General features: G+C 39.6%; 1 long non-coding RNA gene across 1 annotated transcript; it reads right to left on the bottom strand.

The window, feature by feature from the left end:
- Window positions 1–15995: 15995 nt before the first annotated feature.
- LOC140896222 (uncharacterized) lies at window positions 15996–62135 on the bottom strand. The gene is made up of 3 exons (XR_012154469.2): window positions 62057–62135; window positions 60541–60679; window positions 15996–16360 (listed from the first exon to the last, which is right to left on the bottom strand). It is a non-coding gene; the product is annotated as an uncharacterized LOC140896222 (long non-coding RNA).
- Between the last annotated feature and the right edge of the window lie 9954 nt (window positions 62136–72089).

Genomic DNA, 72089 nt, shown 5'->3' with positions numbered 1-72089 from the left:
ATGCAACTTTACTCTCACTAAGTCCCAATTATAGCTATTTATTTTGATTACAGTAGTGGCTAGAGGCTTCCCTCATTGTGCTGGGTTCTGCAGGTCTCTGCCCCAAAGAGCTGACAACCTAAATAAACAGAACAGAAAAGAGAGAGCACAAAAACAGACATGTAAGTGATTTGCCTATGGACATACCATAGGTCAGTGGCAGAGATGGGACTGTAGCCCTGGTCTTCTAACACCCAGGCTGAGGTCCTGTCTACTAGACCACTCTGACTCTCATTTGTCTTTCACTTTTAAAAAATAAAAACAGAAAAAGATTACAAAATGGCATATTGTAAGTTGTCACTGCTGGAAAAACTCGTCCCTGGCAACAACAAAAGGTCAAATTCTTTTCTCGGTCACACTGGTGTGAATCCTAAATTGCCACTTTGATTCAGTAGATTCATGGTGGACTTACACGACAGTAACTAAGATCAGAGGGTGAAAATCCATTTCCTGAACCCAGCATTAGCTGGACAATGGTGATTTTCAAAAGGGGAAAGAATCACCTATGGCGCAACAAGGCTACTCCAGCCTTCACATCCCTAGCATTCCTCCCTCTGCAGGGTAAGGACCAGAAAATCCACCTCCAGCTAATCCCTCCTGCATGCTACCATGCAAGAATCATCCACAGAATGAGTCTCTGCACCATCAGCAAGAATTCCCTATGCAGCCTCCTGAAAGCATGCCCCCACTCCTAGCACAAAGGAAACCATGAGGGTCCTCCACATCTGAAGAAGTGAGGGCAGGGTTGCCCCTTAATATGGGTCTGAAATTGGACTGTGCTGGTCCTGTATTCAGGGATGAATACACCTTTCGATCTCACAGTCAAGTAGTGCTTTGGAATTTTTTAAAATTAAATTTAAAATGATTGGCATTTATAAATTGCAGTAACATTTGTTTTGTACGTCTCTCTAATGTAGGTTGTGTAGATTATATCTTTATCATCATCATAATGGCTCTATACAATGGATTCTGTGGTCTGAGAAAATACAAGCCAAGATCATCTTATCATAGTCTCCGTAATACTCATACTTAATTACTAAAGCAATACAGTTTTAAGCTTATGGTGGTTATAGACCTGTTCACCATATTCTACCTGACTTTGTATATCAAGTCCATGAGTGTCTAGCATTATTAGTGTTCTAAGGTCCCTCTACTTCATTCAATAGCATGCGGTTTTCAGGGATCTGTAGCAGTATGGTACACTTAGGTGCATCTCAACATACCTCCAAGTACCCTTGAAATGGATACTCAAAGTAAAATTCAAGGTACAGTAATGCAGTTGATCCTTTGGAGCTATTTCTCATAGCACTTTTAGAAAAAATTCTTCCCCCAAAACACTGCATGAAAATTCATGAAGGCAAAGTGAGTCCTGCTAATGTTCGCTTAGTTTCTATTAGCTAATCTAATAGCATTTAGAAAATCTGTTCTGAATGTCTGAGGACACTGGTGCTGGGATAGTAAGTCTTCAACCTCTATGTCACTGGTTCTGATCCGTTTTGATAGTGACAGAAAGTTCTTAGCATTTGCAAGCTCTTTAGTGGTCTGTACGCACTATAGACTTGGTGGTCTTAGTCCAGGTGCCCCAGGCAATATATGAGATGCTAGGTGCTCAGTGAGACCTTTGCTGGTATTTGCAGAGAAACTAATGGGCATAAAACCCTGCGCCACTAGCAGTGGATCTTCTCCACTAGGTTTGAGATCCATTGGCTGGAAAGCTTAGATGACCAATATTCAGGCTGTGGGATGCTTTTCAGTGAACAGAAGGCTCCAGAGGTGAATATGAGCGATATGACAAATATCATCACTAACAAAACTGAAATTTCATAAAGTAAAAATTTAACAAGGAAAAAGCTGCTGATTTGTTCTATTTAAAATATAAATGCAGAATCATAGAAGTAAAAATTAGGTGCCTCTTGAAGGCATAACCTCTCCCAATGTTCTTTCTTGGAGTGGAGGGGCAAGGGGAAGTGTCAAGATCCCTTTGGGGAGCATGAGATACCCACAGTATTCCTTGAAAATCTCCCCCATGTTTTTTGCCTTTAGCCTTACTGCTCTCAAGGCTCCATGCAGCTCTCACCATCCTTTTTATCCTATTGAGACTTTGGAGGCTGTCAGTGGGTTTTTTTTTTCAATCATCCAGGTGGATAATTCAGTGATGCAAGACATGCTTTCACCCTTTGCTGCTGAGTGCTCTGTCTCTGGAACTCTCCAAGAGCGAATGACCGGGACCAAGAGTGAGATGTAGATCTTTGGCATGGCGTGCAGAGAGTTAACATGATTGACTGCAGCTCTGAACAAAAATCTGCAAACCTGCAATTCAGTGTACAACCACTAGACAATCCCGTCACTTGGAGGGAAGAAGAAAATGTGAGAAACACTGAATAATAAACACTTCCCTCTAGAACATTTAGTATGAAACACACACACTAGTTTGAGATATAGAAGGGTTTGCTCTCACCATTAGTAACATATAATAGACAACTTTTCCAAACTTCGGTGTTTAAAGATGGATACATATTTAAAAACAATATTTAGACACTTAGGTGTCCTGATTTTCAGAGATTCTGGAATATCCTCAACTCTCAGTGAAGTCAGAGTTGCCTAAATATTCATGTAGATACTCAGATTTTGACACCCAAGTTTGAAAATTTTAGTCTATGGCCTCACTCCTGAGGTCAGACACACATGCAAATGCGGGTGCTAATTTTACAAGAAGCGCGGTGATGTGTGCCTAGGTTTATGACATTGGAATGAAAACTAAATATTAAAGCTTCATCCAGAGATTGGTTTTCAATTGTCTCCAGTCTAGTGTACAGCCAAAGAAAAAGCTGGAAAGCATCCAGATGGCCTGGTTCAGTTTCTTTCTAAAAAACGTTTACTGTAAGTAGTAACCAAGACACCCCTTTCTTCTTGTGTTTCAAATGTGTGACAGAAATATCATATCCTTTACTTATCAATAGGCCAGGTGCTGCAGCATCTTTTGTTTATACTCACCTTTCATGTTTCACTAGTGACCTGAAGTTCTGCACAGATGAATCTTCAAATGTACATGTTATATGGGTTTAGGCTTGTCCACTGCATTGTGTACCAGTTCTGCTGGGGACTTCAAGCCACTAAATACTCAGCAGAGAACAATGAGCTCCAGAATCTTCATTAATATCACTATGAATTCAGCTGGGATTGGCTTGCTTTTGCCAAAATGTTTCCAAGTGGCCTTTGTTTTAGATGCCTCCATTTTTAAGAGTCCAACTTGCTATTTTTTTAAGAGTCCACTCCGTTTTTTAAGAGTCCGCTGCTATTTATACCCCTCCTAAGGGGGCATGCAGTGTCTGTACTCTACATACTGCCATAAGATTTGTGCAGGGTAGATCTACCTTTAAAGTAACATCACAGGATTCTGAGGAAAGAAGGAACAGCTCAGAGAGAGAGAGAGAGTCATCACTCAAATGTGATCATATTTGTATTCAGTTGTAATTACCTGTGTTCGCTGCTATTAAGAAAATCTGGAAGGAGAACTTATTTTATGCATCTTGGGGAAGAAAACAGTCACCAAAATGTGATTCAAATAGACAATAGTATGATTTCTTTCCTTTTTCTAACTGTGCTTATTAATAGGCGCATGTTTGTTTCTAATTTTGCGTACACTGTAGCATGATACAACAGCAGCAAAATAGCTGTTGTTTGATGTAGACATTGTAATTAAAATAAAAGCATTAATCCATTCAACATTTATTTTAACTAGTGTAATGGGGGACTGCTTTCTTGTTTATACAGATCTACAGTCAGCTTACCAGGGTTGGTAAGCCAATTCCGGGGTGATCTCTGCAGAGTGGAGGAATATAAAATCTAGATTGAGGTCACTGGAACCACAACGACATTTTGAAACTTCTTACAACAATTTTCCTTAGTGAATCACATTAAATATCCTGGGGCTTGCAGATGGGAAAAAGGGTGTGTGTGTTTATTTTCTTTTTTCTACTGTAGATCTTTCTTGCAAATTCTATACTAAGATAAAAAGTTCTGCATTTAAATGGCAGAAGAAAAACAGATTAAGGTAGGGGAGTAAATAGACAGACAGCTTCCAGTAAGCATGAGATAGAGAGAGAATTGGAGAAATGCAGGGAGATGGGATATTCAAAAGCCGCATAAAGGGCAACAGGACAGTATGTAGCAATAGCATTATGTAAGGCATAGAATCATAGAAATGGAGGACTGGATGGGGCCTCGAGAGGTCTTCTAGTCCAGTCCCCTGCACTCATGGCAGGAGGACTCAGTATTACCTAGACCACCCCTGACACATTTTTGTGTCACTTGTTCTTAAAAACCTCCAATGATGGAGATTCCACAACCTCCCTAGATAATTTGTACCCGTGCTTAACTATCTTCACAGGAAGTTTTTCCTAATGTCCAACCTAAACCTCCCTTGCTGCAATTTAAGCCCACTGCTTCTTGTCCTAGCCTCAGTGGTTAAGAACAATTTATCACCCTCCTCCTTATAAAAACCTTTTACATACTTGAGGACTGTTGTCATGTCCTCCGTCCATCTTCTCTTCTCCAGACTAAACATTTTCCCCACATAAACCTTAAACAACAGAGGTTCCATCATTCTTGTCCTTTCCCCACTGCACCAAATACTTGTGTCTCGAGATGGAACATATGGATGCATTTTGCATGGGTATGAGGATGAGACTGTGGCATTATCAAATCAGCCACCAGTATTTTTCCCCCAGGCAATGGGCATGTTGTGAGCATAATGCTATTAATTCTACTTCATTTGCTCCAGCTTAGTTTGTTTGCTTTGTATCACATAGTTATTGTGATTAAAAGATACAGGGTAAAACCTTCCAATACACCTAAGTTCCCTTGAAAGGCAATGGGATTTAGGCACCTAAGTCACACAGGCACTTTTGAAAATGTTACCCAAAATCAACAACATAGGTTTGTTTTGTTGTGGGGAGACATGGGGAGGGGATTGGGGCTGTGCATCTCACTGCTGCAACCTTACACCCCACATGCAGTGTCAGCTGCCTCATTGTTTTCTTAGTATTTGATTGCACATGGGTGGGTAGGAAGAACCCATGTTTTATGTTCTCTTCTCATAAAGATTATTGTTACGGCTTGGTTTGGTGACAAACCAAGTTTCATTCTAGCAATCACACGAGTGAAAAATAGATGTTTCGCCCACCTATCCTTGTCAGACAAAGATACTCAGAGCTCTCTCCACACTTCCATATTTAGTTATAGTTAGTTCCTAACCAGAAGGATTTCCCCCCCCCCCTAAAAAATCCATAATGTCTGCTGTGTACAGGCAGGTTGCAAGAATTTCTAACAAGACCCATGCTGCTTAAAGCCCCTCTTCTCTTCTTAGATATTTGATCTTTTTAATCATCATTTTAACTTACAATGTGCCATTATGCCGAAAAGAAGGAATTCATAAATTAGATTCAATTTAGAAAGTTTTCTTTTCATTGTATAAATGACAGATCTTTAAAAAGATGACTGAAAATGAAATGCAATAAAAATAATTCCATCTTTTGTGGCAGTTTTTCTTAAAGTCTCAGAATTAAATAATTATGCTATCAAAGATTAAGGAACTAGCATTGCAGAACTTCAAAGTGTGCTTGGACAGATGTATGAAACTCACCTAAATTTGCAGATTGATTAGAGAAATCACATTACTCTGGAATAGGAATTTAAAGAGAATGAATTATGCAGAATACAGACTGAAGGAGAAGACTTTGTTAGAGTTAGAGATGGACACAAGCCATCAAATTAGGATTCACATCTGGATCTGCTTTTCAAAGTCGCCAAAGAATTGAAGGTTTCCAAATACTGGGTGAAATCCCGGCCCTATTGAAATGAATGGGAGTTTTGCCTCTGACTTCCATGGGGTCAAAATGTAATCCATGTGGTTTCTGTTTTATCCATTATGAAGATAAAGGCTATTTGTAAGATTTGGATGCAGTTCTCAGTTTGGATTTCAAACATTTCCAAAGTTTGGGAGTGCTTGGTTTGCAGGCTTTGGTTCACGTCTGTCTTTGTGGTGAAGGAGATGATATGTAGATTTGCAGTCTTAGGAGATATAGAAGAAGAGTTCAGGGCCATGGATGATGCCAAGGTGACACCAAGTGGAGGCTAATGAAAGATCTTAGTAAAGAAGGGAGATGGAGGAGACATGGAGTGGTGCTTCAGGGTATTCCTCTTACCCTCAGAAGCACTTATGGTTTTGAGACATTTAAATGAATGCAGACCTGAGCCTACAGTATTTTTGATGGCTCGTATTTTCTGTAAGAGTGGAAGAGATGTGACAATGGATCCACTATGGTCCTCTGCTGGCTTGACCCTACCACCACCCTTTTTAGGTAGGAGCCCCACAGAGCTGGGCTGGGCTCTATACAATGCAGGATGTATTTCTCTGGACATAGTTCATGAATTCACTCAAAATACTTAGGGGCAATCTATTAAAAGTGATCGTTCTGATTGAAAAAAACTGACGGAATAGTCCTGGACTGACACAGAACTACCTATTACCCTATTGCTCTTGCAATTGGTTTTACAGGACGAAAGCTGGATGATATTTGAAGAAGGTCCTAGGCTCTGATGGAAGGAAATTCCAGAGTCAGAATCTGTCTACCTTTATGTCACAGTGGAAATTACATGTATTCACTTAGGCTTTGGCATAGGGAGATTGGAGATTCGGGTTCAGTTTATCCTAGGTATATAAATCTCCCCACTGTATTTTCCACTGAATGCATCCGATGAAGTGGGCTGTAGCTCACGAAAGCTTATGCTCAAATAAATTTGTTAGTCTCTAAGGTGCCACAAGTCCTCCTGTTCTCCTAGGATCAGAGTTCATTTCAATTTGTCATTGTCAAAGAATGCTGGGTATTAGTATTAATTATTATTTTACATGCCCTCAGACCATCAGATGAGTGGATTTTATACATAATAAAATATAAACGTCTGCATATTCACTTGTTTCTTTAATTGTCAGATCTCAGTCTAATACAAAACAAGGGGGGCAAGATTGTTATTGAGCCTACTCTATTTATATGGTGTGTGAATGTAGTGCTGAAAGCACTTAGGATGCAACTTTCCAAGAAGCCTAAGGGAATTCAATGAGTGCTTAATACCCTTAGGCTACTTTGAAAATCCAAGCCCTCAAAAGTGTGTTTCTGCTTTTCTGTGTGTCTTTGCATTAGTTAGTATGTGGATGCTTGACTCTGTGGTGCTGAGATCTTATTACCGAGTCTTTTTTATTTCTAGACTGACTTTTCTGGAATGTTAATAGCCAACAAACCTAGAAGAGAAGACAAGCTCAGCAGGGGGTTCTGCCTGAAAGAGTGTTTTTTCTACTGTTTATTTCTCTATGAGTTTTTACTGTTTATTTCTCTATGTGTTTTCTTATAACAAGAAACTTTGGCTTGCAGTTTTGGCTAAAGATTTGGCAGCCTTCAATCTTTCTTGACTTCAAAAGGACTGTAGAAGGAAATGGGCCTTTCTCATTGATGACTTCACAGTACTATCTTGTGAATGCCGCATCATCACATGCTGTGAAGGGGAAACAAGTCCAGTAATACTGACCCTTCATGAGTTACTTTAATCCTTTGCAGCTCAATCCTGAAAACATTCAGTTTGAAAGGCAAGTCTTCAGGCAGCTAAATACTAGTGATGTGGAAACCTCAAAGATGTCATAGGGCTGAATTGAATAGGCATGCACATTTTCAGATGCTTATCCACAATTCTCCAAAGCTCTTTGGTCTGCAGATTGGCACTGAATATTAAGAATATAGGTTTCTTAAAGGAATTCCAGTGCTGCTTTCAGTAAAGAGAAAACTATCTCAAGATCAGAATGGTGGTTTAAGAGTGTTCTATTGTGTCTAGTTGTAAGAGTAGGGATGGAAGGTAAGAAGTCTTGAATTCCCTTCCTGGTTTTGGCACAGTGTGGCACTCTCTCCCTGGGCCTCAACTCACCGGTCTGTAAAATGGGATAATAATCCAAACATTCAAGTTCCTATCCAAATGTAATCCTATCTCTGAAACCTTTGTGATCACTAATTAATTGCCATTCATCAAGACAAGAATTGGAACTTGGCAAGTAATTCATAAGCAAGTCACCTAAGTTTTCTGTTTTCAGGCTCACCCCAAAGGGATCATGATTTTTTTTAAACCCATTTGTTATGTTAACTTGGTCAAAAGCAGTTGTGGAACTGTTTTGATTGATCTCAGAGGTAACATGGTAGATTTCTATTCCAGGCTATGTAGCTCTCTTTGAATCAGGCTTCTTCGGTGAATACTTGAAATTACAAATCCAAACTTTGCTCCTTGAAGATATTCTATAATGTTTGTTTGATGTTTGCTGAGGTAGAAGATTCATTTGCTGAAATATTTGTAAGAAGTGAACAACAAAAGAACAAAAACAGATGAAGCAAATAATGTTACAAATTTGAATGAATATTGGTGGAAATTTTTTTTGTAGTATTCATCTAGATCCAATAAGAATACTCACGTGAAACAATATCAGGTGCTATGATCATGAAAAATGATACTGCTGATTCATGTCAGCAGTCAGAGGAGGAGGGCTCATTAGTTCCTGTCCACACTGAAAAGAGTTTGCACATTCCACCTGCAAAAGGAAGGAACAGAGTGACACGGTGGATCCTCTGTAGAAAATCTGCAAAAAGAGCACTCTGAAGGGGAAGCCTGGGCTCCAGTTTACATATTCTGAAAACTGAGCGTAAAGGAATTCCCCGTCCCACTCCACGTGGTGAGTTTTGGACAGTAACTCAATGTGCGTGTGCACATGTCTGGAGAGCAGGATGTGGAGTCTGCCTATACATGACATCTATTGGTCCCTGAAACAGTAAGTTAATATATGACACCAGCATATGCCTCAGGAACAAACGCCAGCTGTAGAATATCGATTTTTATAGCCCATTTACAGAACTGTTAGAAACTGGGTGCTTTTGTAACGCCAACAAACCCTGGATGGGATCAAACTTGGGGCCTCTGGAGCTTACTGCGTGAGCCTCTACTCTACCACATGAGATAAAAGCCAACTGCCTGTTAGCTAAAGCTGTAGAGCAGACTCATTTTCTCTCTCTCTATGTGGTCTCGGTGTCACTAGATGGGACAGAACACCACACCCAGATGGCGTGTGGGTTTCATTATCACCACAGTATTTGAAATGAGGCATCCCCCAAAGATCTACCTTAATAGCCATCTTTTTCATATGTGGTCTCCTTCCTAAGTAATTTCTAAGGGGCACAGTATCATAAATTAAGCTGATGAGACAACTGCATAATACCTGCGCTTGAAGAAATGCTTGCATGATACTGGCAAGTAGATAAACTGGAGCTAACATGTCCTGAGCCCTAGGAAGACAGAGGTCTTGCTGCTGGATAGAAGTAATCAACAGGAGATGGCTCTCTTCCTCCGTGTCCTCCCAATACTGAAGAGAAAGAGCAAATCACTCAATTACAGACCTAGAAGTCACAATTCTTCAATAAAAAAACTTCAAAAACAGACTCCAACGAGAAACTGCAGAACTGGAATTAATTTGCAAACTGGACACCATTAATTCACCATTTAATGGACACCATTAAATTGAATAAAGACTGGGAGTGGATGGGTCATTATACAAAGTAAAAAGTATTTTCCCATGCTAATTTCCTCCCTACTGTTACTCACACCTTCTTGTCAACTGTTTGAAATGAACCATCCTGATTATCACTACAAAAGTTTTTTTTCTCCTGATGATAATAGCCCACCTTAATTGATTAGTCTCATTAGAGTTGATATGGCAACACCCATTTTTTCATGTTCTCTTCCAACTGTATTTTCCACTGCATGCATCTGATGAAGTGGGCTTTAGCCCACAAAAGCTTATGCCCAAATAAATTTGTTAGTCTCAAAGGTGCCACAAGTCCTCCTGTTCTTTTTGAAAATCAGAACAGGAATCCTGGGATGAAATCCTGCCTTTATTGAAGTCAATGGCAAACCTCCCATTGACTTTGATGAAGCAAGTATTGACTTTAATGGTTAATTTAAAAGGGGGAAGTGGGTTGGTTTTTGGAAAAATGTTTTAGTGCATTTTTAGCAATGGAGTTTATTGTGCTGTAAAGCATCTGCATGCCTTGGTGGAAGAAAGCATATTTTAGAAATAAAGATATAAAGTGACATCACTAAAGATAGATCATCCTCAATTGGGACCGAGGAACCATTTTGAAAGGCAATAAAAATTCAATTAAACCATTTAAGATTTTACAGACGGGGAACAAAGGCACAGAGAAGTAAAATTATTTGCCCAATGTCAAACAGAAAGTCGGTAACAGAGCCAGGAACAGGACCCAGACCTTCTGAGTTCTCAGCAAATGCCTTAACAATCAAACTATACTTCCACCCCTGAATGAATAAGCCTGCACATAGGATAAGAGAGAAGCTGTCATTATGCCAGCAGATGAGAGAACATTGAACAGAGGTATCCCATAACAATGTTGTATAATATAATTTGCATAGCAGCTTTCATAGAAATTGTATCCCGGGATCCTTTACAGAGTTAAATAATACAGCTAGAGAGTTAATAGCAGAGTGAAAGAGAAATTAAGTAGTAGAGGCAAAGAGGAAAAGAAAAGGTGTTTCAACTGAGGCATGAAAATAAATGTAGGCAATAATGAGCACTTATGCAATGCTTTGCATCTTCAAACCGCTGTACAAATATTATTTTACTAATTTGCACGACATCCGTGTAAGGAGGTAGAATATTCGGTTATAATATATTATTTAAACTTTTTCCAGACAGGGAAACTGAGGCAGGAAAGTTAAATGACTTGGTTAAGGTGGGAGTCAGTGTCAGAGCTGGAATTAGAGCTCTGGAACTCCTGGATCCCGGACTTGTGCTTCAGTGTCCTTCTGCAGATGGAGAGTTGATAAGGCAGATCCCCACAGGAAGGCTATTCCACATAGGAGGGTTCTGCAGAGGAGAAGGCTCTCAGAATTGCAGTAGCCCAACTATGTGAAGGGCAGAGAAGCAGATGGGGAGAACCATAATCAAAGATGATGTGCTGAGCTGACTGAAGCACCTAACTGAATAAAAAATTCCACTGGGTTGATCAGGGCCCCCTTGAAAAACAGCCAGGCAGGGAAGATAATCCTGCAATTGCAATGCAGCTTAAAAATACTGGCAAAGCAGGAAACGGAGCTCATTAGAGATCAAATTAGAATCAAGATTTATTTTTATTTATTAATATTAGGCCTATTTAAAAGGCCTTCTTAATCCCAAAATGGGTGATGGAGTTATTAGTTATTTATATCATGCTGTAGAAGTAAAGGGCACTTTACAGACTAATAAAAAGAGAACCTGGATCCTCTCGCATAGAGTTTACAACACCTGATCCTGCAGAGTGTTAAGCATATGAGTAAATTTATTCACAGGACCAGTCTCTTGCTTGCCTTCCCTGGGTTGTGGCTTATGGGCTCCAATCTGGAAGCCTTACTCCCAGGAGTAAACATGACAGATAGGAGTAGCTGCATGACACACATGACAAGGGTTAGATGAGGACAACAGAAGCAAGGGGTTACCTGGTTTTGTAATGTTAGTTCTACTTTGTTTATGGCCATTTTAAAATGTGTATTTTATTTTATTTTAAAATTGTATTTGGAGTAGCCAAGTGAGTCAGCTGGCACTAGGAAGACACTAAAGGAAGCAGTTTTGGTGAATGATTTGAAGGAGAGCAGGAAAGTTGCTTAGCACATGGGTTTCTTCTCAGCTTCTATTAGCATGAATGTACCTATCTACAGCAGACCTGCTTCCTTTGTTGGCAGCCTAAATATGAAATCACAAAGAATTACAGCTGGGCATTAATCTAGATGTTTTTACATAACATGCACTCTGTATGACCTTGTTTTATACTGTGCTAGAACAGGGTTATTTTTGCATTTTTAAGCATTTTCATTGGCAGTAAAAGAAAATAATGTACAATATATTGCAGGGGTGGCCAATCTGAGCCTGAGAAGGAGCCAGAATTTACCAATGTACATTGCCAGAGAGCCACAGTAATACATCAGCTCCCCTTCCCGCACACCGGCAGCCCCACCAATCAGTGCCTCCCCCTCCCCCTCCCTCCCCGCACCAACTGATCAGCTGTTTCATGGCATGCAGGAGACTCTAGGGGAGGGGGGGGAGAGGAGTGAGGGCATGGCAGGCTCAAAGGAGGGGATGGAAACGGGGCAGGGCCTGGGGCAGAGCCAGGGGTTGAGCAGTGAGCACCCCCCGCACATTGGAAAGTTGGCGCCTGTAGCTCCAGCCCTGGAGTCGGTGCCTATACAAGGAGCCACATATTAACTTCTGAAGAGCCGCATATGGCTCTGAAGCCACAGGTTGGCCACCCCTGATATATTGCATACTGCTGCTCCTTACCATCCTGATGTGCCCTAATCTCACTACTATTTTGGAAGGTGGTAATGACCACTGGGAACATGTAACCCTATTTGGCTGCCTATAAACATTTAATATTCATTAAACTTTATTAGGATTGTGGGTGCAGCCAGATTAGGGCGGCAGATTAAGAGCACAAGCCTGCAAACATGTCCGTAACTTTACTCATCTGAGTAGTCCCAGTAACGAAATAATCTTTTGTCAATACATACACACACACATTCAATTCTAAATTCAATCCAAAGATACTGTGCTTGTTTTAGCCTAGAAGACAAAGTTCTGAAGTAGTTGTCCCTATATCGTACCAAACAGTGGAAAGGGAGAACTATAAATAAAACTGGTGTTTTAAAAAATATCCTTACTGGAATTATGCCTCTTGTTACAGTCTTCGGTCCTGTGCTCTCCTGGTTCATCACATTCATAATCAGATCTCCTAGCCAGGCCTGAAATGGCTTAGTCAGAAAATTACTGAAGCTAAGGGTTAGTTGGAATGCAACATTTGTAGCCTTATTCTTCCTCCAGAGTATAGAACACAATCAAATTCTCATTGAAAATCAGTGGGAGCAGAATCACAATAACAGAGTCCCACTGAAATCAATGAGGGCTTTCCATAAACTTCAATGAGTTTTGAATGAGCAACAGTAAGTGGGGAAGGGTTGCAAGTATTGAAGAAGACATAAAGGAAACAGACATGGGTATCATAAAGCCACGGTCTAGATCCCCAAGACATCTCTGTATGAAATATCTATCTTCCTCTTAGCGCTAAGTGCGTTATTTACTATTATTTATTTTTCATGCGCCAAAAGGTAAATTAATCCATTTATTTTGAAAAGCATGTTTTTATTACATTCGGAGTAATTTCCCTTGAAAAAGAAAAATGTTTCTTAAAACCCTGGGCAGTAAAACTAGATTTTTTTTTGTTTACATCTGAGATGAGACTGTGTATCATTATTCATGCATAATCTGATTCCAAATTCCTCCTTGTTTACAATTTGTTTTCTGTATTTTCTTATGTAAGCAAGAATTAATACACGCACCCATGAAAGAAATATGCTATATTATCTTTTACTGCATTTCTTTAGAAGATGCTATATGTCTTCTTTAACTTCCCAATGACATTCAAAGCAGTCTGAGGAAAACACAAATAAATACACATATAAACAAAGACACAAACTCTAATGGGAAAAAGAAATAAAACACAAAACCTCTACCAAATAGATATAATGGAAGTGTGGAAATGATAATCAGAAGTTTGGAGTCTGCCTACCACTGAGATTTACTTAAGGGAGGTATAGGTGGCATGGAGGGCACACAGTCAAAGCAGGGACACAGCTTGTTTTCACTCAGCAACGAGAAAATAATTAAAAGCTAAGTTCTTCTTTTTCACTTCCCTGTTTGGGAAGACAATGTCATGGTCTCTTAGCTGCCTCTAAATATTCGCACCCTCCAGCGTGTGCTCCCAGTAATCTAAACTGCCCTCCTTTCTCTTTAAATTTATCCTCTAACAAATGCTAGAGCCCCCTGGGTGTGGGCGATCAAAGGTTGGCGGCAAAATGGCTGGGGATCTGAGGTGGTTCCAAGTCCCACTGGACTAAAGGAACACTGGAAAAGGTAAAAAGGCATTGCTGGCTTATTCTGGTAGCCCTGACTCATGTCATTGACTATTTGCATGTTGACCTTTACATCCACCGCATATTTACCAGCCTCACTCAAACTTCTGTTGCCTCCTTTCTGATAAAATGGTCACTCTGTCTACCCACATTTGCTAATTCTATTGCCTGTCTCCAATTTCCTTTAGCTCAGCAAAGTTCTGAATGCACTAGCACCAGCTTCCCTCAAGTACAACCTCCTTGGCTACTTTCATTCTGACTTTCCATCATACTTCTTTACCAAGGGAAATTGCAGTGCCTGAGGATTTTGATTTGGTTTTTTACCCCTATCATGTTCATATTTGCAGCAGAGAGAGATAGCACCCTACTGTCCTGTGATTTTGGAGGCAGTCCTGAGCACCTGAATTTAGGAGAGAAAACAAAGCTGACTTTCACAGTGCTGAGAATGCCCTTTTTTGTGTGGTTAACGATCTACTTTGTCTCTTTGCTGTTTAGCTTGTTCTCGGTACGCTTGAGTATTTTAGATGATTTGGTTCACAAACCTAATAGCTGTCGTTTAAGTGTAAATAACAATAATATTATCAACATAATATGCATTTGGATTATTTTGGAGTGTTTTAAAATTTGGCATTGTTGTGCAGCTGGTGTGTCCGTGACAGACATTATATAAATTCAAAATAAAATAAATAAAAATAAAGCTTTTTAATTCAAACAGATTCCACCATGATTTGCAACTTTACATCCAGCACCGCTGAATACAACCACCTCATAGGCAGCAACCAACCACACACTGGCCAATGAATGTAAAAGTGTTGGAGAAGAGAATTTTTGACCAAGGACACTGGGGCAAGCCCCGAGTCTAGAGCATCATTCTCATGTATAGTGGTTTAAATCAGGAATAACTATATTGAGATCAATGGAATTATATCAGTGTACAACAAACGCAAGGTGAGGTAAGAGCTAAGTGTCTAGTTCTCAAAAACGTGCCTTGGAACCTCATTCAGAGCAGAAGCCAGTAATCTTCAAGATCTTATTTGAAGTGTATTTTCTTTTAACGCTCATTCTCCCCTCTCACAGCCTGATCCAAAGGCCATAGAAATCAATGGAAAGACTCCTTAACGTCAGTGTGGCTAGGATCAAACCCTTACATTGGTGTAAATCCAGAGTAACTCCATTTGAGTTAATGGTGCAAATGGGAGGAAAATCATGACATGTTTAATTCCACAATTAGATGTGCTTTTCAGAGGCAGAGTTTTATTTAGGGAAAACAATGGCTGTGCTCTGTTTAGTTGTTCGAATCCTAGCATAGTCTTTCAGCTGTGAACTGAAAAGTAACAGATATGAAATATTTGTAGTGATCTGTGATTTCTGACTACATTTAACAATATCTTTATTTTGTATGATTGTAATAGTCCATAAGTAATTGAATATGTCTTTTTTTAAAACAGCATTAAATCATCAAAGGAAGTTTTCAGATTCAAATACAGGAAAGATTAAATAGATAAAATGTGTCAGAAAGAATTATTATCTATAGTAATAACTGGGTTGTAAAGTTTGACCTTATGAATCAAGTAACATGATGGCCTTTGGAAACCTGAGGCCTGTGGTATTTCTGGGTCTGTCACAGTGTCCCTCTGAATGTTCTTCAAAGGTATAAAAGCTGTCTAACCTGTCTTGCAACTAAAATAAAAGTTTATTCCTGCTCATCTATTTGCAGGATCACAATCCAAGAGCAGTTATGACTTAACGAAATCCAGACCACACTCATCTTTGTGGAAGGGCAGTTCTGAATTTCCCTTTCAGAATTCCACCCTGGATCCAAGCCTTTTAAAAATTCCACTTATTCTAGTCTATATTTATTATGTGTTCAGAAAGGTGAGGACATACTCAGTTATATATTTTCCCATTAGGTTATCTGACACATGCCTTTTGGAGGCATTTGGGGTAAATGAATTAGGAACCTACATCATACTGACTTTCTGTGAGACTTGGGGGCTCCTATGTGCCTACATCATTTTTGACAATGGTAATTTTGACGCTTTTGAAAATTGTACCCTTGGCACACTAGCTACATAATAAATAGCAATCTAAAATCCAAAAGAAGAATATCCAGACTACTGTACAATGATACAATACAGTGACAGGTAATGCATATACTTAAAGCCATTTTCTGCCCTTGGAAGTGCACACACTCTGCTGAGGATAAAGGGTCTCCATACAATTCATGTGCCAGCAATGCTCCTCTGCCATTTATATTGGTCAAACTGGACAGTCTCTACGTAAAAGAATAAATGGACACAAATCAGATGTCAAGAATTATAACATTCATAAACCAGTCAGAGAACACTTCAATCTCTCTGGTCACGCAATCACAGACATGAAGGTTGCTATCTTAAAACAAAAAAACTTCAAATCCAGACTCCAGCGAGAAACTGCTGAATTGGAATTCATTTGCAAATTGGATACTATTAATTTAGGCTTAAATAGAGACTGGGAGTGGCTAAGTCATTATGCAAGGTAGCCTATTTCCCCTTGTTTTTTTCCTACCCCCCCCCCCCCGATGTTCTGGTTAAACTTGGATTTAAACTTGGAGAGTGGTCAGTTTGGATGAGCTATTACCAGCAGGAGAGTGAGTTTGTGTGTGTATGGGGGTGGGGGGGGGTGAGAAAACCTGGATTTGTGCTGGAAATGGCCCACCTTGATTATCATGCACATTGTAGGGAGAGTGGTCACTTTGGATAAGTTATTACCAGCAGGAGAGTGAGTTTGTGTGTGTGGTTTTTGGAGGGGGGTGAGGGAGTGAGAGAACCTGGATTTGTGCAGGAAATGGCCCACCTTGATTATCATACACATTGTGAAGAGAGTTGTCACTTTCGATGGGCTATTACCAGCAGGAGAGTGAGTTTGTGTGTGGGGGGGGGGCGGAGGGTGAGAAAACCTGGATTTGTGCTGGAAATGGCCCAACTTGATGATCACTTTAGATAAACTATTACCAGCAGGACAGTGGGGTGTGAGGAGGTATTGTTTCATGGTCTCTGTGTGTATATAATGTCTTCTGCAGTTTCCACGGTATGCACCTGATGAAGTGAGCTGTAGCTCACGAAAGCTCATGCTCAAATAAATTGGTTAGTCTCTAAGGTGCCACAAGTACTCCTTTTCTTTTTGCGAATACAGACTAACACGGCTGTTACTCTGAAACACTAACATGGAATCTTAACGATAAGTGCTGTAAATTCTATGTCTAGGCAATGCCCATAACCTCAGAAACTTCATTGTTTATTTTCCAACACATATGCTTCAAGGTTTTATTTTTGGTATATACAACTTGAATTAATATTGGCTTAGTCTAATTAAAGGACCAGCTGCTGAACCTCCCAACAAGGCATTTGAGAAGAGGGAGTCAGATTTCCTCGCTGTCTTACAATATAATCAAGGCTTTTAGAATGCTCACCTCTTAATATATTCTCAGGTAAGTGCAAAACATAGCTCATCCTTAACTATGGTGGTGTCTCCATCATGCTAAAGCCCATTTCCCGGCAAGCAAGTCTGATGGCATTTTAACCTTCTTTTTGCTTATTTTAAGAATCCTTTAAGTAGCTTAGAGGATTAAGACCTGGTCCTTCAGGGTATGTCTATTCCGTTGCTGAGAGTAAGGGTATGTCTACACTAGAAACACCACAGTGGTGCAGCTGCAGTGTCACTGAAGCACAGACACTTACTACAGCAACGGAAGGGCTTCTTCCAGCGCTATAGTAAATCCACCTCTTCAAGAGGCAGTCAGAGGAATTCTTCCGTCGACCTACTGATGTCTACACTTAAGTTGACTTAACGAGTCTCTCGGAGGGTGGAGGATGGGGTGAATTTTTTACACCATGAGCAATCTAGCTAGGCTGACCCCAGTTTTAGGGTCCCTGAGTCTTGCAGCCTAGTTTGGAAGACTTGTCAAATATAGCGTGCTAAAAATAGCAACGTGACTGTTCCAGCTTGGACTGGTATTCAGTCTCTGAAGACCAGGGAGGAGAAAGGGCTTCAGAGCCTGAGCCTGAACATCAAAGCAAGGGCTCTCCAGCTATTTTTAGCATGCTAGCTCAAGCCTTGCTAGCACGAGTCTGTTGACCTACGCTGCAAGACTCTCTCCCAGCAGGTGTGTGACATACCCCCAATGTTCTTTAAGTTAAAGTTAAACAAGTATCTAAGTGGTAACTCAGATGTGCACACTCTTCAAGGAACTGCACATTGGCTATCTGAAACCAGCACTGGGGTAGAGCCAGGAAGGCATTGTGGTCTAGTGGTTAGACAAGGAAACTCTTGGGGTGAAACTCTTGCCCCATTGACTTTAGTTTCTATTCTGATCTTTCTCACAGACTTGGGCACTAAACCTCTTTGTGCCTGAGTTTACCCATCTATAAAAATGAAGCTCAACTAATGCTGCAAGGCTGAATTAATTCTTTATAAAATACTTCAGGCGATGCTAATGGAAAAGCATTATATGTATTAAGTCACAATTACTGATTTGAACTGTATATTCAATATACTTGCAAGATAAAGCACGTTCCTACTCTGTCCCTCTTATCCACAGACTTACTCCCTTCTGTTTTCAGCCCAAGTTCATAGAAATAGTTCATAGGTAAATTTGCCCACTCTCAGTTACTGCCTCCTTCCAGGCTCCCTGCTGGTCCTTTGCACTGATTTGATTTAACTGCAACAGAGCATGACTGGACCAGATCCATAAGAGATGATGTCACATCTGCCCGAATGAATAAGGTGATAAACTCAGCATGGTACTGTAAGATGAGCTGAATGGGTCAACAGATGGGTACCACCACCGTGTTCTCCCATGGCTATCTGGGATGGAGCCCCACAATTCAGCTCTTTGGGAAAAAGCTCTTTGCAGTCAACTCAGATTAATTTCACGTTCTTGTTTGGCATATATGTTAATATCCTTTATGAGACCTTAACCTGGAAAGTCTGTTGACTCTTGAAGATCTAATACATGTCATATGTCTTTAATGAATGACTGCCAGGGCTGTTTCTTTCACCTTATTTATCTCCTACTCATGACATAAATGTATCAATAGACACTCTCCCATTTATTATGCGTGTTGTGCCTCCACACTGCGTCACTTTATCTCCACATTATTAATGGCGTACCTCTATTTTAAAATGGCTTATTGCTTAATACTTTAATACACTGGTCACTTCTTTGTCCTTTTCGCCAGCCCATTTTTTATCTTCAGTCAATGAAAAATGCTGGTCACTAAAAAAACAATGATCATAACGCTATTTATTTTGGAAGGTACACAACACACAATGTGCATATCTGGCCATTTTAAGAATATGGCTTTTGTAGGGAGGCAGCATGTTGAGTGGTTATAGCTTGGGACTAGGCATCAGGAAAGCTGAGCTCTATTCCTGACTTTGCTACTGCCTTGCTCTGTGACTTTGAACACATTTTTAAAAGTGGTCTCTAATTTCGGGTTTCTCAGTGTTTGCCTCTGGTGCTCTGTGTGTGAAGCAGGAAGTCAAGCTGGTCCCTACCCACCCAGAAGAGGTGGCACTGGCCCACTGGGGGCCCTAACCAGGATCATTTTTTGCTTCCCCTCTCTCCACACACAACAGATAATAAAAAGTGAATAAGAGCGCACCTTGAGCTGCTTGCGGCCCTAAACAATTGCTTAGGCTGCTTATGCCTACTGCTGGCTCTGCCACCCAGAGACCCTTATGGAATGTATGGTAATGGTCCTACATGGCTCCCGTGAAGACTCAAGGGAAGGAGTATCAAGCTCTGCAGAGTGGGGTGGATGGTTAAGACAATGTTTAACCAGAAGCCAGCAAAATTTCTAGTGCCCAGGTTAAGGGTATGGGTGAATGTTTGAAAATCTTAGCTGGGTTGGCTTGACTCAAGCCTACTTTGATATTTGTCAGATTCTGGGTTCTGGCTCTTCACATAGGTCTTCAGATTTTTAGGGGACAAAATGCTTAAAGAAACTGCTCCAAACAAGCCCACACAAACAGGGATGGTAAACAGCATTTGGTAGATGATCTCCATGAGGAGACAGGAGCACCTAGGGCTATGTAAATATTGAGGCCAAATATGACCTGGACTGACAAAAAAATGGTTTTTTTTTTGGTATCGTTTTTGCATTATTACATATTCTCAAAGAATGATGGTCTAAAAACATAATTGGGCCTCCTTTGTGTACTGGATTGAGGCTCTTGAGACTGGACTGAGGATACTGGCTTAATCTACACTGTCAATGCTGAAAAAGAATGAAGGAGCTGGACCTGCTTCCTGAAACTAGCCCCCGTTCTCTATTTCCTTTATCTTCCCCACACAGGTTGGGCTTTAGCATGCCTTACTAGAAGAATCATATTGAGAAAAGCGGGGGGGGGGGTGACATGTAATTATGGCATGAGAAACATACAAAGCTGTGGATATGTTCAAACTTCTCAGGGGAGTGCGACCAACCAACCAAGCTTTTGGCTAAGTACAAACAACTTCAGGTCAGTAGACATTCTAGTTCCTTTCAAGTGCTGCTGAGGTTTGGACTTCAGAGCCACTGGATTAATATTTAATTGTTAACAAGTGACTTTCTGCAGGTAATGAGGTGGACTCCAGCCATAAAGCAACTGTTTTTCTGAAAAAATGGCCTTTGCTAGGAGAGAACAATTCAGAAGGCCACTGAGTCCTGTTTTCCCATTAGGCCTTGCCTTACATTCTACTTGTTACTGTTACTAAAAAGAGGACTGAGCCAGCTGGTATAAATTGACATACTTCTTTTTCTTTAATGAATTATGCCAATTTACATTAGCTGAGGATACGTCCCAAATACTTATGATTAATCATAAGCAACATCACCTTATCAGTGGGGTAAGTTGAGCATAAAAGCTTTTTATATCTGACCATAAATATCTGGTCCCTTCTCTAGATCCCTTTCTTACTTCCTATGATTGGCCCTAGGTCCTGGTAATACCATTTAATACTGACACAGTCAGTTAGAGATGGATGAAAAATATGGATATTGTCTAGGTCATTCGTTCTCAAATGAGGGGTTTTGACCCAGTTACACAGGGGTCACAAGCCCTGACCCTGGCACAAGGCTGCGAGCCACAAGCCCCAACTCATGCCGGGCTGCGAGCCCCGATCCCAAAAGTGGTGCATGGCTGTGAGCTCTGACACCCACGTGGGGCTGCGGGGCTGTGAGCTCCGACCCCAACTATGGCCAGGAGCAGGGCTGCGAGCCACGAGTCTCAAGCCCTGTGCTGGACTGCAACCGCAAGCCCTGACCCCAACCCCCCTGTGGAGCTGCGAGCGTTGACCCCGCACCTGCGTGTGGGGCTGCAGGGCTGTGAGTCCCAACCCTGGCCAGGAGAGGGACTGTGAGCCCCAACTCTGACCCCCATGTGGGGCTGAGGCCCCAACTCCGAGCCCCCATGGGGCTGCGAGCCCAGACCCCAACCCTGGCCAGGAGCAGGGCTGCAAGCTCCGGCCAGGCACGGGGCTGTGAGCCCCAACTCCAACCCCCCATGGGGCTGCGAGCCCAGACCCCAACCCTGGCCAGGAGCGGGGCTGTGAGCCCTGAGCTAGGGCATCCAGGACTCTGTGAGCCCTGACCCCTGTACTGGGGTTGTCAGGTGGAGCCCAGTCAAGTAGAGGATTATCAGCCAGGAGATCCGTCAGGCACAAGGTTGTTAACCCCCAGCCCTGCCACACATAGGGTTGTCAGCCCTGAGCCCCGCCACCCACTGTGAGCCTGGCCAGGCGCTTGGTTGTGAGCACCCATCACCACCATGTGCAGCCCTCAGAGCCCCAAGCTCCTCCAGCCCAGCTCCACCCTAAACTCCACTCCACCTCCAGCCCTACTCCACCTCCAAAGAAAGGGCGCCAAATAGATGTTTGCCCAGGGCGCCATTTTTCCTATGGCTGGCCCTGGGACTGAGACAACATCAGAGGGCATGATTCTTTAGCAGCTGAACAAGTACTTTATTAATTAACAGTCAGACACACAAGCGCAAACTTTCTCCTGAAAATAATGGCCACCTGTACTGCTAAAACCACTAAAAAACGAAAGTATCTTGAGTCTTACAGTAAACTGCATTTCCCCAGTATCATCACCTCTGGGATTGAAAAACCACAATGCATCATTGTCTGTGAAGACTTGTCTGCTGAATCAATGACACCATGCAAACGGTGGCAACATCTTAAAACTAGACATCCTGAGCATAAAAATCATAGCATCATAGAATATGAGGGTTGGAAGGGACCTCAGGAGGTCATCTAGTCCAACCTCCTGCTCTAAGCAGGACCAATCCCCAATTTTTTCCCCAGATCCCTAAATGGCCCCCTCAAGGTTTAAACTCACAACCCTGGGTTTAGCAGGCCAACGCTCAAACCACTGAGCCAGGTGGGGCAGCCCTACTTCCCCTTAAAGGGGCCAAGGATGACAGTTCCCTCACCTCACAAGAACGATTCAATGTTTTAAAAAATGATTTTTTTTGGTTGTTTGTTTTGCAAAAGGGAAACCTAAGCTATCTGTCAAAAATAGGAAAAAAAAACATTCCCAATTCACAGCCCTCCAAAAACAGGACACCGCGTTGTGCCACCCTACATGCAACATACGGTATTGGTTATCCTCTCCCTTTCTCCACTCCGTTTTCATGATTTCTCTGTATTCGTTTATCACTCTGCTCAATTTTCACCCTATTTTTTCTTTTCTCTTTACTCCTTGGTAACAATCTTTCCTACTTGGAATGTATCAAATTACACTTTCAAACTCATGATGCTGGTGTGTGTTAGGTTCATCTTTAGCATCAGTGGTTCTTAGTGGGCCCTGCTCCTCTCGTGTGTCTGTAACCCATTGGTGAGTATTACAGATCCTCCTCTGTGCCACTTATTTGACAGCCACTATCTTGGTCCACAAAAACAGGGACAGAAATAGGGACTTGCAGAGCTAAAAGCCTGAACCCTTAATATTTCTACTGTATTTTCTAAAACTGTTTGCTGTAGAATTCTAAATAGCCAAGGTACAGCTAACATAGTAAACTCTCCTAATATCCTAGCACTGTTATTGTCTAAACGTCGTTAGAAGCCTAATTTGTCTTTTCCCAACAGCTCTGACCTTGTATCACTTGGCTATAGAGGAAAGTCAAAGTGAACTATGAGGTATCCATAACACGGTAAAAAAATAAGCACAGTAATGCCCATTTTTGTTAAAGAGAATTATCACTGCTCCCCAACGCTACCACTACGTAACTTTTTCAAGACAATATCAGACATGCTGGGTAAACAGTAGGATGTTCTCTGTGGATGACTGGTAATAAACTAAACGACAGAATTTAAGACAACTAAATGTGCTGAATCTTATGCTCAAGCTTGGTAGTTGAAGAGGACTCCCCATACCTTTGTCCAAATTCTCCTTTAACTAGCTAAACTTCAGAGTATATAGGGTATCTGCTCTGAGCATTCACAAACCAATGAGAAGACTTGTGTCGCAGAATACTGTACCCCATTTGACCTGAGTGGTTAAGCAATATTCAGGGTCTTGTGGGTTGTTTCCGTTAGGAGAGGAAATTGATGATGGAGTCAGGTATTTCTTTGATACAATCCTATTGATTTACAATGAATGTACATAAAGTCCTGTTCCTCTGAACACAGTAGGAATTAAACAGCAGGAGACAGTTTCTTTGCTTTCAGTTTCAAGCCTGTTTCAGCCAGCACTCTACCCAAAAGCGTGCTCTCTAGACTTTTTCTCAGGGTCATGCTCCCAATGCTTGTTTTGGCTATACGCAAGTATGATTCTCAGAACAAACTCTTTGCACACCAGATGAATCGAGCGTGGTTGATTTGCTCCAGCCTCATAACTCTGGCTGCAACCATCCTGAGGTCATAAAATAGTTACACTGATGGCTTCAGCAGGCAGTCCCATCTAGACTAGTCCCATCTAACCTGAGAAGGGAGACTGTTGTGATGCAGAAGGGAGGCCTTAAACTTCATGATGGGTGAAAGAAAGGAGAGTTTTCCAAACGGCATTTTGAAGAAATCTCAGAAAGTGGTATGTCACTCCAGTGATGTGGAATTTGATATGGAATGCTCAACCTAATGTTGCATGTACTATGCACATGATACTGCAGATACAGAGACTACACGTCTCTTCAATTTACAAAACGATGAGATTTTCATACTGAGCCTTGATTGTCCCAGGGTCATGAACTTCCATATAATAGACACAGGGATTGTTTGGAAACTGAAAACAACACAGATTATCACAACGACGACAACACTAGTGCTGAAAAGATTTCCCTACTTTGAATGTAGACCTGAGTGACTCCAGTAGGTGGGGGCCTCCTGGCTGGGAGCCTCTCTGGGCACGGACAGATGGCAGACAAAATGCAACTCCAAGGTCTGAATGCAAGAGTGACACAAAAATCACCACCTGTCTATCCACATATTGATTAAATCATATTAACCTTTGAATGATCAATACCAGTGTCTATTTTTTGGGCTGTCTGAGCCTGCATCTTTGCAGGCCACCTTTCAAACACAAACATAAAAATCACCATAATTAGAGGAAACGCTATAAGTTCATTTCCGTGAAGGGGAAAAAAAAAAGAGTTTAAAGACTAGATGTTTAGACAGCCCTGCAAGCCCCCTTGTGACCTTACTCTGATATTTAACAAAACATTAATCTTCTTGCCAGCAATTATAAAGAATACAGTGATGTAGCTGGGGCTCAGTGAGTGAGTAATAGTAATTCCATTGTTCTCTTTTATTTATGCCTTGGCTGTACCAGGCAGATGAGGTAAGTTGGGGCTTTTTATATGTTATTATTCTGAACTGGCAATCCATAAAGGCTGATTACACAAATATCTGTCTGTTTCTGAAGCACTGTTTCACACCTCCTTCCAGCTCACGCTCAAAGCGTTTCAACATTATATTATGAAATCATGAAATACCCCCTCTCTTCGTTTGCATATGAATTATAGTCTTTTTTTTAAATACTGGTGTACAACAGTGACAGTGCCTTCTGAACGGAGGAACAAAACAAGGTGTTATATATTACTTCTTGAAGGCAGGGACTTGCTGAATAATTTGGTTTGCTGGAGCACAGTAAAACCTCTCTTTTGAATTCAAAAGCTCTGAGAGCTCAAAAGCTCTGAGAATTCAAAAGCTCTGAGAGTCTCTCTCTGGCAACCACAGGCCAGTGATTTTGTTTCAGTTTGAAAAAATAACAGGACCCACTGTTAAAGCATCAAGTTGAGAAAAATATGTTTCATGTAGCCATATTTATAACTAACATAAATGATCTTCCCTCTGCTTCTCCAGACTACAGCACTTGTGTATGCTAAGAACAGAGAGTCCTCATGTAAACAAAGAGTAATTTAAATAGTGTCACTCTCTATTTATTGACATAGTTCCTTGCATCCCAGAAGGTTCCACATTGTTTACAGATATGTGCCATAAAGAGCCACTGAAAAAACAGCCACGGGGCAGAGTGTGGCAGGACCCAACAAACTGTGAGCAGAAATTCTGGTCCAGGCATGAGGATAAACACTCACCTCTTATGCCACTGAATCAATCTCTCTCTCTCTCTCACACACACACACACACAGTTTATAAGGACTCATTTCACCAACATGCTAAACTGCATGGTACTCATTTTGTCTACCTCAGAAAAATGAAGAGCTAAGATGCTGAGATGTGAACCTCTGGTTCCAGGAATCATATATTTCAAAGTTTCAAACATGTGAGATTTGAGCTTACTTCTGTGGAAGTTAAAGGCAAAATTCCCACTGAATTCCAGCAGATAGTAAGTTACATTTGCTTGTAGGACATTTCTTATTATCATACAGCTAATCAATCAGAGATCAGTATTTACTTTTTTACCTGATCCTGAGCATATTTCCATGTTTTCCTTTGAAGTGGCTTCATTAATAACCCATTGAGGTATTACATTATGTTTAAGGTTTTTTTTTAAATTGCTTTACAAGATAGACAGACAGACACATGCACACACAGTAAACAATTTCAAAGCTACAATAAAGAAAGTTGTGTTTGGCTTTAAAATCTGTGAATCATGACTATACATGCTGCTGTCATTTAAACCGCTGGTACCACTGTAAGAGCGAGCAGAATTTGGCCAATAAATATTGACCTGCTTTATTTATAAGGCTCTTCTCTTCCCTAATTCACTATTTGGATTGGTAGAAACAGATTTGGACCATCTCTTTGAATCTGATAATGTTCCAGAATCTAGATTTAGAGTGGGAGAGTAAAATGAGATTGTCTCCGTGCTTCATTACATAACTAAAGAGTGATGGACCCAAGACAAGCTCTGACCTGGGGACTTTTGTATGGGCATGAAGAGCAGGGGTACACAGACAAGCCAGCAGTCTGATTTATAATATTTTCTCTTTTAAAGATGATATTTTTATATTAATGGAGGTGTAAGTCGTAAGTAGGTGGCAAAATAAATGACTACAATAATTATTCTCTTTGTAAATAAACTACAACTTTTGTTTCCGGCATAGAGTAAAGATCAGATTCTCCCCTTGAATAGTCCCTTTCTCCTGGGATAGCCCTGTTGACTACTATGGGATTAGTGGAATAAGATACTATTCAACAGAGTCAGGATGTCAGAATCTGGCTCTGAGTTAGTATGGCTACAGTCTGACAATGCCGCCACTACACAGAATTGTGGCTGTGAAATCTCAAAATCCTTCACCCAGCAAGCTAGAATTTTCCTGGTGACCTATGTATGTGTGAAACTAGACATGTTTCTCAACTCCCCCTAAAATTTGAGACCAGTCTCAAAGTCTTCATGAAATCATACAGCTTATTGCATAGCCCACCAAATCAGGAAGAGGAGGTGGATGAGGCATTTCTAGAAAAAATAGCAGAAATAGCCAAAACACAAGACCTGGTCGTAATGGGGGACTTTAACTACCTGGACATTTGTTGGAAAAGTACTATGGAAAAACACAAAATTTCCAGTGAGTTCTTGGAACGTATTGGAGACAGTTTTCTGTTTCAGAAAGTGGAGGAAGAAACCAGGACAACAGCCATTTTAGAATTGATTCTGACAAACTGGGAGGAATTGGTTGTGAATCTGAAGGTGAAAGGCAATTTGGGTGAAATGACAATGAAATGATAGCGAATCAGAAAGGAATCCTACAAAAAGTGAAAACATGGACGAATTGCTAAGGAGGAGTACAAAAGAATAGCACAAGCATGTCCAGACAAAATCAGAGAAGCTAAGACACAAAATGAGTTACACTTAGCAAGGGACATAAAAGGCAATAAAGAGAGGTTATTTACATACATGAGAAGCAAGAGAAAGATAAATGAAAGTGTAGGTCCTCTACTTCGCAAGGAAGTAATGGGCTTAATCTACAGCAAAGGAGATTTAGGTTAGATATTAGAAAAAACTTTCTAACTATAAGTGCAGTTAAGTTATTGAATAAGCTTCCAAAGGAGGTTGCAGAATCTCTCCTACTGGAGGTTTTTAAGGACAGGTTGGACAAACACCTGTCTGGGATGGTCTAAATTTACTTGATCCTTCCTCCCACAAGAGGATGGACTTGACTTCTTGAGGTTCCTTCCTGCCCTATATTTCTATGTTCATTGGTAATATAAGCATTTCATCTGCTTTTCCTAAAAATACAACTGGTTTATATTTCTCATTAACATAATCATTGAATTTTCTATTCCAGAGTGTTTTAAAGCATGATCACAGTACAGCATGACCTCACATGAAGTATCAACAAATAAAATCTTCCATGTTGATACATTATTACAGAAATCTCCTGAAATCAGATCCAAAGAATCTAATGTTATTCCTTACATTCTTTGCATAGGGTTAAAAAAGTAGCACAACAGAAGGGGAGAGATACATTTTGAAAAATGTCAAACTTGAGCTTTAGAAAAGATTCCGTCTCTAGGGCTTGATGATATTCACAAATGCACAAGCCGCAGCATCTCTGTGCATCTTGTAAAATCAGCAGCTCCACAAGCATGAGAGACAAACTTACAAAGGCAAGAATTCAGAGCTGAGGCTTAAGCCCTGTTCATAATTTGTTGCATTGTTACAGCACATATGAGATATGTAAGACCCCACACTGTTCGGAAACCCCTGACATGTCTCGGCACAATGGGGGTGAGTAAAGGACTGAATTGTAGCCACAGTCCTTCAGTTCTCTGGCTTGTTAAGTTTTAAATAAGACACTTAGTGTTATCTGAAAGAGTTTTTGTGCTAATGGAAAAGGAAGAAAAAAGGAAATAAAATAGCATTTTAGAAAATTAAATGTAATCCTATCTTCAAGGTGTGTGAGACTTCCCATTTTATGCCACTACATTTGCTGTGGGCCATCGTGCAAATAAACAAACACATAATTGAATAATTCTAGCAACTCATTTTATCTTGTACAGTTCTCCTGAAATAATTTACACAGTAACATAAAAACATAACAGAAGGGGCAATTACGGCCTACCGAGAAAGAGGTTTTTAAATTTGAGTAAATATACATTTTATGGAATAGATGGTTGTTTTGGTCACCCTGGAATATCAAACACAAATTAAACTACATTTATAGATGTTTATCTTGTAAAACACTTGTCCAACTTTTCAATTATTACATTAATAACGGGCATTAAATGGTCTGATGTGATACAAGACTGTATATGGCAGATACTGCTTGAGATGTGATTGAATAAAGTACATGACCACAAAAGCTCCTCTTTGAACAACTGCAATCTATCACACCAACATGCAGATCTGTCATACAAAGTCTGGGACATCTGCTCATGTAACACAGCTATCAAATTGGATTTATTTGTCAATCACAGGGTCTGAGGAAAGAGCTGGGAATCAGCTCTCTTTTGTCACTGTCTTGTTGTATTGCCTTGACATGTCACATAGCCTCTCTGTGCCTCAGTTTACCTGTCTATAAAATAGGTAAAATAACGCTTGTCTGCTTAACTCACAGAAATGGTGTTATGATTAAATAGGAGAATTTGAAAAACACTTTGGGATACTTGGAATGAAAAGTATTACATTAATGTAAAATATTATTAGTGTTATTAGTTACAGTATTATGATAATAATTTAAAATGCTGTGTTATGCCACTGGACCATGCAATCTAGTATTCTATGACTAGCTTTGGGCAGTAACTGATGCTTCAGAGGAGAGTGAAAGCCGAAAAAACACATCTAGACAGTTATGTAGATTGGAGACCAGTGAGAGCTGAGAGTATTCATTCGTTTGAAAAATCTGACCCTCTGTATCTATAGCCTCTCAAAAATTGGCACACTCAAAATTACAGGCCATTTTTGAAACTTCACATCCTAATGTATTGTGGAGGTGAGAGCTCCTGACTTGAGGAAATCCTATAGCATGTAGAAAGTAGATTTCTTGGGTTTTTAGACAAGGAAGTCATGCTTCATTCTTTTGGACACTTCTGATGCTTCAGTATGGATGGGGAATTGGGAGGGAGTAGGTAACCTGGTGTAGAGTCAAGCATAAGGAAGGTGAGTCACCAAATCCTGGCTGGGAAAAGATCAAGAAAACAAAGATATACAAATAATGCATTTTTTCGGTTTGATGGTTGAACGGATTTTTTTTTAAAATTTTGTTAATTTTTTGGGCAAAATTAGTATTTTAAATAATTTAAAAATGAAATGAAAGTAAAATTCAAAAAGAAACATCCTTTTGTATAGAAAACCAAAATATTTAATTTAGAAAATGTCAAAGTTAAACATAAAAAGAAAAGGAGTACTTGTGGCACCTTAGAGACTAACCAATTTATTTGAGCATGAGCTTTCGTGAGCTACAGCTCACTTCATCGGATGCATGCCGTGGAAGTGAGCTGTAGCTCACGAAAGCTCATGCTCAAATAAATTGGTTAGTCTCTAAGGTGCCACAAGTACTCCTTTTCTTTTTGCGAATACAGACTAACACGGCTGTTACTCTGAAAGTTAAACATTTCAACTTTTTTGTAGGTGGGTTGTATGTGTATGTGGGGAGGACTGAAGTAATTTGGCAAATTTGACACAAATTCACAAAATGTTTCAGGCAACCCGAATGTGTATTTTTGGCAAAAAAGAGGTTTTGTCAGAAAGAGAGCTCTAAAGGAAACAAGTCCAAATGTTACCGGTCCTGTCCAGAGGGCCAGTATATCTTAACTTCCGTGTATAAATTTTCTGAAGAGCTTTGTCTTTGTGTTTTCTCTGGTTTGACTCTATTTTCAGCTGGATATTTGCTACCTTTCACTAAAATGGATAAGGCAGAAATGTTATTTTTTGGGTGTGATTTGACTTTCTACACTTGAGAATCTGTACTATGAGGAACTCGGCTTGAATCACACTTGTGGCTCCTATATGTAATTTGGGTGTAACCTTTGACTTCAGTTTCTTGTTTCATTCACATATTGATTCTGCTGTTTCAACTTGTCGATTTCACTTAATGAACATTTCCAAAATCTGTGCTTACTGCTGCAAGTATAAGTCTTGGTTCTTTATCAGATTGATTATTATAATGGGCTACTTGCTGGTCTTCCTACATCTACTGTCTTTAAATTGCAGTTTTTGCAGAATCAGGAAGCTCATCTGATTTTCTTTATTCCCCAACCCCCATACCACCACTTTTCTCAATTTCTTTTCATCACTCAGGTGTTTACATTTGTCATACTTTTATCTATTCAATTTATAGTTTTCACCTTGACATTTAGTGTATAAAGCCATTTTGCAACACCACCCTTAAGATCCAGAATAAAATTTTCAGAAGTATCTATATGATTTAGCTGTCTAAGCCTCATTTTCAGAAGTGACTTAGGCACTTAGGAGTCCAAATCTCAGTGAAACACAATGCAACTAAAATTCCCAAGTCACTTTGAATAATGGAACTTAGGCTCCCAAGTTCCCATGGCTTTCAATGAGACTTAAGGTACAATTTTTAAAATGCCCACATCAATTTTGAAAATGGGACATAGGCACTTTTGAAAATATACCCTTGATCAATTCCCAATTTGAGCTCACTTTCTGATTTGCAGTTGGTACTCTCACATTTACAATTCTTTAAATCTGAATACTCAGCCATTGCTTGCATTTTTCCACAATGGAGGACTTCTCTTATGAACAGGAGACGTTCAGTATGGTTGATTCATAAAGGGAATTAAATTAAAGGTTACAATTCCTAGTTAACGGTTCTGCTTCTTAACTTATTTTTTGTGAGCCATATGCAACATATGACCACCCCTTAATAAAGTAAACCATGGAGACAATGTCAGTGGAAAACAGATTATATCCTATCAGTCAAACAACACTTTAACAGGAAAAAAGAAATCACATTTAGTGCTTAGATCTTATATGCTTTCTTCCCATTCCATTTTGAGCTGTGCTGAATACAGGGTTGAATTAGCAGAAACAGACCATCTCCTGAACAATTTCCATGTGGGTCTCTTGGATATTACCCTTATCCTTAACTTCAAAACCTATGGACAGATGGCCTTTTCCATTGACTTAAATAGGTTTTGGACCAGGTCCTTTGTACCCTTTTTTCTTTATTTTTCTAGCTCCTCTCCATGTTCTGCTCTGCAATTTCTCTCCTTTTTAAAGCTCCCTTTTTCATAGATAACCATTATTTTCTTATATATAATTCCTCCTAAGTGCTGTAATATCCCAAATGTTTTTAATTCCATAAACAGTTTCCTGTGATCTTTTCCAGACAACTTCTCTGCATGGTTTCTAGTTTTCTCTGAGGCTATCCTTTTTTCATCCACCTCTTCCTCTCCTCACTTCGCCCCCACCATACAATAGCACTGGCTTCCTTTATCCATAGCTCATTTGTCTGTTTAGCATCTATTTGTCATTCATTGCCCTTGATGTTCTAGCACTCCTCATCTCTTTTCATATTCTCAGCTATGGCCTACTGTGGATACTTACATACTACTATGGAAACACCAACCACTTAGTTTTCAGTTCTTTTTCTTCTAACTGGACATTTGCCTAGTTATCTTCAAAAATCTCCCTCTTCTCCAGGAAGCTTTAATATTATCACCACTCCGGTGTGTACAGATCCATCATAATAAAGTCATGGAAGCTGGCAGAAGAACCCCTATTTTAAGTTTACTGTTTCCTGAGGCTAATCTTTAATTGCAAAAATGTAATAAGACTTTTTTTTCCAGTGGAGCTACTCTATTTTCAGGAACATCCGTTTGCCTGATTTACACATGCAAAAGCCCATTCTGAAACTCAGAGTTTGGCATGTATCAAAAGACATGCCTTCTGTCACTGGTGGGGCAGATAAGGAGGCCCACTGATAATGTCCCACTTAGACTAAAATACTGAACTACACATGCTAACTTAGAGTCAGTGAATATTGAAAAAAAACTAGCAGCGTCCATGGAAAAAATACAGCAGTCTAACAAGGTTAACTATTGGCAGAAAAATTCAACTGAATTGAAGAAGCCAAACTCTGTTCTCAGTGTTACCCACACTACCCTATAAAAACTCGTGTCAGTTTAACTAAGTGCAGAATTTGGCACAATATATTGACATAGTGATGCTACAGTGAGCTTCATCTTGTCATCCTACAATTAACATTTAATATTTGTAACGTGACGGAACCTAGAGCCAATATGTATTGAAGCCCCGTTACGCTAGACACTGTACATTATATAATGAAAAGACAGTCCTGCCCCCAAAGAGTTTATAATCTAGGTATAAGAGAGACAACACCTGGTAGATACAACAAACAGATAGGGAGAACACAAGGTAAAAGTAATTTACATCAGCTGAGGAGCTGGCCAGTAAAATCAAACCTATGTGTAGACATCAAAATAAACAATACTGTTCAGCAATACAGTTACACAAGAAGCATATCATACAATGAAAATAAAGTGAATCTCCCAGTTATAAGCAGCAGTGGTCACAGCACCCCAGCTGCTTTGCCAGTTTTAAATTAGCTTAATAATTATTACAGTGTTGGAGTGGGAATTCATAGTGGTGTAGTAGTTCATTGAGATCTCTATTCTACAATATTATTCAGCTCTGAAGTGTTCACTGGGAATGTATTCATGCTGTTAATGAAATGTATATTTGTATATACAATCTCAGACACCCACATGGTTTTCTAAATAGGATGCACTAATTTTTTTTTTAAAAGTACTGAATAAAAAGCCTAAAGCTGCAATCGGATTAAGTCACAGGATATCAGCATTGAATGTGAGGTCAATTCAACAGGAAGAAATTCATGTCTCTAATGACAAGTTTGATACAAGGAAATGAAAAAAGATCAAAGCTGATAAAAATAAATGTATGTAATGAAACAGTGGTTTGAGAAGTCTGGGAAACTCACTTTATTTTCATTGTATGATATGTTTCTTGTGTAGCGGTACTGCTATTCAGTATTGTTTGTTTGGATGTGTATACGTGGATTTAATTACATTAATTCAATTATTGCCCGGATCCTCAGCTGGTGTAAATCAGCATTCCTTCACTGACTCCAGTGGAATGACATGCTTTCACCGAGGCTGAAGATCTGACCCTCTAGATCTTGCAAATAGAGGGCAGTGGGCTTAACAGAGGTTAAAACTTCAATAGTTTGCTAACAATGCACAGATCTATAACAGTTGTGCAAATGGCTAAAAGTTCTTGCTACAAAGATTTTTAATTAGCATTATAAAATTAATTGCAATTTAATAAAAAATGAAAAAAAAACCAAAAAACCCAGAAGTGGAAAAATGGTAAAAGAATAAAACAGGCAAGAAACGCTCCTGGATTTGGATGCAATTCTAACAGTAATTGAACCAACATCTGAAATGAGTTATATAATTTTAAACATATACCAAAAATTATTTTCTTCCAAGCTTACAGCAAGTATAGAATCACTAGTTGTTGCACAGTTTTTTGCAATTTTCCCCTTAATCTTTAGCTTTAAATAAACAAGAATGTTAATTAAAAATGTTACCTTCGGCAGGTATCTCACCAGACATTCTATGTTAGCCAGGGCTAGACTTAGTCATCAGTTGGATGGGAAACCTTGGAGGAAAATCCTTGCACTATAAGACGACGTAGCGATTCAGGAGATGACACAAAATTTTAAACTAATGGCCCAGTATTCTATTTGGGGGCAATGTAATGTCTGTTGAATGAGACAATCAAACCAAGGTCTTGATCTCTTGTGGTCCACTGACCCTCCTATGGAACTCTTCCTAGAAGTGTTGTTAACCCTGGTATCCTGGCTAGATTTCATTTGAAACCATTGCAGTCTGCCTTCCTTCAATTCTCCTTGTTTCTGTGGGGTAAGTCTAACAGCTGTGCGCTGTTAAATAACAGTGGTGTTTTTCCACAGTAATGGCTGCAATCTGCAATTTCCTCAAAGTTGCTGAAAAGCTTTGAAATTCTTCTGTATGGAAGGCCTTGATTTCTAACAGGATTTCAGCTCAGTCTGCATTTTTGCACTTGCAATTAACTGAGCTTGCAGTTAAATTGTTAAGGCTGCGATTTTCAAGGAACCTAAGAAAATCAAGTGCCCAACTTCAATTGACTTCCAATGGGATTTAGGCACCTAGCTCCCTTAGCCCATTGGACATCCCAGCCTAGATGTTTCAGCGGTACCATTTGAACATGCAGTTAACTGGATCCAAAACTGCAGATGCAAAAACTGGGGCCAATTTAATGTAATGTGATTACACTGGAGAATGAATTCCTCCATTCGTCCACACAGCAGGTATAGGAAAAGCCATGGGGCCTGGTTTGAAACCTGGTGGTGCCTCTAGTACCCTGGCAGGGCAGATTTGTGATCAGTTTTTGTTATTTTGGAAACCGATGGGAAGTTAAGTCTCATTGTTGGCATCACTTTCAATATATTTCATTATGTTACTGGTGAAGTTAACTGTGAATCTTCTGCCTTAACTGTTTAAATGCTGATTTGATATATCACAACATGCAAAATGCAGAGTACATTGTAATTTATCATTGATACCAGTTTTAGAATAAATCACAATAAATGTGTTTTTTGAAGCCTCAAGTGAGTAGGGGTTCACATATGCGTAAAATACACATAATAATAAAGAAAATTATTTCTCACCTCAAAGTTAGACATGGATAGAATTCCTCTTCTAAGTATTGTACACCCTTTTGTCTGAAGTACAATGTGATTGGTACCTGACTGCTTACACTGTTCTTTGCATCTTGTGTAATACTCGATACATCTTAGCTCACTGATGAGGGGAGCTTATCGCTTAACTGAGAACACAGTAGCCATCTAACTTTAAAACCAAACTGGTCAATATTTTTCACCACAAACATTTTTATATGGCATTTTGAGTCACGTCGTATGAGATTTTCTCATCCAAGCGAAAAAAAAAGTTTCATTTTGATTTGAAAGGAAACCAGCTCCATCCCCCTAGCCCAAAACAATTTTTTATCCCTTCTTTAATTTCCCCTTCCCCTCTTTTCTGTGCAATGATTGGGAGAATTGGCTCCTTGCATGGGGGTGGGAGATTCATGGGAAGGGCACTGACACCTTCAGCTGGGCACGAACCGGAATTTCTAGTTTAGGGGAAATGCAGTGATTTCTAAATTTGTTTTCATTCTGAATCACAATGAAATGTTGAATTTTGAAATTTCTCACAAAAATGAAATGATTGAAATAAAAAAAAACATTGGAGGTCAATCAGAATGTTCCATTTCCACAAAAAACATTTTGTTTAGATTTAAAACTTCATATTTTAATAAATTTTGAAAGGAAAAGTTGTTTCAAAACAAAACAAAATCAAAAAAGTTCTATTCAGTTGTTCTGTTCTATTCTACGAAGTTTCATCACAATCAACAAGTTCCCATGTAAAAATATTCTGTTGGGAAATTCTGTTGGACCCTTTTGTCCTGGCCAACAGGCAGGGCTAGTGCAGCAGAGAGTGCATGCTTCGGCCCCTTCAAAGTCTGGTACAGCTCCGGTTCTAGTATGCTGTGTCCCGTATGACCACAGAGCCATTCTGAGACAGCCCAAATGTCTCTGGGTAAATTCATTTCTGTATGGCCCTCTTTCACCCCCATCAACGTTGGCTTTGGCTTGAAAGTCACTACATAGCCTTTCATGTGTGAAACTACAGGTGACACAGGCAGTGACACCTGTAGTTTAGGTTACCTGACACTTTCCATCATAAGACCCTGTTTTCAGTTGTTTGTGACTTTGCCAAGTGTAAACTATTTGAGCTGAAATTTTCCATGCCAGGCGTCTGCCTCAGGCTGAAGTTTTGGAGGGAAGTTTCAGTTAAAATGGTAAAACTATTTGCAAGAATGAGATTAGGGAAAAATACATTTTGTCAAACTAAAAAAAAAAAAAAATTCTTACAACGGTTTCACTGAGAAGCTCTAGACCTTCCATGCTTTGGGGCAGGGACTTGAAATTATAAGTATTCATGTAATTAAAGTATATCAAAATACATATGCACTGGCAATCTTGATCATGGCATTTCCTAACTTTTGAGTGCTTGACTCTTCACCCTTAGTGTTCTTTTAATGGCATTTTTTTGGCTGGAATACTATAAAAGTTACTGGTGGTTAAATGATTTTAAGCGCATGACAGTTTGTAAGGGGAATCATGTATCTGCTCAAGTTGCTCATACTCACCATTTCTGTACCATTAAGAGGGATTTCAATTGCAGCTAGTTAATTGTAAAGCTTTGCTTGGAGATTGAGTCCTGTATCATTCTATAATTAAACATTTAAAGAAATCTATGAAGTACAATAAGGGAATTCTAAAACTACATTCATTGTGGTTAGAAAGCCTATCATATGCTCAGAAATGTCAAAAGGTTTCCTTTGGGTAGTCATTACTTCCCTTATTTTCATAAATGAGGGAATATTAGGGTTTCACTCCAATTTTTTTGTGCGTACAGTATATTCATATGCATTATGTTAGGCTACAAATTCCCATACAGACTGTAATCTGTACATAATATACTATCCAGAAACATAATAGAATGTACAACAGAGATGTTAGGAATAGAACATTTCCTATATATGATCATAAGATATCTACACTTAACTTAATATTACAAAAACATTTGGATGTGTTAGTTCATATATTTACATTTAAATAAAATCTGGAATGATTCAAGACAAAAATTTTTGCATACATATAAAAGCAAGATTACATTATCTTGGGAGGGACAGTTTTTGGCATTTGTATGGTTGACTACTCATGAACAAACTGCAATGTTCATCTAGTGATCTTTAATTGTATATTAAGTTCAGAAAACAACTGTCACTATCTAGGTTACTACTTCAAATACTACACCCTATCATATTTGTATTGATTAGAACATAATGTGTAGCTAATGAGAATCAATCTGATGTCTACACTGTTGGTACATACCTATTGTGAAAAGTCATACATTACACAGACAGCTCCCCTGCATTTGGTTTACAATGTAGAATTCCCTATACAATTTTCCCTCCCTGCCATTCTGTGTGAGAATTTGATTATAGGTATTGATTTACAGTGTTCAAGGTAAATATAAAAAAACACATTCTGTGTAATGATGCCACAGTGGAATACATATCTGAACATATATCAGTAATATTGCTAACATATTCATCTGTTTGTTTAGTACTTGCATTGCACTTGGTGTTGTGCAATGTCCTAAAATAAAGAAACACCCTGTCTCAACAGCTTAGGACAAAAATGATCAAACATCTGATTCTGCAGATAGGTACACAAACAAATAGCTTTACTTACCCAGTAACCCCATTAACTATTGTGTGTCTGGGAAGTATCTAGGACTTCAATGGATCTACTAGTGCTAGTAAAGTTACACGCATGCAGAGGTGTTTCCAGGACTGGGCTCTTGTTTAAGCAACTATGACAATATTTAGACACAGGGGAAGACACCCTGGCCTAAAAGTCATTGACAAAACTCCCACTGGTTTCAATAAGGCCAGTATCTAATCCCTAAAAATATGCAGCCTCCTTTTTAAATGCACTAGGTGGCCACAGCTCCTATTTACCTCATTAGGAGATGCAGATACTCAGCATCTCTGAAAACAAGGCCATGCTTTTTCAGATCCATGTGTATGGATTTAAGGTGGCGCACTGTAGGCCCCTAAGTATGAAAGTTTTCCTTAAAGCAGTGTTTCCCAAACTTGGGAACCCGCTCATTCAGGGAAAGCCTCTGGCGGACCCGGCCAGTTTGTTTACCTGTCGCGTCCGCAGGTTCAGCCGATCGCGGCTCCCACTGGCTGCGGTTCGCTGTGCCTGGCCAATGGGGGCTGCGGGAAGCGGCAGCCAGTACATCCCTTGGCCCGCGCCATTTCCCGCAGGTCCCATTGGCTGGGCACAGCGAACTGCAGCCAGTGGGAGCCACGATCGGCTGAACCTGCGGACGCGACAGGTAAACAAACCAGCCGGGCCCGCCCAGGGGCTTTCCCTGAACAAGCGGGGTCCCAAGTTTGGGAAACACTGCCTTAATGCATCGGTGAGCATTGTACTATACTAAGATATTAAAATTATAGTCCTGTCCCAAAAAGTCTATAGCCCAGTGGTTCAGCGGCACAGTACGTAAGTTAAAACCATACGGGCTCAGAGGTAATTTATAGCCATCTTTTAAAAACTACATATGCTCACTTTCTTTTTTTCCAGGTGTAAGTGCGTAGCTTGGTCTTTTGGGCACAGATGCATTTTACACATTTTCTGCTCTCTTTGAAAGTTGTGCGCTCCCCTTGTGTAAGTGGCAAGCCATTTCCGGGATAGAAGCCCAGTTTGTCTATTGAAGAAAAACAATTACACGTAACATAAACGGCAGCCTTTTCACACATATACGGGTCATAAATGAATGCAGAATATTGCCATTAGTTAGGAACTCCAAGAAGCAGACAAAAAAATCTCATTCTAGAAGGCCAGACTCTAACAGGAATATATTTGAGAGAGATCCATGTTGAACTTCAAAGTGTCTGTGCTGTGTGTAATATTTCAAATATGAATGGCCAAGATGGCATTGCTTTTTTTTTTCTGAACCAAAGTTTGAATGTTTCTGGCAATGGTTCTGGGAAGATCATGGCTTTATTAGCTAAAAGCCTCATTCAGAAAATAACCTTATACTAGCTTTAATGGATAAACAGTGATAGAATCCCTTAAGTGACAGTAATTCTTTTAAAGAATCTGTGCTTAGTATGGGGGTTCTACCTGAAGTCCTTGGCAGTACACTCCGCAGTACATGTATTTCATTAATACTTTGCTTATTAAGGATTTGATTCAGCTCCTATAGAAGCTTGTCCATTGATTTCTATGTGAACTGGATCAAGCCCCAAAAGACAAACAAGCTAACAAAGAAAAAAAGGGGGAAGCACATCCGTTTAATACGCTAAATGTGTCCCATTGATTAACAGCTAATCTAAGGGGACAGATGCTGAAACCTATTTTGGGGAGCTACTTTATTCTCCTTGTCTCTGTCAATAAGGGCTTGATCCAGCAAAGGTGCTGAGCATTCTTGCCTAGATCCTCAGGCTCCTGACATTGAAATCAATGGGAGATAGCGACTTAAATGCCTCTGAGGAGCTGGGCCTCTGGTCGTAATACAATAAAGCACATAAAAAGTCTTGAGAAAGAAAGAATGAGGGGGGACCCAATAACAGTCTTCAAAGAGATTAAGGGTTGTTATAAAGAGGACAGGGATGAATTGTTCTCCATGCCCACTGAAGGAAGGACAAGAAGTCATGTAGCTCAATCTGCAGCAAGGGAGATTTAGGTTAGATATTAGGAAAAAACTTTCTAACTATAAGGACATTTAAACACTGGAATAGGCTTCTAAGGGATGCTGGGAATTCACATCACTGGAGGCTTTTAGAACAGGTTGGACAAACACCTGTCAGGGATGGTCTAGGTTTGTCCTGCCTCAGTGCAGGAGGCTGGATTAGATGACCTCTCAAGATCCCTTACAGCCCTACATTTCTATTAATCTGATTCAACATAAACACATGCTTAACTATCACCACACGAACAGCCCCATTGACATCAATGGGACAGCTCACATGCTTATGTACTATTGGATCAGACCCAGAGCACTCAGTCCCGTGCAAAATCAAACCCACAGGGCAGCCCTGACTTGTGTCACGTTTGTGTAGAATGTTGAGATTATAAGAAGATAAGGCTAGTGCTGGTCTGTTACAAACTAGGACAGAAGTGATTTTTTGGCATCTCTTCAAAATGTGCTTGGATTGATGTTATCAGAACAAGTCCGATCATTAAAGCTACCAAGGAAAGTAAGATTTAGCTAAAATGTCCAACTATTTATGAAGGGCTAGATTCTGACATCCTGATTCATGTTGAATACCACTTTATTCCATGAACAGTCCCATTGACTGCGGTGGGGCTGCCCTAGAAGTGAGGTCCTGTGAATAAATCTTTGAATCTGGCCCTAAATCAACTGTTTCAGACCTGAGGGGGAGAGTCTATGCAGCTCCTCCGTGTTGCACATCTTAGAACCCAAAGTCCAGGGGAAGTCAGGGTGAAGGTGGGTTTGCCACCTGTGTACCCTTGCCATCGATGGTTGCTCCAGGGGCTGCTCAGAGGACCCTGGCAAACTCTAAGTTTTGGCAATTTCCCAGGAGCTACCCCACTGGTTGTTGCATTGCCTGGAATCCCCACATTGATGGATGCTTTGGCTTTGCCCCTAACAAACCTCCCCTGTTGCCAGCCTTCTATCCAGCATGCTCCAGGGCTCGCAAAGGAGTTCTCAAAAGGGAGCTCTATGGCTGTCTTTTGTAGTGCCTGAGCCAGAGGAATCCTCCAACAGCCAGAACTAGAGCTTTTAGTGCCACTTGATGCTACTTACACAGTAAAAAAGAGCTGGGGCAGGGGTAACAATCTCGCCCCCAAACTCTGCAAAGGCCTTATAAGTCAGTCTCAACGGGAGACTGTCCAAGAAAGATACATTAATCCCTTTGAGTATGGTTGAATACTTAAACTAAAATACTAAAACTGGTACAGAGTACTAAATAAAAATGAGCAGAACAGACTATTACATACCCGTGGTACTCAAATAGTGTATACCCTAAGGGTATAATATTGGGCTCAACATTAGAGAAAACTGGTTGATCATACAATGCCTATTATTTCTTAATTATATCTATTTTGTGATACGTGTACCCTGCCAGCATTATTTAAAGGAAGTCTGATATTCAGAAATAGGCATTGATTGGAAAAAAAGGGAAAAAACCCCAAAGTTATACACTAAAAGTAAAGTACTGAGTAAAGGAATGGATCACATCATTAATGTAGGATATAGTTTCATGTGAGTGAAAAATATATACAGCAATTTGCATGGTGGCAAAAAAACAATTTGATTCCATACAGAAACCTTTCCTGTCTTAATTTTAATAAATAATATGTCAAACCCTGAGATTCTCTCTTAGGCCTGATTCCATAAGGGCAGATCCCTCTACTCACATGGAGCTCATTGCAGGATCAGGACCTTAGTTATTTCTCAATCCTTACTCAAGTAAGCTTCTTTTGATTTTGATGGGAGTTTGCCAGAATAAAGAGTGAGTTACAACTGAAGAATCTCAGGATTTGACCCAGAGGATTTTTTCCTTTTGTATTGAGCTGTTATTTCATTTCTCTTGCTCTTTATATTTGCTGCTTAACTTCTCTTTTCATGTCATGTTCATAGTTCTGTATAATTTAGTTTTACTAATATTTTACCTGCTGTTATAACTCTTAAGTATTTCATGTATCTTTACTGATCTATGCCTGTACTTGATAAATATGTATAGTTTCTTTAAAAAATCAGAAAAGAGTTAAAATAAAGTCATGCATTATGCTAACAATGGCTGGCTATTTTTTAAATCAGGCCGTTCAAACTGCATGTCCAATATCATGGACTATTTTGCAAGTTACATCATTTTCAATACCTTTGTCATAATAAACATTTAAAATGTTCTATTCCATCCTTTATTTCAATAAATTGTATTAAAGGAATGTGAGGCATTTACTCATTCACTTGGCTCAGAATAAATCACAACGTTTTATAGGGTTACAAACATACTCTTTACATCCAGCTTGTTCAAAACATGGTTTCTTGTAAGCTTATTAGAACTTTATTAGAAGCTTAGCAGATTCCTGCCTCGGTTGTCCTCATCCTCCCTCTCCCATTCCCTTTGATTATCTGTTACACCCACTTGTTGTGTCTTGTCTTAAATTAGATTTTAAGTATTTTGGGGCAGGGACTGCCTCTGACCATGGGCTAGAGTTTGCCTTTAGGGCGGCCCAGCCCTGAACAAGGGACAGTTTGTAATCTGTACTAACCCAGGAGTAAACCTGGAAGGTGTTGTGACTCAGACATACACCTCTGCATCACAATTCCTTTCCTGCTTTCTCCTTGCTCTGGGGTTAGCAATTTGCTCCTGGCCTATTCCAGCAGCAAATTATGCAGTACCCCAGCTGGCTGAGCTGCACTGGTTAGAATGTGGTAGGGGTGCAGCAAAGGCTCTGCCCACTCACCACTCACCTACTCCAAGGAGGTAAGAAATGGACTCGTTGCCCTGCTTACCCCTATGTGCCAAGAACCAAGTGTAAGGGGTGTGGACAGTTCTTACTCCCTCACACTCTATGTTGTGGATGTGTAGTCCACTCACAGTCTAGCCACCTATCACTATTACTCAAGATTTGTATTTTATGTCCTGAAGCATGAGGTCTGTTATTCCCTTGAAACGTTTGTGACTTAATTTCCCAGTTTACTGCAGCTATTGATTTCAAACTTGTATCTATTCACTCCACTTTTTTAATCCTATTAAACTGTCACCATGTTTTCTTGCAGCAGTGAATTCCACAGGTTTGCTAAAAGTTTGAATTTTGCAAATGGTCAGTTTCATTGAGTGTCCCTCTTCCATTAAAATAATGGCTTAATCTTGCAGAGTCTTTCTACATAAGACCTCCAACATGTAGCCTTTCCTATCCATCGACACAGCTAAAACTCTCATTCAGGTTCTCATCATCTTGCATCTCGATTACTGCAGCATTCTTTTCTATGACTTGACAAATGCTAGCTTGATCCATTGATATCCACTCAGAATGCTGCTGTAAAGATCATTTTCCTAGCCCATTGCTTTGACCACATACCCCTCTTTTTGCATCCCTTCACATCACAGACTCTCTCTTCTCTATCATACCAAACATAAGTTATGTCTCTTCTCCTATGAAGCGCCTCACATTTAGGAAAAGCCCCCAATAAATGTCCACAAAACTCATTATGCTCCTTCATAATCTTCCTTAAAACTCTTCTTTGCCACGAGGCCTACAAAAACTTAACAAGGCTTAGGCTTCTGGTGCACTGAGACCAGGCTTAGGCTGCTGGTGCACTGCCTATCATGCTGACCAATATAATCTCATGATTTCCTTGTACTCCCCCTTTCCCGCATCTGTATCTATCTATTGTTTCTTGTCTTTCTTTTAGCTCGGTGTTTGTCTGGCGCCTAGCACAATGGGGTCCTGACTGAAGCTTCTAGGAGTTATGACTATACAAATAAACAACATAATAATCACTGAGAAGGAGTGCGTGACTGATTTACATTAGTCGAGTCACTATTCTGTATACCTTTGTCATGTCACCTGTTCTCACCTTCTCTAGTGCAGATCTTTTAACTCTCTTCTCATTGTAAGTCACTTGTCAAGTAACTTGCCATTTTCTGGGCCTTGTCACTGTAATTGGAAATGTCCTATAGCATACATTAGAAAATTCTATTTCTGCTACAGAATTCTAAAGAAAGATTATCCTTCCATTAATTTTTATAAGTTTTAAAAGTAGTTTCAGTCAAGCCATATTATTTTTCCATAGCACCTGATTGGTTTCACTGCTTTTAAGTTTTGTAGGAGTTTTCCAATAGGTCAAACTTAACAATATCCATCTTGAAAAAAGATTAAAAAAGCAAACAAAAGAGGATGCATTAAAGGGTAACACATAAATAACACATCAAGAACACTATTACATTTATACCTTTCTACTGTAAACTAGCATCATTTCTGCAATTTTACTGCCATTGTCCACTGAAAAATATATTTCCACTGAACTCTATTTTCCTTACAATTGTGTTGGAAATGTTTTCTTCTAGTTGATTTTGTAGTAGACTCATCTGACTATCCGTGATCTGAGAGCAGGTTGGTAGGAAATGTGTCTTCATCTGTGTTTGGAAAGTGCTTATAACATTCTAAATAGCGATAAAATGGCCAATATGCTAGTCAGCCAGGAGTCTAACCTACTTGTCGCTAAATGAAAACAAGGGTGAAGGTGAAGCAGAGGTTAGAGGAATTCAGAAGGATGGGCCCAGACTCTTACAGGTTGTCTCACAGCTATGCCTGCTGACTGGCTCCTAGTAAAGGAGAAAGACAACATCAAGCTGTTGTTATGATTTTTTTAAGAATCAACCAATTTACCAAATTTCTATCTAATTTCTTAATCAGACATCCTAGGCAGACTCTACATCTCTGTTTCTTTATACTAATAGTATTTTGTGCTGTCCTGACTTTGCCATGTGCATGGCAGTACAACATCCTGTATAACTACCCTTTTGACTGTGTGGCATATTTAAGGTGGCTCCTTCTTTGAATTTTTTTAAGGCTCTGCTCGCAGTTTCACCGGGACAACTCTATTTCTTTCTATGGTGACTTGCTCCCTGTGCAACCCCACTGCAGTCAATGAAATTACACAGGTGTAAACAGCAGAAATGTGGTCCCTGGCTTTCAAATATAGGGGATATTGGTCATACCATTAAGCCCAACACAAGGGCCTTTTAATTTAAATGTAATCTGCAAAAGACCAAATTACCAGCAACATGTTCTCATTAATTCCTATAAGGGATGCTCAGGCTTTGACCCCTTATTGTTCTCCTTATCGGGAAGTGGCTGAGTCATAGTATTAATAAGCCATCACTCACTTAAATGGTCATTCACTGCTCCATGGACTAAAGACAGGCTCATCCTTTTGAAGTGGGACTGGGCAAGCAAGGCTGCTGTAATGGGCTGTGATTATTTTCACTATGAATGCTCCTCTGGCTTTGAAAAATTAAAAGGAGAGCTCGTTTTCTTTCTTGAGTATTTCTCACACTGGCAAAAAAAAATGAACACTTTGAAATGTAAATGATTTAATCTTTGCAAACCTCTGCCTCAGAGGGAGCTACAACTTCATTTACAAAATGAAGACATTTTAGGAAATGATTATCATTGTAAAATTGAGGCCGGCAGGGGGTCTGAGTTCAAACTCTTAGGATATCAGCAGTGTAACAAGTTTGATCTTCCTTATTGCATTGCTTGCATTTGCTCGTGTGGGTTCCAGCAGAGAGACATTGTAAATGGGAATTTGTTCCCAGTAGTTTCCCTTAGTTAAATAAAATAGTTATGCTCATTGTTTAAAAAAAACCAACCATTCTAATACAATTCATGGCAAATAAAAAATAAGATTAAAATTATTTGGATTAGTACACAATTGGTGTGTGTATGTAATTTAGTACTTGAAAAGTACCGACAGCTTTGAAGGTTGAACTCGTTTGTTTATCCACAGCACAGGCAACAGTAGTGCTATCTTTACTGTACTGTTGTGTCTCAGACCTGATCTGGCAGGACCACCCCAAGTGGGGAAAGAGTATTTCATTTAAATGGAACCATTCAGTCCTTGGCCTCCTCTGCTAAGACTCCCAAGACAATTAATGCCAGTGGTAGTGCTGGATATAGATTAGGTCCCTTAGTAACTGACAGAGACTACTGACTCCCATCACAAGGATGCAGATGGTAGCAGCTTTCAGTGATTAATAATCTAGACCATGATCTGAAATCTGATCTGGATGGACAGATCCCTGCACGCACATGCGATTCGACTGAGATTAGTGGCGCTCCATAGAGAAAGAGGGATCAGTCTGTATGAATTGTACCTTAGGAGGGAAGATGTTAGAGAAGATTCCCACTGGTGACTTTAGGGTGGGATTCAATGCTCTCTCACCCGCTTTACACCAGTGTAACTCTACTGATTTCATTGGAGTTGCTCCCAGTTTGCAGTACTGTACATGAGATTAGAATCAGGACCTTTAACTCATTACCTTTCCTCCTGAGCCAGCCTGTCTCCCAGCATGATTTACTCAAAAGCATGACTTCAATGTAAACTGTAAAGACACCAAATCTTCCTCGTGAAGAATCCCTGCTGTTACTTTGATCTCACTCTAAAAATTGAATGTATGCAACTCTGGCGACATTCAGAAGTGTAAGCAGTTGAATGCATCTATGCATCTACACATGCAAGGACAAAATACTGAATTTACCAGTATTCAATATCTGACCATGGTAAAAGTGAGTTGAGAATTAAGGGCTGTGTGTGCACAATGTACACAGCATAGACTGAATAAGTTATGGAGAGCTAAGCCGTGGTACTGATCCAGACCAAACTTCTGAGGCTTTCCTTACACTAATCGTGAGGAGCAAAATATCTGCATTGTGTTTTAATATTCTATAAAAAGAGAGAAAAATATGCACTTGGGTTAAAAAAAGTCTGTTGAAAATGTCCACAGCATGTAGAAAAATAAAGAAACCTTTTAATAGGTTGCAAAAAAAAAAAAAGTGTAAACAGCATCCAGTATAAAGCCAGGCTCATTGCTTACTGTTTTTCTGGGCTTAAGCAGGTGTTTTGTTCATGTGCACTGAAGTGTGAGGCAGCTGTTCTCTCTAAGGTATGAAGGAGTCCATTGTGAACAACAGTCAGCTTTGGTTCCAAGGCAAGTTTGTAAATTGGACAATCCTAGTAACAGAGGTAAGTTCCACACACTTCCTTTTGGATAGGACTTCTTTTGCTTAGTTGAGCTACACACCTGACAGGTGCTGCAGACTCAGAGTCAAAGATGAGGGTGTGTAACCAGAAACAAAGGTGAGAAAGAAAGCCCTGTGGAGTAAATCTGGTCTTTAGCACACAGCATGTCAACTGTATCTAAATGATTGCAGTATAAATGTGCTATTTGGTGGTTTTTTATGAGTTCTAAGTGCCACTGACCTGAAAGATACTCATTCAGTGGAGGACTGACCTCTGACTGTTGAGTACTATGTCCTATGATATTTTACATAGCTATTTGCATATGATGCCTATAACAGAAGATTACTCTGTTGGCTGATGGGCATTGTGGCTAGACGGGAGGCTATGGGACTGATGAATATGAAGGATGAATATGTAGGCTAGCGATGAAATAGCACTGAAGCGGGGTCCTGAAAGTTATACTAGATTGTGAGCTCTCTAGGGAAGACCATGTTTGTTTTACTTATTTCTACAGAGTGTTGCACAATGGAGCCTTTATCCCCACCGTAATAGAATTAATAAGTTTTTTTAATGGACTGTAGCTAGTGAAACTCCATGGAGAATTCCAGAGCATTCAGTGAATTCTGAAACCTCAACTCTCAAATGGATAGGGTGCGACTTCCTCAACCTCTAAGGAGATTTGATTTGATCGTTACTGTTAATTTTTTTCCCCAGTCCTGGCCAACAAGACTTACAAATACTGGACCCTGATTCTTTTTGCAGGCTAAGAAGAGAGATGGTAAGGGGTTTTGGTTAAAGCAGTATTGCCAACTCTCATGATTTTGTCATGAGTCTCATGATAATTACTGTTTTCCTTAAAGCCCCAGCTCCTAGAATCAAGTGGATATGTGATGACTTCAGCCTTTATTCTTAAATAAAAAGTAAGTTTGTAGCTCTCGTGGCTGTGGAGAAAGCTACAAAATGTGACCCCAGCAGGCAAATAAAAGAACCCCAAAGACTCAAAAAGCCGCAGGCAAATAAACAGAACCCCAAATCTATTATTTTTACATCATCTCATTATTTTAAAGCCAATCTCATGATTTTGGTGAGCCTGACTCATGATTTTTGAACATTTGGGGTTGGCAGTACTGCTAAAGTTCCTCCATCAAATGCTTTTATGCACAGTATTCATATAGATCAAATGTCTCAGTATGAACATCACCCTCCATGGACTGCCATTAAACGTGTGGCGATAAACTAATGACAATAGTCATCTTTAACGTAAGTTCCTTTTAGCTCAGCATTTTGGACAAATAACTCACTGTTTTACACTAGGGGTTGGGGGAAGCTGAAATAAATGTGCAACATGTTGCTTCATTCTCTATTACTGAGCTTCTAATTTTAAAGAAGTAGGGAATTTAGCTACTGGACTGGGATTCTTTAAGAACTGGCTGCTTTGAACTAACCTGCAAATACTCTGCTATAGTTAATTCACTATCAACGCAAACTATTTCCAAGTTGTTGTTTTCTTAATATTGTCTTTAGTGGCAGATATTTTACATATTAAAAGTATTTTTCATGTTAGCCTAATGAACATGAATGGCTGCTGTAATCCACCAGGGGAACATATATTTGGGTTTTCATTCATGCTTTAGAGTATTGTCACAGTTAGGCACAAAGGAATAATCTGATTGTTTCCCAAATAAGCAAGAACAAATCGTGATTGAAGGATTCCTTCTATTTAAAGCTATGCTTTGCAAAGCCTATTGAGCATGTTATCAGAGTCATCTCTAATGCATATACTAACTACACAAAGCTGTTGTATAGATGCCATTCAAGAGCCAATTTAGTATCAAATGGTCAATATTGCTGACTTGCAGATTACAAATATCACAAGATATTTATGTTTTTGTATTAAATCAGGTTGAAAATAAGAGGCAAAACTCTGGGTCGCTCCATTTGTAATTAAAATAGGTCTGAATTTGAATCGATGTTTTATGATTTTGTTTGGCTGGGATTTGAAAAGCGCCACCACTGATCCAGTGCCTTTGCCTTTCACAAAATAATGTGAAATTTGTATAAATGGGCAAAAGAGCATTAGATTACATCACCTTGTAGGTCAGCTGGAAAAGCAAGAGCATTAAGAGTGAGTCGTCCACAATACGTATTCTGATTATGAGAAAGCAGAGTGAAAGGCAAAAAACAGGTGTTACAGGACAGTGTGAGAAATTATGTTAGGGGATGATTGTAGCAAAGGGGTTAGATTCCCTCTGCTATCTTTCTGTGGTCAGACACTAAAACTACCAGGGGCGGTCCTCATATGTTTGACCTCTGGGCAAAGATAACTCTTTCATACCCTCTGTTCCACTTTTCCACTTTGTATCCAAGCCCTCTGCTATAAAATGTAAAACCAGCACATAGAACATGCTGCTTTGGAGGTCTGCCACTTGCATTCAGGCAACCATTTGTACTTTTGCAGGCGTAATCAATCTCCTGTTGCTATCAGCAGGGGAGTGGAGCTTTGCTGCTTTATGGCTTAAAAGTAGTTTTGTGCAAATTCTACTCTTCTCTCCCCTCTCCCCCCTCCCCCCAGCCCCGCTTTTAGCTCCACTACTCATAGGATTTTCAGGGACATGGGCTAGAGCTGAGAAAAGAATCTTGTTTGATTTAAGCATAGAGGGGTTTTTTGTGCGTGTTTATATTTTCTCTGCATCTATTAAGGGGTGTGGGGGAGAGACTTCATTTATATGTTAATATTAGCCAGCACCCTGACTAAACTGACAGAACTATTTCATGGGAAGCTGACAAATTTTGTCAGCTAGGCTATACTTCCACATCTCAATGGTGGCAATAATCTTGATTAGCAAAACAATTGGGGGGCCAAAGCAGTCCTGCTGCTCCAAAGGCCCTGCTCTCAGGTTACAGTTTGCTAATGTGATGCATCCAGAGAGTCCTTCAAGCTTGAAAAAATTCTCAAAAGCAGCTGAATTTAGGCAAATGAAGGGAACCATTTTGGGGGCTGGACAAAAGGGGTTAAATTGATTGACCATGTCTCCATAGTCTTATAATAATCATTTACTTAACAAGTGCACAGAGAATCATTCCATGGTAACTGATGGAGTTAACAGAGGAAGTTCGAATGGAATATCTGTTTATCGGAGACGTATGGGAATTTTAGCCAAAAACCAACCCATCATTTCTATCTGTAGTATTGGGTCTTACTTAGAAACAGCAGTAAAATTAAAAGGATTACAAACACTTTATGATGGCATCTTCTCTGAAGCATTCCAGGCTTCCATTTTTCATTAGCTTGCTGCATTGCTAATTAAACCTTTGGAAATTAATTGCTCTTGTACTGAGGAAATGAAACTGCCTTATAAAGGCTTAAGCAGTCTTATTTTCAGTGTTATTTATGGCACCTATTTCTGCCTGCAAGCAAGTTATTTATATCGTCACCTTATTTGAATCAAACAGGCTTCATTATTATATACAGGATCCACATTCTGCTCTCATTTACACTTGTTCAAAACGGGGGCAGCTCCCCTGCTATTAGTGGAGTCACTCCGCATTTGCATTCATCTAACAGAACAAAATTTGGCCCACTGGAATTACAGGCTCACAAGAATTAGTCTGGCCCATATGGGCATACTATGCAAAAGCCGAGATGTTATACAACTCTCTTCAGAGTTTGTGTGCCAAATTCTACAGTTGTATGTGTGTAAGTTGCATGTGTGGTATCAGTCAAAAAACAGATCTCATTGTAAAGGAGGGTGTAAAATAAAGGCCATCCCACACTTTACTTGACACCCTCTGATTGTTGCTTTCCTGCTATACACACAGCCTTGACATGTAATTTACACTCCTTTTTCTATATAACTGTACATTATACTACTTTACCACTTACACTGTGATTTTTATCCTTGTAGAATTTAGCCCAATGTGTATACAAATAATAAGTATACCTGTAAAATGCAATGATAGATGTGTCTTTTTTTGTAATGATTCGGGGAAAAAAAAAAGTTTCCTACCTATGGCAGTCATAGCACATATTTTAAATTTGCATGGAGCTGCTACACATTGAACTTCTTTAGCTTCAACAGCTCTTAATTCCATAATTTTATTAGATATTCTGCACACATGAAGAAGGGACCAGGTTAAATCACAGAGAAGAACAAGACAAATTATTTGTGCTTTTGCTTCCTGTTCTTTGAAGTTTAGTACCATAAACGCTATTATGGTGAAATTCAAACTTTTCTAAGCCAGCCACTTGTGACCAATGTGCTGCAAGTACATTCATAACTCTTCCTTTAAATCTCAAAGCCCACTTCTTCGGTGCTGTTTAGAAAGATGAGCAACATTTTCAAATTTAGTTAACTGTGTACAGTTAGAATATTTATTTTAACTCTCAAATTTGTGAGCGCAAATACAGGTGAACATTTTTCAAGCACTGTCTTCTGCACATTCAAGATGTATCATATAAACAGGCAAAATCCTTTTCTCTAAATAAGCGGTGTGTGTGTAGGGTAAATTCTATCCACCACACTATCATAGCAATTGAAAATTGAACATGCAAAGTTGCACGTGCATAAATGAAAACCAGGTGGAGGCTTCCTTGAAAATTAGTCCTCTTCATCCTGAGTCTCCTGTCAATAGCATCATTTTTATGGTGCTGGTACTCCATTGATTTAAATGAAGATACTTCCAACAGACACCAGTGTAGATGAGAGGATCGTCAGCTCCCTTATATCTAACCAGGAAATGGGTACTTAAAAAACAGCATCAGAAGGTGTCATAATGATTTGGCACATAATCCTGACTTTACTCAGGCAGAGCCCTCTTTAATGCCAGTTGGAGATCCGCCTGAGTAAAGGGTTCAGGAATGGGTCCATTGAGCCTTTGAAGACCTTGAACCACATTGGCTAAATCACATTGTAAACAAGCATTTATTTTCTGCAGATCTTATCCAGCAAAACAATGATTTTCAGAGATTGACAAGACATAACAAACAAAATAATCATGAAGAACTAAATCCAGTGCCCTCAGGAATTAAAACTACAGTCGGGAGAGGGGTTTACTAACACGCAACATACTGGCAACCTGCATCAAGCGGACTTGAAGAAGAGCGCTGTTTCCTCTTCTTTTTAACAGTTCTGTTCACAGGCTCAGTTTTTTCACTACTTCGTGTTTCCAGATGTTCATAACTGAATTAATTTTTTTAAAGGAGCCCAGAGGGCTGTTTTATACCATCTGTCACATGGTGCCATAGTGACACAGAAACAGAAAAGAAAAACACCATATTACACCATTGACATCATATTGCTACATCTTCATTAAGAACTAGGGCTGTCAAGCAATTAAAAAATTAATCATGATTAATTGTGCAATTAAAAAAAATAAAAGAATACCATTTATTTAAATATTTTTGAATGTTTTCTACATTTTCAAATATATTTATTTCAATTACAACAGAACACAAAGTGTACAGTGCTCACTTTCTATTTATTTTTTATTACAAATATTTCTGCTATAAAAACTAAAAGAAATAGTATTTTTCAATTTACCTCATGCAAGTACTGCAATACAATCTCTTTATCATGAAAGATGAACTTACAAATGTGGAATTATGTACAAAAAAACTGCATTCAAAAATAAAACAATGTAAAACTTTACAGCAGGGGTGGTCAACGTATGGCTCCGGAGCCACGTGTGGCTCTTCAGAAGTTAATATGAGGCTCCTTGTATAGGCACCGAACCCAGGGATGGAGCTACAGACACCAACTTTCCAATGTGTAGGGGGGGTGCTCACTGCTCAACCCTTAGCTCTGCCACAGGCCCTGCCCTCAACTCCACCCCTTCCCGCCCCCTCCCCTGAGCCTGCAGTGTCCTCGCTCCTCCCCAGAGCCTACTGCACACCACGAAACAGCTGATCGGGAAGGAGGGGGAGGCGCTGATTGGTGGCGCTGCTGGTGGGTGGCAGGTGCTGATGGGGGGGCTGCTGACGAAGTACTGTGGCTCTCTGGCAATGTACATTGGTAAATTCTGGATCCTTCTCAGGCTCAGGTTGGCCACCCCTGCTTTAGAGCCTAAAAGTCCACTCAGTCCTACTTTTTGTTCAGTCAGTCACTCAGACAAACAAGCTTGTTTACATTTGCAGGAGATAATTCTGCCTGCTTCTTGTTTACAATGTCACCTGAAAGTGAGAACAGGTGTTCACATGGCACTGTTGTAACCAGAGTCGCAAGATATTTACGGACCAGATGTGTTAAAGATTCAAATGGTCCTTCATGCTTCAACCACCATTCTGGAGGATTTGTGTCCATGCTGATGATGGGTTCTGCTCGATAACGATCCAAAGCAGTGCAGACCGACGCATGTTTACTTTCATCATCTGAGTGAGACAGCATGACCGGAAGGGGGATTTTCTTTTTTGGTAGTTCGGGTTCTGTAGTTTGCACATCGGACTGTTGTTCTTTTAAGTCTTCTGAAAGCATGCTCCACACCTCATCCCTCTCAGATTTTGACAGCACTTCAGATTCTTAAACATTGGGTCGAGTGCTGTAGCTATCTTTAGAAATCTCACATTGGTACCTTCTTTGCGTTTTGTCAGATCTGCAGTGAAAGTGTTCTTAAAATGAACACCATGTGCTGGGTCATCATCTGAGACCGCTATAACATGAAATATATGGCAGAATGCAGGGGACATACAATTACTTAACACATTATATTTTTAACAAGCGTCATCAGCATAGAAGCATGTCCTCTGGAACGGTAGATGAAACATGAAGGGGCACACGAATGTTTAGCATATCTGGCATGTAAATACCTTGCAATGCTGACTACAAAAGTGTAACGCCTGTTCTCACTTTCAGGTGACATTGTAAATAAGAAGCCAGCAGGATTATCTCCCATAAATATAAACAAACTTGTTTGTCTTAGTGATTGACTGAACAAGAAGTAGGACTGAGTGGACTTGTAGGCTCTAAAGTTTTACATTGTTTTGTTTTTGAGTGCAGTTATGTAATAAAAAATCTACATTTGTAAGTAGCACTTTCATGATAAAGAAATTGCACTATGGTATTGTATGAGATGAATTGAAAAATATTATTTCTTTTGTTTATCATTTTTACAGTGCAAATATTTGTAACAAAAATAATAATATTAAGTGAACACTGTACACTTTTTATTCTGTGTTGTAATTGAAACCAATATATTTGAAAATGTAGAAAAACATCCAAAAATATTTAATAAATTTCAATTGTTTTATTGTTTAACAGTGCGATTAAAACTGCGATTAATCACAATTAATTTTTTTATTGTAATTAATTTTTTGAGTTAATCACGTGAATTAACTGCAATTAATCAACAGCCCTATTAAGAACCATAAACACCCACCCCCCCCGCCCTACATTGTTGATATCTTTATCCAAACACCCATGATGGAACTATCTCATTTGGAGATTGCTTTGGGCAATGGTATAGGTTACAGTGACAGATCGGAAGTTATGAAGCCCTGGCATCACAACGATGCTAAGGATTCTGGTTTTTATTCTCAGGCAATTTATGAACAGCAGAGAATTTCTCACTTCCACATGCTCAAACTTTCAGGCCAGGAGGCAACACCTAAATCAAAAGCATTTGCCACAAAAGTTTCTCTACGGCATGACATTATGGTGATTCCTTTTCTGAGCGAATACAGTGCAAACTTTCCAGACAGTTCTCTTTCAATCTATGCTTCTTTATAATTCTCATATTGCACCAGATAATGGGTTTCAAGACCCATTGTATTATCCACATGCAACCAAACTCCGTGGAGGGCTCTCAGCAACATTCACATCTGTGTTTGTGTGCGGGGGGGGGTGGGGAGGGGAAGAAGGAGAGCCAAAGGGAAAGATATTCACTGTCTATAGCACCACAAAGATTCCCTCCAAAAGGTAATGCAGCTGATCTGTATTACCAGTCCTGAAGCACCCCTTCTGTGGTAGGCGACGTGTAAGGTCTCCTCATGGCAGTAGAGGCCCCATGTTCTGCCAGGGCGGGAGTGGTGCCCCAAGGCATGGCGGCAGTACACAATAGGAGAAATCTGGGGGCAACCCCCTTGGCCTGTCCATGGGATAGGGCACATTTTCCCATCAACCTTTACTGAAAATTAGAGTAAGTCAAGAGTCTCCTTGTGCTGTAGTATTCCTCATTATTTTTAAAAAATGAAGGGATATATATTCTTTACTTGATAAATGGGTGTGCACGCATCTGTATGTGTGTAATTCATCACTGGGAGAATCTCACAAAACTTCATTTACATGATTTTGTGGAAGAGATATTCAGACCTTTGTGTATCTCACTCACAAAAACTAGCCTGATCACTGCTCTTGAATGACCAAACAATGCCTCAGCTTAGCTGAAATGTTTCCAGTGAAGTTGTAAGTGAACAAGAAGCTTGAATCAAGCACTGGAATAAAAGCCCTCCACAATTTCAAAGAAAAGATAATAGATTTGGTTTGGTTCCAAACATCGTCAGCTAGATGAACACCAAGGACAATGTTTAGTTATAGATTAATAATCCAAAGTACAAATAGTTCTGAACAAATTGGGGGAAAACATAAAACCACAATATTAAGCAAACCAGAGGCCAAAGGTCTGCCTGCGGTTACTAACCATTCTCAGAGTTATCTATTTTTTTAAAAGTGATGACACAAACTATACTTAATAAGCTACGGAACTTCACAACACAAATATTAAGGTGAATCAGCCTGAATCATATATGCTGCAAAGAATCATGAAATGTAAAAATCAATCACCGTGTGTGCAGATCATAGTTCTTATGCAAACAGCAGTAATGAAATCACATTTATTTGCTGAATAGGAAAATGAAGATTGCTTTGCTCTCATTTAACAAGGACTCTCATTTAGAAGGGAGGGATTCTAAATTATGATTTAAGTTTATTATGGAAAGTTCTCAAGAGTTCTCATTTCTGCATGCTCCTTTAAACTGGCTGGTGAAATGCCAAGTTATATGTGAAAGATTCTATATGAAATTTCAAATTCCATATGAAAGAAAACTGGCTTAATAAATCTTATTATTTAGGTGACCATGTGGCTGTAATATGTAACATCACTGGAATTCTACTTTAATCATATTTACTGTCAACTGCTTATAAAGCATTACCTACAGAAGTAACATGGGTTGTGGATTGTTAAAATATCTGAGGAGTAAATGGAAAAAGAAAGAGAGATGGACTTTCTTTCAACAGGAAGATAACAGCTAGAAAGACAAATTCAGACCTGCAATTTCATATATACCAGGTCTGAATTTTGTCTCACATTTTACAAACTGTGATCATTCCTTAGTTTGTACCACTAGGCCCACCATCAAAGGTGACAGCAGAAGGCCTTCATGCAATACAACATGCAAATCCCACCAGTGCTCTATTTTGAGGGACTAAGGTAAGATTTAAGTGGTGCACAATGTGGTTGTCCTCTTCACAGTCAATATTAACCTTTTTTCTGTTGTAGATCATTTCCCAAAGCAGTCCCAATTTGAATGAATGGGAGCACAACTCCTGTTGGCTTCAATGGGGGCTTCATGTGCATACTCTGGCCACAAAAATTTGTTTCATGACATTTAGCACAAATGTCACCATTTTGTTTTGCCTAACTTCACACCTTTCCCCACAGCTTACACCTCCCACTTCAGTTCTGATTTAGTTGCAATTTTCCCTGAAATCTTGAACAAGTTTGCATGTTTAGTCAGCACTGAATTTTAAGCCTGGAGATTTCCTGACCAATTTGAGGTCTGATAAAACTTAAACCACAGCCTTATATCCTTTAGACTCTGATTCTATGTTACCATTCTATATGCACTGTATCAAACTATTCACATTTTTGCAACATACAAAGAGGCTTTTCTTTTAGTTCCCAAACAAATGACCTCTTCAAATTCATAATGAGGAATGAATCGAGCTAAATGGACTTCAAGGTGAGTCATTCATTAATCATAAACAAAACAGGACTGGAATCAAGGACACATCAGCACATACTGTAAAGGTAAAAGGTTGCACAAGCTTTTTATTTAATATTAACTACATTATGTTTTTTTTTTATGTGAATTCTGAGAAGTTGATTTTCTCAGCTTGTTTGGAAGTGTTCAAAGTGACTGGCTAATCGCTCTCCTCAACCACTTTCCCTTCAAGTTAATATTTGTTTAACAAAACTGTATCATGTGTTATGTGTTTCTCTTCCTGACGTTAGAAAGCTATGGACATATTTAGACTAAAATTATTTTGGCAATTATGTAAATAGAAAAGTGCTGGGGGAAATTTCACAATCAGAGGAGTTATGGGCCAAAGCCTCAGGTGGCTAACTCCACTGGAATCAACTATTTCATTGGAGTTATACTGACAGAATTTGGCCCATACCATTTAAGAGGAGGCCAACCATTGCATTTACAGAGCTCCACTCAGCACAGCTGAGAAACTGGGTGGTGGGGAAGGAGAGAAGGCTTTAAGCCAACTTTACTATTCCTAGCTCTGGAGACCAGGTTGGGGTCAGTAATGCAGTTTAGGGTGAGGACTGCTCTAAATTATACCTCACTGCCCCTTCAGCTTTTTTTTTTTAAATAAATCAGTCAAGCAATCAATAAAATCAATAATTCTTCTCTAACTTGTTATTGTCCATGTGAGGGGGAAATGGATCACAGCTATGATGGTGAGTACAGTTCCTAACAGCTGTTTTGAAGCAAAATACTGAGCTCTGATCTGGATGGTGGGTGCTAAGCTAGGAATATACAAGAGGTTGGGTTCACAGGCCTGTACTGATCTTATTTACACGTTTTACATCCGTGTAATTCCATTCACTGCAGTGGAGCTATTCTTGATTTACATCAAAAACAGTCTCAAGGTCTTGGGCATGAAGGTAGGTGAACCCTCCCTCCCATACACAGCAATGTGAGACCTAGCGAGGACCACGGTGTGCAAGGTGAGAGTTGAGTGACCCATTTGGAAAGTACTAGGTCTAATCTGAGGGGGTTAACAGTGAGTACCACAGGCAGGAGACAGCATATCAATTTAAGTCCATATACCAAGGTAACAGGCTTGTCCTTTATACGGGCAGACTTTTCACCCTCAGTTCTGACTTTGAAAGATGTGGAGCATAGAAGTTGGTGAGGCAGATTCACAAAACTAAACAGCAGAATCACCCACAAGCTCTAGAACATTCTGTTGCCCAACCAAGACCCAAGTTCTGTTGGAAACACAACAAATGTAGCTAGTGATTACATATATATGCCAGGAGTTCAGTGGTGACTAAGCCTGGCTCTCCCTGCACGAGATGTGCAACGAAACAAAGGTCAACTGGCAACTCTGTATTTTCGTAGAAAGAGAGAATAGTATTTGGACAACAGAGGAAATTAAATTAAACTGCTGCACCTGTTGCATCCAAAGCTGAAATTCATATTGTCTGAACATGCTTATTCTGTGAGCATATTTGACTGAAAGGTTCAGCAGCAGCTTGAGACACTTTCAATAAACAAAGGCGCAAGAGAAAGTGATTTAAACACATGGGGCCATGCTGCGACGTTGCACCTGTGCGATGCAGGGATTGAGTGGAAATACTCTGAGGCCCAGGGCAGAAGGCGGCAGACTGCCATAAGGAGAGCGGGGAACAGCACTCTTACACGTGGGGCAAAATGAAGTAGTGTGCTTTCTCCATTGAGCCTGCTGCAAAACACTAGCCGCCATACTGGAACTGGGGTAAGATGGAATTCTGGCCACCTCATTGACTACATTTTTTAGGGGACCACTGGATGTTGCTGGGTATGCTAGCCAGCCCCCCCACCCCAAAAATGTAGGGAGTGCTAGAGTAGGTACAGTGCGTGGCTCTACATTTGTGCAGAGTGGGGAGAGGAAAAAGGGAAGAGGTCTTCCTAGCAGTGCATATACACAGCTGCTCAGATAGTCCAGTGATGGGCATGATCTAAAACCCAACAGAATTGCACCCTTGATTCTGTGTAATCATTGTCCCTCAAGGGATCTCTAGTTTTCACAATATTACTAACCCCCTCCAGGGCTAAGGCACAGAACCTGGCTTTTGTCATACATGTATGATGCAGGCAACTTTAACTTTAGCAAATACATTTTCAAATAATTGTTTTAGAATTTCCATCAATTTGCCTGTTTTTCTGAAAACTCTCCTCCAGGAGAGGGTAAATAGAAGAATACTTTCCTCTCGGATAAAGAAAAGGAGTACTTGTGGCACCTTAGAGACTAACCAATTTATTTGGATAGGTATCTTGGACCTATTATCTGCACTGTGGATACTTCAGATAAATAGCCAAATACTGGCCCATTGTGTAAATGGCTCCAAAACAGATATGTAATATGATGCAAAACAGCTCTATTGTGAGCCCTTAATCTAACAAGGAATCCTCCCTCCCCACTGTCACACACCATAGCAGCCCTGAAGCAGGGTTACTATTACTCATCTGGGGCACTGGTGGGTCAGGAGGGTGACAATGTCAGAAACCCCTTGAGGTGGTTCTTGGGGTGATGTAATATATTGAGTCACCACTCTCAGAGCAGATTATTCACAGTAATCTGGATTGTTTGGTAAAAGCAAACAATATGTGTTTTCATACAGCCACATGTAAAGTTATACATCTAGGAACAAAGACTGTAAGCCACACTTATAGTATCGGGACTCTATCCTGGGAAGTAGTAACTCTGAAAAAGACTTAGGGGTCATAGTGGATAATCAGCTGAACAGGAGCTCCCAGTGTGATGCTGTGGCCAAAAAGGCTGATCTGATCCATGATGTAAATAGGGCAATCTCAACCAGGAATAGGGAAGTTATATGACCTCTGCATTTGGCATTGGTGAGACTGTCGCTGGAATACTATGTCCAGTTCTGCTGTCCACAATTTAAGAAGGTTGCCGATAAATCAGAGAGGGTGCGTGAAAGAACCACGAGAAATAATAAAGGATAGGGAACAAAACTTTAACAATGGACTTGAATAACGGACTCTTCAATTTAGCAGACAAAGGTATAACGAGATGCACTGACTGGAAGCGGAAGCTAGACAACTTCAGACTAGGGTGTGTGTGTGTGTTTGTTTTTTAAAACAGTAAGCGTTACTAACCACTGGAACAATTTACCAAGAAAAGTGGTGGATTCTCCATCACTGCCAATTGTAAAATCAAAATGGGATGTTTTTCAAACAGATAGGCTCTAGTTCGAAAAGGAATTAATTCAGGGAAGCCCAGTGGCTTGTGTTACGCAGGAGATTAGATGAGATGATCACAGTGCTCTCTTCTTGTGTTATACTCTGTGACATCTATTCTTGCCCTGGACAGTGCTGGATGGACAGTTCTCATTGCCAGGTAAGGAGCCCTACATACACTAAATATTCAAACCACGCACCCTTATGCTCTTGATTCACCATGGCATAAGAATAAAGTGTTTTTTGTAGCATATCACATGTCTCTCGGAGCACCACCTCTCTGGAGGCTTTGGGGAAACCACAGAATCAGGGAGGAAATGTCCAATCTCACAGAATCTGGCCCTTAGCAATAAAGATATGAGAGGCAAACATTGCCCTTAGCTTTTCAGGTGTGTTAACTATCTCCCAGACTACAATTTACATGAAGAAATACAAAATACTATGTCCACTTACGTAATCAGTCCCACGATCATGTTTTCCATACCTTATCTGAATAACCGATGCAAGTCCTGGAGGGCTGCTGTGGTATCTTTTTCCATAATAATCCCGTCACCTTCCATCTGTTAATAATTAGCTACGTAATCCATGTGTCATGTTATATAGTCATCAAAAAGTGATCTTACCTGCATATAACACACACAAAACAGTATGATAAGATACTTTTAAAAAGAAGCGAGAAACTTAAACATTAATAAGTAGAAAATCTGGGAAATCAAAGCATTTTTCCTCCTTTTTTTTTTAAATAGCCTTTCATTCTTTTTATGATTTTGTCTTTGAAAGCTCTTTCTGTGGATGACAGTTGATATTGTTCTTCCATCCTTCTGCAGACAGCATTAGGGAGGGAGAGAGAAAAAAACTATTGTAGAGCTTCTCGTCTCTGCAACATGATTTTTATAATTAATATATACAACTGAGCAGAGAAAGGTACGTTATAATGAAGTGCAATTAAGAGGTGTTTGTTCCTGTCCCACACACAAGATGACTATAATTTCCCTGGCTGTTTAGAAGTAGACCATGATCATTATATTTCACACATATCTTTTCTACTTTTTTTTTTTTTTGCACTCCTGATTTTGTTTATTTTCAATTAAAATACCAAACAAACATGAGTTCAGAAAATCTGATATTCTGTTAACATCATCTTTTAATTACACTTCTTAGCAATCATTAAATCTAACATCCCACTCACAAAACCAAATTCTGTTCCAATGTATACCCGGCATAACTCCATTCATACCTATGGAATTATACCACATTTACACTGTGGTAAAGGAAAACAGAATTTGCTCTGTCCCCAGGCAGTCTGGCTCACATGCAACTTCTGAGTTATTAATCAATTAATTTTAAAATTAACTTACCTTAGAACAGTGGGTTTAGTTTACCAAAGCTGGGTTTAGACTATAATGCTTAAATTTCAGTTTTGCATTATTTGTATTGTGGTAGCACCTAGAGGCTCTAGCCCCATTGTGCTAGGGTCTGTACCAACATGTAATAAGAAAATGTCCCTATCCTGAAGAGTTTACAAGCCAAATTCACGAGACAACCATTGGATGCAGGAGACAGAGAAGAGGAGAATATGGAGATAAGTTTCTGTTTGATATGGATCTGACAGTTTGTGCTTTAATTACAACCCCAACATGTTGGTGCCTTAATACTGATATTAAGAATAAAGATGGACAAAGCCAACAAAAGCTGATTTAATTGTGGATCAAACTTTGCAGTTCAGGCCTGGGTCTGCAGGAAGTTGATCCAAAATGCTGAATCTGGCCCTCCCCAAACTTGGTTTCGGAGGAAGTCCAGAACTGAAGCTGTCTGTGAGTTTTGCAGGTTGGACCAATTGCTAAGGACGCAAAGGAGCTAAACAAACATTCTCCCCCTCCCTCTTTAGATTTGGAAAACCCTTGTAAACCAATTCTGCAAAGCACCTAATAGTGACAGTGGAAAGCCAAACCAGCATTTATAACCTTATTAAAGCCAACTGAATCCAATGAAAAAACTACCTCTGACTTCGATGGGCCTTGGATTAGGTCTGTATAATTTTGCTCAGATCCCATTTACAACCATAGGTAAAGAGCATACTGTTTCTGAAAACAAGATTAAAACAGATTTAAAAATGTTATTAAACCCAATGTTAAAAAATTATGTAATACACAGGTTAAGAAAAGAGTGTCTGTACATCTGGGTATAGTGCTTAGATTATCCACAAATACAAAGTTTGTTTTAAAATTCATAAGATACATATGTACATAATCAGCAATAACCCAAATTTAGGTGAATAAATTTAACAATACAGTTTAGATATTAGCATTCAAGTATTTGAGTACATCACACATGAAAAGTTATACAGAGAGTTGGTTGTGGAAAGCAAATATATCAATACATGAAGATTGTCCCTCAGCAATTGAGAATTTAGGGTAGTACTACCCCTGCCTATCTTGTGGAGATGACTTTCGAGAGGAAGGAGGGTATTATTTCTTAGATCTGAGTGAATAATTTCCAGCTGCATTATTAAATGAATGAATCCTCTGTCTCTGCTTATAGGATGGCACAATTTCTTTGAAAAAATTCAAGAAGTTTGAAGCACAAATATAAATTTTACCCTCTGTGAGCACTTGTCCTAGTAAAACTGAATAGCTCAAATTTTCATGGATAGGGAATATAAAAGGGGTGTGAGCACAGCAATACAAATTCATTTTTAAACTGTAGTGAATATTTGCCAAACCTTCTTGTGACATTTGCTCAACTCTACAAAACGCTTGCTGGAGAAAAAAAAAATTTCATATTTCGATATATCTACATCACTTTAAATCTATCTAAAACATCATTTTTAAATTCATTGTTGGGGTTCCCCAAATGATCTAAAATATAAAAAAATTAAACCTTCTGTTTTTCAAAATATATTATCCATTTACCCTGTTAGATTACTGACCTACCCTCATATTTGTGTTCTTTCTCTCTCTGCTAGTGTCTCCAACTAGCTTCACTTCAAACTACAGCTGATAAAAATTACAGGATCAACTTCCACATCCCGAATCCCTGCAAAACTTTCCCCTCAGTATCTTTTATTCACTCCTCAGTTTTTCCATGCGATATTTTGACAGAATTTAGTCTGCTTGTTTTAATACTGCTTTATATGACTATTAATTTAATTGGACAGAAGGAGCCTTCCTACTAGACTGAAATGTTCAGTGTCTAGTACTTGTGCAATAGACAGGTTTCAGAGTAACAGCCGTGTTAGTCTGTATTCGCAAAAAGGAGTACTTGTGGCACCTTAGAGACTAACCAATTTATTTGAGCATAAGCTTTCGTGAGCTACAGCTCACTTATTACCGTGTGTGACTTCTCTTATCTGCTACCAATAAGCCATTTTGCACTGGTATCCCTTCACATTATGTTTTACACTAAAAGTCATAAAAAACCCTCTTATTTCAAAGAAAAAAAAATCCAATCCAACCAGCTCTCCCCCATTAACTAAGAAAAAACCCAAGTCTGCCAAAGTAATGATCTTATCCCAGTTGCTCTGTAGTAGATGCGTTAAAGTGATCATGTAGACTTCTCACAGTAACCATGTGTGTTAAAAGACAGATTTGATGGGATTTGCATGTTAATTGATTACAAGTGAGGAGCCAGCCATATCTTTCAGCAGTTATGGAAAATTATTTACTATAATACACATTTGGAAACACGGAAATGGACAAGAAAGTCAGTCTAATTTCATTCTTTGGATTGCATAAAAAAACCTAAACAATTAGAAATTAAACCACCTTTCCTCCTTAGGCTCCTTGCTAATCTCCCCTAAACTCCTCATTAATCCTTTGTCCTCCTATATTTAGTTAACATTTTATTGTACTGCCTACAGTGCAAATCACTTGTCGAAAGCAAAGAAATTGAAACTGCATGGCATCAGTCATGGGATAAACAGCATTCCTGTATAAATGACAGATGCCATTCCGGCAAATACTTATGCACAAGTAACTTTACTTAAATGAGTAGTGCTATTCAATTCATTGGGATTATTCACATGAGTAAGGAACTGAGAAGACTGCATACATGTAGTACCATTCATTCACCAGAGATGGTTAAATAACCATTTAATGGACTGCAAAGGAAATGCCATATTGTCATGAGCATGGCACAGCTCTCATCCTTCTCACCTTGTCCCAAGTTGGAAAGCTCCATTAATAATCTTAAACTAGTAATTCTTACGTGACAGCTTGCTGTACTATCCCACTTGCTACGAGGCCAGATCCCGTTCTGTTTAGATCTTTAGGGTCATGATCTTCATTTTGCTTTTTAAAGGGTGTGATGAAGTCACACAAAAAAAAGAGAACACACAGAAAAAAGAGAACACAAAAGAGAACTCCTTGGGACTGTCACCTGATGTGCTGAAATTACCTCTGAGCCAGTTTTCCCTGCCAGTTTGGGACTTCAGAACTCTGTCTTGTTGAGCCAGACACACTAGCCTGCTGCAACACAGACCCAGGGTCTGGGCCATGCCCCCAAAGCTGCAGGCTTTAACTGAAAACCACTCAGTAGGTTATCTATCTCCAGCACCAGGACACCCAGTTCCCAATGAGATCCAAACCCCAAATAAATCCATTTTACTCTGTATAAAGCTTATACAAGGTAAATCTGTAAACTGTTCGCCCTCTATATCACTGATAGAGAGAGATGCACAGCTGTTTGCTCCCTCAGGTATTAATCACTTACTCTGGGTTTAATAATAAACAAAAGTGATTTTATTAAGTATAATAAGTAGGATTTAAGTGGTTTCAAGTAACAACAAACAGAACAAAGTAAGTCACCAGGCAAAAGAAAACAAAACACGCAAGTCTAAGCCTAATACATTAAGAAACTGATTACAGGTAATATCTCACCCTCAGAGATGTTCCAATAAGCTTCTTTCCCAGATTAGACTCCTTCCAAGTCTGGGCCCAATCCTTTCCCCTGGTACAGTCCTTATTATTTCCAGCAGACATCTTAGGTGGTAAACATGGGTATTCTCATGACTAGGTCTCCTTTGTTGTGTTCCACTCCCTTTTATAGCTTTGGCACAAGGTGGGAATCTTTCATCTCTCTGGGTCCCCACCCTCCCTTCTAAATGGAAAAGTATCAGATTTAAGATGGATTCCAGTATCATGTGGCATGGTCAAATGTCCTGTGAGATCTCATTCTTCATTACCCAGGGGCTGGTCATACATACACAGGAAGGCTTGCAGGTAAATAAACCCATTCACAACCAATTGTCCTAGTCAATGGGAGCCATCAAGATTCTAAACCACCATTAATGGCCCACACTTTGCATAATTACAATAGGACCTCAGAGTTATACTTCATATTTCTATCTTCAGATACAGGAATGATACATACATACAAAAAGGAGGAATATATTCAGTAGGTTATAACCTTTGTTATTATACCTTACAAGAGACCTTCTGCATAAAGCATATTCCACAGTTACATCATATGCACACTCATAAGCATATTTCCATAAAACATACGGTGTACAACGTCAGAAAGGCACTCACTGAAAATTCATTGGGCCAGAATCTTAGGTTTTATAAATTGGCATATCTCCATTGAAATCCATTGTTTTAATTATTCTATTGTTAAAAATCATATTGCTCTTATAGAAAATAACTTTTCAGACAAAGTTTTCTCTCACTCAGGTATGTTCTCTACCTTGTGTGGCTTAAACTTTTAGAGGAACAGTTAGAACTTGTTAAAGAAATATCAGATGATATTTATCCTCCTCCCTCCAAACGGTCTTGGAATTCAGATTCTCCCCCTATAGATTTCTTTCCCGATCAACATATTATATAAAAATACATCTTGACTTTGCTTTGCTTAGAAAGGCTCTAAATACTCAGTGTAGCACAGCAGGAAGCTCCTTTAAAGCAGTTTAGATTGGTGGGTGGATTCAGAGGGGAGGAGACCACAATTATACCCCATTTCAATGACATGTCTGGAGATGCAGTGACTCCAGACAAAGAAGCTGAAATGTATGAAAGTTGCCATGTCTTCAAGACAGACCTAAAAATACCTGCCTGAACTGCAGGTTTGAAACCATTTCCAAGAGCAGTTCACATAGGCTCCCAGCAGGAAAGCCTAAGACAGCACTGAATCATTTACAACAGGCTGTCTAGAGTACCTGGTTATCAGTGAGAGTGAAACACAAAGCACTTCTCTACTTAGTGCAAACATATAGTCATCTTTGTACATGCATGGTAACTACATCTCTCTATCCTCTAGTTGTTACTCAGGCAAAACTCCGACTCACTCTCATTGCTGATCATTACGATGTGCCATTCATTAATAATGTTTGCCGATGAGAACTAAAGTAGATCATTCCAAAAAAATCAAGACCTGAGCTGAGATGTTTGAAAAGAACTCTGAAATGGCTACCAACCACACAATAGTCCACAATTCTCAGAACACTTGTCACATGAAGCCAAAGTTGCTAAATTCTGTAACTTCCTCCAACTTGGCACACGGTACCCATTTCAGTTCAGAAGCCATTTCGGGCTAGGGATGGGTACTCTCACACACCTTGCCACTAAAGAAATTTATTTTTGTGGCCTCAGTGTCATACAAGCTCTTTTGAAACCAAAAACAATTGTTTCCTAACTGAGATTAGCCCAACAAAGCCAGCACAGGTGGCACATTAGAAATATCCAGGTCTCTATCTTTCCCCGTTTTGGCTAGAGGAACGGGTATAGGATTGAATCCCGTATACACAGCTCTGCAGTCAGAACAGCATCTTCAACAGCTGCTGCACAAAGCGGCTTCCTACTGTTGTTGCTGACTCTCCGGTATCTCTGGGAAAAACGTGCTCCAGATGTTTGTGAGAAGAAACCCCAAAGTTCAGGCCTCTGTGACAATTATAGTTCCTTTCCCAAGTGGGTCAGCCTCTTCCTCTGAACAAATGAGCAAAATGGCTTCCGCTGACCCTTCAGAGCACCAGAACTAGGCTCAGCCAAATCAGGAAGTAAGAAGAAATACCATTTGTTTGCCCTTTTCACTTCCACGTATGTTGTGCAAGATCAAAACTTGAAATACACTACGAAACACAGGAAAATCAGAGAGGAGACAACATATACTGGAGAATTGGGGCCAGTGTTACAATGTGAATGGACCTCAGCTTCGACCTACTGTAATATTTTTCAATATTTTCCCATTCATTTGCAAGAGGCAATCAGTTATATGAATTGTCTGTGAGAAAGCTGTGACCTTGTTCACAGGTGATGATGCAAACCAACCCTCTCAGTTTTGCTTGGAGGATTCAACTACATGACCGCACAGCCTCCAAGGGGAATCTTACATAGATGTCTCCGTCCCAATGCACTTTCACATACATGGGTGGAGGTTTAAAGAGTTGTAACCCCAATCAGTGGGTTGGAAATCTAACAAACAGATACCGTCCTTAGCATGAAGGCAGACATGAATTTGGAGAATTTTATTAAAAAACAACGAAACATAATTATTACACACAAACATCTAGTTTTTCAAAACTTAGGTCCCAGGTTGCTCCAAAACACTTTCCTACAATAACAGCGAGATTTTGTCACTTGGCAGTAGGAGTCTGTACGTCTCAGGTGGATTATAAGATAACTAACGGGCCTGGGACGCATATGAACACAACTTGCTTTTCTCAGATATAAAACAGAGCTTAAGAATACTTTCATCAGCTAACTCCTCACTTCAAACTCCATCTTTTCTGGCATTAATAATACCTATCAGAGGGCCTTTTAAGTTTCAAAGTGCTTTATAGACATTCATCAAGGCTCACAACTTTCCCTGTGAGATAAATATCAATTTATTATCTCAATTTAATGGTGAGGAAACTGAGGTACTGAGGCCTTGCCTACAATGGGGAAAAGCTGGGTGTGAAATTCTCCACTGGAGTAGCTCCACCTGTGGTAACAACAGTGGAGACTGTAGTGTAAACAAGGCTTAAGTGCTTTTACCATCATGTCATCTATCTCACAAGCTCCTGCCCCTATCCATGATTGCACACTTGCTCACTCAGGCTCTTTTTGACCTGAGAAATCATTGGAAAAGTGAGTGAAAGGAGATTGTATTTCAGAAATGGAGAACTTAAAAAATAAAGTACCCATAAAACTGCACAGCAAAGGCAAAACAAATTTGCCATGTTCCATTTGAAATTCTCACATAGCTAAAGGTCTGATCCTGCACACATTTAAGTCAATGGTAAAATTTCCATTTATTTCAGGATCTGAGTAGAGGATCAAGCCCTACATAACTGTAGATGAACAATTTATTTTACAACCTGGTTTGGAAATACTGTTACTATCTCAGTAAATGGTGTAGATGGCACCCAACAAACCCTGGTGTTTTATAGCTACTTCCAGAAGGAATACCATTCTGTTCACATACAACAGCGTGTGACAAAGTAAGAACTTCTCAGCAGGAAGCTGCATCCGATGAAGTGAGCTGTAGCTCATGAAAGCTCATGCTCAAATAAATTGTTTAGTCTCTAAGGTGCCACAAGTACTCCTTTTCTTTCAGCAGGAAGTGACTACATGGTCAAGCCTGGAGAAATCTGCAGGCAGATCCTGCTGTAAATCAGCATAACACTCCAGCATAACTGAAGTCAACAGAGCTATGCCAACAGAGCTTGATCTTGATCTTCCATTATCTGGCCCACATTTACTTTAAGTGCAACACCAAGAATACGGAAACAGGGGTGAAATTCTGGCTCCATGAAAGTCAGTGGGAGTTTTGCTATTGACTGCAATGGAACCAGGATTTTACCCATGGTGAAGGCGGCTACTGAAAACTCTTGGCCAGCTTCTGCATAGTTACTGCACAGCATGAAAGCACAGTAACTCTACTGAAGTCAAATTTCCACACTCAAATCCCATTTACATCAGGGTTACTGAGCAGAATTTGGCTCTAAAAATTGAGAAGAATAGGATTCACAGAGAATTAAGACAAACACTTAGCAGTACTCAGAAGAAGACAGATACAGAGACCAGACATACTGTAGATTTTGATGTCAGCTCTGACAGCTACCGTGATGTTTAGTGTGTGTATGTTGACAGCTGAAGATGAGGGGCTAAAGCAGAAGGAAAATCTCCCACTCTTGAGACACTAAATTATTCAACTTAATTGATGCAAATGACTGAGACTTAACTAAACTATAACATGAGCTACGGCTCAGAGACATATGATGCATGCCAATTTATAGCACTTTACAGTAAATTTTTACTAACTAAACACTAATAACTGATCAAAGTTATCCCTGGTATAAGGGAAATTAGTTTTCCTTTTTTTCAAATTTAAATCCTTTATATGTAGTTTGACTAAAATCAGGAAGGGATATGGAATGACTAGAGAGATTTGGTCCAGATCTAGGATAGGACATACATTGAAACAAACAGATGAAGTGCAACAACAACAAAATCCATGCCACAACATTTGCGCGGCACACAAAGCTTCCATTATCACACTAGTTTAAAAATTATTTTGGAAAAATACCCTGAGTTGACTGCTATGCCATGCTGAGTGGGCTGGTATATATTTCCTTGATTTATTTTACAGTCTCCCATTATTCCCTCTGTCTAAACAATTTTTCCATGTCATTAATTGTTTTGCAACGAGGTAAATAAGAGACAGACTTTTTCCCCACTGTGCATCGGTTCCTCTCATTTTGTTTTGTTCTGTGCTGTTTCATGTGCTCTTCTGGCTGAGACAAGTAACTGGAGATCTTGCAGAACTTTGGCAACAATATGAGAGTTTCTGGGAGAAATTTCAGAGAGCTTTGCCAAGCTTGTGCAGCAGCTATCATACTTGTGACGATACAAGACTATTTCATTGCGATTGCATGCCAAAGTGAAGCCTATTCAAAACACCTGTTTTGTGAAGTGTAAGTACCAAGCAATATAAAAATCTTGGTTTCCCAAAACATATAGTGGAGCAGTGGTTCTTCATCTTTTTTCACTCTGGCCACAATTTTCAAGAGTGACTAGCAATTTTATGTGCCTGTACTTTTGCATGCCCAGTTTGAGACAATCTATTTCCCTTAAATGCTAAACACCAGCACTAACCATCGTTAGGTGTCTCAGCTGGACACCCAAAAATTGGAGGACCCTGGATAAAAGCCATCAAGGTCTGACCCTAAATACCTTACATATTTATTGGTGCGGATCAAAAAATCACATTTGAAGAATCTTTACCCTCTCAATTTCTCAAGAAAGAGATCCTCTTGTGTGTCTGCTTCCCCTTCCAATTCTCCTTTTTCCTGGCATTTTCGGAGTCTTCTTTTGATGTCCTGTAGACTAAGCTCCATACATCAGTGATGGTCCAAAAATGGTCTCCCAAGGGAGCAGGGTCAGGCTCATGTATGAGAACCACCGTGTTGGTTACATTAAATGGACTGGGAAAAATGGGAGAAGAAGAGATACACTCCCTGGTGCAGTTTAAATATAGTTGTTCCAGATCCTCAGTTGGTGAAAATCAGGGTAACTCTTTGATTTAAGCCAGCTGAGGATCTGGCAAATGGAGTGCAAAATAAGATGCCAAGGAACTGCAATAATACATTTCTTATAATGTGAAACACTGAAGTGCCGAATAATAGAACTTCATCCCATTATATTATGTTTTATTAAAATCTATTGCTGCCACTGCGATTTATGAAAACATTTACCTAATTGCATGACCAACATTTACTTGTTCTTTGCTTTTAAGAGCAGGTTTTTCCTCACTGGCAGAGTGCTTTCACAATATTATAGATAAGAATACTTAAAGAACAGATAGAAAACACACATATTTCAGGGACTGCATGGTTTAGGAAATTGGAAATGGATTCTGGGAGCTTTATATCATTGGTGGTTCAAATCCAGTCTGAGTTGGCAGTGACCACGATAAGTTACCAGATGGTTTTCAGTTCCCTCTACAAAATGAATTTGATAGTTTCAGTTCACTATCCTGTGAAAAAGTGCCCTTATTACAAAAAGCACTATCTATATTTCAGTTGCACCTACAGTCCACCACTGAGATCAATTCCCTATTTTATGATTTAGTTATGAGTCTGATGACAATCATTGTTTTCTATAAAGCCCCAGCTCCTGGAGTCAAGTGGATTTCAGCCTTTATTCTTAAAGAAAATGTAAGTTTCTAGCCAGTGTGGCTCTGAAGAAAGCTTCAAAATGTGAACGCAGAGTACCGGAAAGGCTCAAAAAGCAGAAGGCAAATAAAAGCACACCAAATCTATTATGTTTACATAATCTCATGATTTTAAAGCACTCTCTTTATTTTTGGCAAGCCTGACTCATGATTTTTGAACATTTGGGATTGGCAATACTGGTGATAGTACTTGCCCTGAAGAGCTTTCAGTCTAAATAGACAAGACCATCAAAGGTTAGGAGGAGAAAAACGGGCACAGAAAGATGAAGCGACTTCCTCAACATCACACAACGGGTCTGGCAGAACCAGGAATAGACTCTAGGTCTCCCAATGCCCCATTTGGTATCCTATTCTCCCAACACCAATGACCCTATTTAGCAATGCTGGTGAGAGTCTGAACAGACAGACAAGGAATTAATGATGAAGGAGACTGAACAAATCTCTCGCTCTAATAAGGTGGTCTCTGAAGATCAGGGTTGCAACGCATTGACAGCACAGCATAGACCAGCTTACACAGCTGTAGGTCATGCTGCACTTGCTGTGTGGATAATCAGAGGACTTTGGGACAGAATCTGTTGATGTACTCTGCTGTAATCTCCATTGAAGTCTGGCCCTTCAATTTTTCAAGACTGTTAATGTGGAAACTTTCATGAGGACTAAATTTACACTATGTTTTTAAAAGAAGAAATCCCATATCTTTTAGGAAAGAATACCACCAGTCACGGCCCAGACTCAGCATTTAAGCGCGTGTGTAAATTTACTTGTGCAAGTAAATGGGATTCTCATGGGGTGTGCAGTTACGTATGTGCTCACATATCTGTGGCTCAGGACCCACAAGAGAAGTGCAATATTATAGTTCCCAAATCTGTGGACAATTTACCATGA

This window comes from Lepidochelys kempii, chromosome 12 (genome assembly GCF_965140285.1).
Source record: "Lepidochelys kempii isolate rLepKem1 chromosome 12, rLepKem1.hap1, whole genome shotgun sequence".
Taxonomy (NCBI): Eukaryota; Metazoa; Chordata; order Testudines; family Cheloniidae; genus Lepidochelys; species Lepidochelys kempii.
This window is presented reverse-complemented; position numbering and strand designations above follow the sequence as displayed.